The sequence below is a fragment of the Nymphaea colorata genome, chromosome 1, assembly GCF_008831285.2.
Source record: "Nymphaea colorata isolate Beijing-Zhang1983 chromosome 1, ASM883128v2, whole genome shotgun sequence".
Classification (NCBI taxonomy): domain Eukaryota; kingdom Viridiplantae; phylum Streptophyta; class Magnoliopsida; order Nymphaeales; family Nymphaeaceae; genus Nymphaea; species Nymphaea colorata.
Window position 1 is genome coordinate 11566249 of NC_045138.2, and position 72089 is coordinate 11638337.

General features: G+C 38.5%; 3 protein-coding genes across 8 annotated transcripts; 1 reads left to right on the plus strand and 2 right to left on the minus strand.

Annotated features, from left to right (window-relative positions):
• Window positions 1–14660: 14660 nt before the first annotated feature.
• Window positions 14661–18531, plus strand: LOC116247039 (40S ribosomal protein S14). The gene is made up of 6 exons (XM_031618989.2): window positions 14661–14821; window positions 16123–16245; window positions 16432–16477; window positions 16893–16978; window positions 17339–17468; window positions 18132–18531. Exons 1-6 carry the CDS (start codon window positions 14819–14821, stop codon window positions 18197–18199), a joined length of 456 nt encoding a protein of 151 aa, XP_031474849.1. The 5' UTR covers window positions 14661–14818; the 3' UTR covers window positions 18200–18531.
• A 2337-nt stretch (window positions 18532–20868) lies between these two features.
• Window positions 20869–47418, minus strand: LOC116244729 (probable galactinol--sucrose galactosyltransferase 2). Of its 6 annotated transcripts, none has more exons than XM_031616623.2 (15): window positions 47193–47418; window positions 43624–43861; window positions 35135–35391; window positions 34657–34747; window positions 34108–34156; window positions 27363–27454; window positions 27083–27193; window positions 26446–26565; window positions 25942–26352; window positions 25527–25668; window positions 25218–25285; window positions 24723–24857; window positions 21869–22086; window positions 21705–21793; window positions 20869–21607 (listed from the first exon to the last, which is right to left on the minus strand). In XM_031616623.2, exons 2-15 carry the CDS (start codon window positions 43812–43814, stop codon window positions 21245–21247), a joined length of 2337 nt encoding a protein of 778 aa, XP_031472483.1. In that variant the 5' UTR covers window positions 43815–43861; window positions 47193–47418; the 3' UTR covers window positions 20869–21244. The 6 variants fall into 6 exon arrangements, with proteins under 6 accessions (XP_031472483.1, XP_049931540.1, XP_031472495.1 ...); XM_050075583.1 differs by lacking the exon at window positions 47193–47418 and adding an exon at window positions 44993–45083; XM_031616635.2 differs by lacking the exon at window positions 47193–47418 and adding an exon at window positions 44039–44669.
• Window positions 47419–51120: 3702 nt separating this feature from the next.
• On the minus strand, window positions 51121–53700 carry LOC116252398 (F-box protein FBW2-like). Its single transcript, XM_031626632.2, has 2 exons — window positions 53117–53700; window positions 51121–51931 (listed from the first exon to the last, which is right to left on the minus strand). The coding sequence occupies exons 1-2, from the start codon at window positions 53461–53463 to the stop codon at window positions 51433–51435; spliced, it is 846 nt and encodes a 281-aa protein (XP_031482492.1). The 5' UTR covers window positions 53464–53700; the 3' UTR covers window positions 51121–51432.
• Between the last annotated feature and the right edge of the window lie 18389 nt (window positions 53701–72089).

Genomic DNA, 72089 nt, shown 5'->3' on the forward strand with positions numbered 1-72089 from the left:
CATTAGGGGGCTTTGGAGATCCCACACACACACAATCAGCTGGCCAGAAAACATGTATGATTCAAGGCTAGGCAACTGGAATCTGTCAAGAGACCACGGGTGGCCAGCTTAATTGTATTACACTTTTTCTTGCTTATTTTCTATTTTTCTTTCTCTTTGCTTTTCCTCATTCTCATGTTTAAGATTACCTTTGTTATCCATTTGTTTTTATGGATTTTAGTTTCAAAATGTCTTTAGCATCAATCTTTTGGTGTTCAAGGTTGTTAATCATATCCATCTATAAATACATAAGATGATGGAATTAAGCATCTTTTGTACCATTGATTTTATAGATGTTTTTGTGAATCCTTGCATATTCAACACCATAATTAAAAGCAACATATAATGGGGTGGCATTAAACTTGAAATTTCTTTCTTAGGCTACAACATACAGTATATGTCAACAATACAAATTATAATTATTTTATTTTTCTAAGTTGAAGTTTCGTTCACTTGCACAAGAGACTGTTTTCATGCAAATCGGCTTGAAGTGATTTTTTTTAACATGATTTTGGTTTCCCTTTTCAATTATTTATGTCTCTTTATAACATGTAATTATTAATCATTTACATATCAAAGCCTTGGATATGTTAGAGCTGGACAATCACTTGCCATTTCTCTTCTTCAAACTTAGACTCACATGTGGGTTTCAGGGTTGCTGCATAAGCTCTCAAAGAATTCTAGGGGCAATGAGATCATCTTCTCTCATAAATAGTTGTTTCCTCTTAAAATAGTTAAGATTTTTTTACTTATTCATGGATGCTTGTTTATGTATGTGTTATGGGCATGAATCATTGATGGAGAAGAAGATGTGGATGGGAGATTTAAGAGGTAGATAAAAGGAACCACACATAATAATTCAAGAAAATGACTTTCAACAAATGGTTCAATAGAAGACAGAAACAAATCCACTGTCTATTTTACATCATGCAATGCATGGAGTAACTCTCAATATAACAGTAAAAGCAAGACGTGTAGATGGATCGACTCATCAAGCTCCCGCCTTTCTTTTAGATTCAGTGCAATTGGATGCTTTGGTTCCTCCTCTAAGGTATGAATTGATTATGCATGTGCTTTCAATGAGTTGATTAGAAGGAGGGATGTCAAGATTAGGATAAAGTTCTCTATCATAAGGAGAAGAGATTTTTTAATTTGAGTCCCTAGTGATTTTTTTTTTTAATGGGTGAGTGGTTTATTCACTACCCCTAAGAGAGGTCACTAGCCCTCCTTTGCCCATGACCTCTAGGGTTCACAAATCTGCTTTGGGACCTATTATGGTTCAGATGAAAAGCACAAGGAGACGTGACAGCCACCACCCTAGAATGTGAACCCAAGTCCCTCTATGAGGTGGACTGCTTTGCTACCCAGTGTGCTACAAACCCCTCAAGGTGAGTGTGAAGTTGTACGGGCTATGGTGCTTAAAAAGAGAGCCTAATATGTGGGAGGTAAACTCTTGGTCGTGAGTAGTTGGCAACCAGGCATGCCGCTCCTAATTGACTCCAAGAGAAAAGCATCAATATAGGTTAGATTGCCCAACTTGCATCCGATGATGTGGAATCACATAGTATTCTATATTTGTGGTGAATTCTTTAAATGGGGATTTGTTGGAAGTAGACGTGTCACCCAGAGGGATTATGCATCCCAAATTCATTGGTATTTGTGTGAATACCCCATTGAAAATGGATCTTCAACCAATAGTAGAGCTTGAGTTGGGAAATAAGGAAGTTTGATTGCAGCAAGTGGTTTATGGAAGCATACTTAGATTTTGTCAAGCCTATGGCATTCATTATCATCCTCTAGAGTCTTATTTAAGGAGAGAGGCTAAGAAGGGAAACCCTACCCTAGAGAAATGTGAGAGAAGTGGTGATTTTGAAAACAAAATCAATAACTCATTGTCTAAATCTCATCGATCTCTCACTTTAAGTGCAAGGACCAACTAGCAGATCCCAATTCACCCTCTAGCATTTTCAATTTCAGCCTAAAAAAAACTAGGAACTAAGACAACCATCACTTAGCAACTCCCTTTTATAAGTAATTGAAAATCCTTACAATCTTCAATATATAACTAAACTCTAAAAGTAACATGTTACAGTTCACCCTCTTTGACACATGCAGTCACACGTGTGAGACCCCAAATCTGATTGTTGAATGTGCTTTGATACCACCCTTGCAACCCGATTAATAGATATCAACCAACTCCCTAGCAACTTTGGTTGTAGCTCAAAAAAGTCTAAAAATCAGGACAACCAAATACTTAACAATATGTTTTATAAGCCCTCAAAGATTCGTTACAGTATTCAATATGAGACTACACAAATGAAGAGTTGCATTGTGAAATTATAAAAAGGGGCCATTAAATGATGAAAATAGAATAGGAAAGATCATGATGTATGAGAGGTGAATGCAAAACAAGTTGTGAATGATGATGGCTACGAGGAAAGTAATCCCGCAAATTCTAAAAGAAGGCACAAAGGGACTAGTAATGGGATAGACAAAGACAAGGAGGTTTCTTTGATGGAGAATCCTTAGATTATTTGTAAAAAAACCTTTTCATAAGGTTAGTGAGGAAGATGTTCCCCCCAGGTTTTGTTTTGAGGTGGAGGAAAAGATTTCTAACTGCAGTCCTATCAATTCTAAGTGCTTAGGGTTAAATATGGTTAGCAATGTGGGATCATCAAGATAGTGATGACAAACCGAATGCAACAAAAATAGGCTTGTTTCCTTGTATGAAAGGATGGGAAGGAAAAGACATGAAAGCTAGGGAGATTGAAAGATACTTAACAAATGACAAAATAACATTTTTGGATGATTTTAACCCTTGGAATAAAAGAAAACGATGCATAGGGGATGATAGCATCAAGTTTCAAGGGATGATTGCATCTATTGACCAGTAGTACAACAAGGATATGGGTGATCTCATAACTAATTTACCATGAAAATAATGTCGTAGAACCTAAGAGGTTTGATAAGGAAGCTAGTGGGGGAATAATTAACAATACAACAATAGAGGATGGGACCCTTCTAAAATAAAACTAGGATAGTTGTGATAGATATCTATTGGATTTTTTTCAAATGATGTTTGATCTTGGAGAAAGTTCAGGTGGTTGTGGTGGAGTTTATCTTCCCTCATAGTGTCATTCCTCAATTTTCTCAATTGTGTCTTTTTAAGGTGGTTGAGCTGCAGAAATTCTTTCACTAGTGCATACAACAATGTTAGTAGTAATAGTAGTAGGGTGTATAGTAAGCTACTGCCAATATATTCTAGGCTATCTAACTACTAAATTTGCTCGGTTAAAAAAAAAAATACTAGATTTGCTAAATCTGATAATGCCCATGTTATGTGGTTGTAGATCTCAAGGCACTGTGTCTTGAATTTCAACAAAAACATAGCTAAAACCTAAAATTTAGATGTATTTTGGTACTTCAAAGCAGATACCAATAGTGCTTTAGGTCCAATTGACTCGAAGCCAAGTATAATAGGATTGTCAACCAAATAAGACCTACTTATCTACACTAAGACCCAAATCCATCTAGTTTTAAGTTTTAAAAATTGCAAAATGACCCAATTTGGGGAACACCCTAGGCCAGTGTTATCCACAGAGAACCTTGTCCATGACTGAAGGAAAGAGTTTTATTTGTCTTTCTTCTATCTATAGTCCATTTTTGTCATATTCAGTTTGGATATTTTTTTGCGATTTCTATCATCTTCACCTTTTCATTTTGATTTCCATTTCACTATTCCTTGTGATTTTTCTCCATAATTACTTGTTGGTTTTGCATATTTATATAAATAAGGGGCATGATTCATTTTTAAGTAATCAAGCATCCATGACACCCGACATGCCTTCTTCTATGTATCAACTTGTCTTTTCTATGATTTTGCTATCACTAGTCCACTTTGAAGCTTGCTACACATTATAGACATGTAATCAGACATTGAGAATGTGAGAGGATTCTAGATCATATGCTTGATTTTTTTAGTGTTTACTTAGGGAAAACCTCCTTTGGCATGAAACCCCTAAGACTATATCCTTATACCTTTAAGGTTTAGGCTTGCTTCGGGGCTGGGTAGACCTATAGTGCATCCTTTAATTTGATGTCCTAATTGCTACCATTTATAGCCTAGGTTGTAACATACTAGAACATGACAACAACTACAGAATTTAAACCTCAAATTCCTTGAGTGTGGGCCGCCTTGCCACCCGATTGTGCTATGCCCCTTGAGGCAAAAAATGCACTCTTTGTTACATTTGAAATCATGGAGCTTCCAATAGAACACTGAAGCTTTATGTAGGTCAACTTTTGGGAGCCCATTAAAGATATTTAAGAAATCTAGAAAAAATGATTTTGCTCTTGGAACATTGAAGGCCCGAGTGCCTTTGTTAGGAGTTTCTTTAAATATTTTAAATCAGTGTTCTCTTCAAATATTTGTTCTGTTTATACTTCACTTTTATTCAAGAATAAAATTGTAACTTAGTTGTATCTTGAATATATCTTCTTCTTTGTGGATCGGCCTAAACTTGCCATTAGCAGTAGAGATTGATTTTATTATTTGGTGTCAAATAATCAAATCTTTCATCCAAAACATCTTTCTAAAAATATTTAGTTCCAAAGGTACACAAAGTTTTGGCATGCTTGTTTGGAACAACATATCATATCCACTCCTATTAGTGACTTCACTATATTAGGCATGTTTGTTTGGAACAACATATCATGTCCACTCATATTAGTGACTTTACTATATTATTATGTAGCAAGTAAATATTTAGTAAATATTGGGATCCATTTTGAAGTGTTGTTGGGGCTCACTCAATATTCTCTCTTTTTTATTGCACATAAGGTAGAAGCAAGTAGCCAAGTGGCTTCTAGAAAATGTAGAATACAGTTAATCTGCTTGCCATTTGTGCTACATTTGCCACTCTTGTGTTTATAGTATGATTTGTTTTTGAATTGTGTTTTTCTAACATTTGGGTTTGCATGCTAGTCTTAAGAGTTGGTTGATTTTGTGTGATTTTTACTATGTCAAACATACTAGAACAAGTTTAGATAATTCTGAATATTTGTATTTAGCATTACTTTGTAGCTTAATTGTTGACAAATCACATAGGAAAATCAAGTATATCACATTCAATTTTTCTCTTGTTCTCTGAGTTTAAAATTATGTTGTGATAGCCAAAACTGATTTAAAACATTTTCAAATTTTTGTATGAGAATGCTCTAGCATGTGAAGCATCAAGGACCATTAAATTTAGAAAAGCTTTTAATAAAAAATGATAATTTCCTACCTAGATTTTCAATCAGCCAAAAGAGAAATTTTCTATCTATTTATATGGAAGACAAGATTGGAAATCTGGCCACAAATTTTGAAAATATGAGAATAACTTGGGAGATAGGACCAATTGTTGGTTTGGGCTTTGGCCATTCCTAACATCTTTTTTATAGGTAACCAAACTAACACCATATTTAGATGGAGAGAAGAAAGGAATGGTAAGAAAGATGATTCCTGCATTTGGATGGCTAATTAATAGAGAAAGAATTGAAGGGAAAGCTAAGGAATGTGTTTGCATACAAAGGAAAGGGAGGAAGAGGGAGGGAATAGAAAAGGTTTTTTAATGTAAATCCAATCCCTCTAGAAATGTAAAGATTATGAGGAAAAAGAAGGACATTTCTTATTGTTGCTAAAATTGCCCTCCAATGATTATCATAAGCACAATGGAAAAGAAGCAGCAAGGGCACCATCCTTTTCTTGACCATAGGTATGCAACCCCTCTCTCTCTTTTGATAGGCAAGGGCCTGGCTTTCTCTGCTATGTACAGGGGAAATCCAGGGATAGCAGAGGGAGGGGTCAGCCCCTCCCCATTGACTGAAGCAGGGGAAAGGGCCCGACCCTCTTCCCACCTTGCCATCAGCAACTGCTGCCGACGGTAGGGCAGGGAGAAAGACAAGCCTTTTCCTCGCTTTTGATTGGTGGCAGAGGAAGGGGTCAGGATTACTGAAGCAGTGGAAAAGGGTCCACCCCTCCACCTACTATGCCGTTGGCAGCACCCTTGTTTTCTATTTTGTTTTTTAGTAAAATCATGTTTTCTTAATTTCTCTTGTGTAATGCATATGTCTAGCTCTTCCAGATCAATGTTGATGCAAATCTTAGTTCGTTTGAAAGTCTTTCATCATTTAAAACTAGGCATATTTCTACTTTTTTCTATTTAATTATTTGTTCTCTATTTTGGCTCAAGTCACAACGTTCGAATCTCATGTTTTCTACTTTCTATAGGAAACTAATTTTTGACAATGAATTTTTGAGTTGTCTCCTATTCAAGGTCAAATTGTTTATGCTTTGATCAATTGGATTTGGTTCCCATATGTTTTGAGTTACTCTCACCCAATTTTTGGCCTAATCCATGTTTGCTTAGTAAGGTTTTAGTCCAAAGCATAGAGGTTTATTTTCTAAGAGAATTTTCTTTCCAGTTCAAAGTTTTTCACCAATTCTAAAAACCATAACCTAAGCTCTAGCAATGTTTTTGTGACTGTCAATTCAGTTGCTTTTTGATGTCTCTACACTACTCCAATTAGCCTTCTATTTTAGACATGCACTATGATATGTTTGATAGTTTTTTTTAACCATTCATGCATTCAGCCAACTTTAATTTGCATAAGAGACAGCACATGCAAACTCGAAGCTTCCAACTTGTGACGATTTGATGTCATCTAGTTAGCTTCGCATCGCCTACACATTGATGCATACTTTTGTTGTCAACTAGTATCTTTTGTTGAATGATGTAGTTTGTCCATTTGCAACTGAAAGATGTATAATTGACAGGTAAATAGCATGCTTAAATAAAGAAACATAATTGCTCTTGTTGTGCTCACCTACATTGTATTCAAAGAGATTGTCTTATTAGATTAATTTTTTTAATGATTTTCATGTAGTTTGCTTAATATACCGATATCATTTATGGTTCTTTGCACTTTGAGTTTTTTAAGTTTAATTGTACTATTTTCTACATATGATTTTAGAAGACATGGGAGATCACAACGAAGAAGGTTTTGTAAGGACATGGATGAGAAAATGATAACAGGTAGTAGTTTTCTTTTATGTGATATTTTTTATTATTTCTTGCATCAAAGAAGTTGGCGAGATAGCTTGTGCTCTATCCAATTGGATTATCTTATGGAAAAAAACAAATTATTAGAAACCAAATCATATAAACTAGATGATAATGCACAATGTCACAATATAACACAGATTGGTACAAGAAGTTTTAGAGAATTATGTATATTCTTCAACGTGATTGTGGAATATATAGTACAAGACATTGCAAAGTAGAAGAATAAGTTGCATTCTTCCTTATGATGTCATCTCACACGTATAAATGTCGATCAATTCAGTTTGGGGCTCATTGTTCTACATGGACAAGACCTTGACATTTTTATAGAGTATTGAGTTCAATAATTCTACTAGAAGACAAATTCATTCAACAACCTAATGGATCAACTATATCAAAAATTACTATAATTTAATAATTTTATGAAATATGAACTTAACAATATGACTTATATTCATTTTTTTAGACAAAAAATATTTTGTTGATGTTGGGTTTTCATTAAAGAGTGGACTTATTACACCCTTTAGAGGTGTGAGATATCATTGAAAAAATACTCCAAGCATGGTCTACAAAATGCGAAGAATTATTCAATCTTTGACATGCTTCTTTACACAATGCAATTGAAAGATCTTTAGTGCCTTAAAAAAATATTTTCAATTATAGCTAGTTTATTCATGCAATACATAGACAAGAGTCTTCTTAGCCGGTTGTGTACTATATATCTATCTCATAGGTATCGATAACAAACTTATGAGTCAACCTAGTGAAAAGGATTCTGTTCAAATTGATCAAGATGAAGACTATAAAGTTACATAATTTATGTAGCATAATATCTCTTCAATTATGTGGCCACACTATCAGCTAGAAGCTTCAATAAATTGATAGGACACATTGATTTTTTTATCTAATATTATTTCTTATTGTAGCAATTCTTTTGATTTAATTACACGAACTTTTGATAATTACATGTGGTTTTCCTTTTCATCATGCATATTTTTTCTAAACTTGTTTTACTCTGCATTTAGCTAATAACAATGAAGAAGAATCACACACAAACAGTTGAATTTAAGTTGATAAGTACAATGGAGTCAATTTATGAATGATGTGCTCATTGATGCGTTACTGCTTCAACAAATAATTGGTAATAAAGTGAATGACATTTTTAATACAACCGCTTATGATAATGTTGCCACAGAACTGAATGATATAAGTTGGCAAGATGAGTACCAAAAAACACACAAAAAATTGCATGAAAACCTTGAAGAGTAACTTCAATAATTATTATGACATCTTTAAAAGTGGTTTGAGTGGATTTAATATTAATCAAAGACAAATATCTAGACAATGAGTTTCCTTATTGTGGTTTTTTTTTGTGTTTCTTTGCATAGGCACATCCATTGGCAAGAAAATGGACGATGACATGACTTTTATGAATAAAAATATTGGTGATACAATGCAGCTTATTGATAAACCAAAGTCAAGTAATATTGGAACCATTTGTCAATCTTGGCGAAGAGTTTGAAGTTCAAGTTGAACCCAATACAAGTTCATTATTGAGGCATAAGAGAAAAAGAAGTACAAATGAAGATGATTTCAAAGAGATTGAAAGATGTTTTTGAAAAAGTTGCTAATACAGTTAAAAAAAGTAATATTATGTATGATAAAAAACCTTCAAGATAAATATTTCAAGGAAGACATACTTCTAAAGCTTGAAGCCATTGGTATTGAAAATGAATTACAAGCTAATGCATAGCTTCATCTTACTAATGTTGAAAAATGATGGAAACATTTTTTGCATGTCCTTCTTTTAAGGGCAAGGAGGTTTTACTTATGATGCTTAGTAGAACTGGAATTATTTGAGTCATTAACATCATTTTTTATTTTTTGTTTATACGAGTTTTTCATCCTTAGATGATTATTATATGTAGCTTCATATGTTTTAAAATTCAGCCAATTTTTTATTTTTAGTGAATGGTTGCGTTAGATTCATTATTTTCATTTACTTGTTGATTGTAGAGAGAGGAGAGAGATATGCATAAGAAGTTCTAGATTGTTATGGGTATCACTGTAAAACAACTTAAATTCAAGCCTTTCCTTAGTTTATGTACTATAAACAAAAACATTATTTTAACAATTTCTTTCCTTTCATTTCTTTTTCTTTCTGTTGAAACAAGCTTCTATAACTATCCCTTTCTTTTCCTTTCCTTCCTATTTTTATTTGATTTCCTTTCCCCTTCATCCATTACTTTCCTTCTCTTTCGCTCCATCCAAACAAGGCCTAATGATCTGACGTCCATCTATTTCCTAAATGCTTAAAAAATATTCCTAAAAAGAAGATGCATTCGAGAAAGAGAAACAAACATAAAAAACAATGCAGTTTTTGAAAGAATGATGCATATGCACTAAGTTTTGAAGTTGAGTTTTAGAGACAATTTAATCAGACCATTAGGGCTTAAAATATATTTATTTTGAAAAGCCCTTTCATCATGAGGTCCATGCATGATACAACCTATGTTACATGATGCATGCAAAAACATTTTAGAAATCAAGATTGCAATAGGATTTTTAAAGAAGTGTTGAGATAGATTTTGAAAGTGTATCTTAAGAGATATCAAGGAAGCCTAAGTCTTCTCTACACGTTCATGTAGCCAACAAGTAAATATGATTTCAGTCCCCTTAATCTCTAAGAGGACATTCATTGTATATGATTTCATTCATGTCAACAATGGGTAACTCAAATTTTTATTGTACATTGTAAATAGATATCGAGTTTTCCCCTATTATTTTTGTGATTTTTTCATTGTACATTGGAATAAATAATGAAATAAAAAGAAAAATAAAGAGAAAAAAGCTACACCAATATGACAAAACTACATGCTCGTCGATAATAGTAGATGGCTTGAAGTGAAATGAGTATGTTGAAGTAGATATGGAGTTTCCTAACCATTAGCTTTTTTTCTCTCCTCACCCACCCAACTAAGAATGGGAGACCATATTAGGAAAGACAAAACAATTGGGCCTCGTGAACAACTTAAGAACTTCTGACTTAAATTGAACTATAGTGCACCACCTTTAGTGGGCCCAACCTTCTTTATAGGAACCTCTACCACATCTTATTTAAGTCGAAATTGTTAGTGATTTTATGATTTTTGAAGCTGCACCAATTGTCAAGCAGTCATAGATATGTTCCCCTTGCAAGGCCTCAGCAACATGGGAATTCTAATCCATCTGTCCCGAACCTAATGATCTACTAGGTTCCATGAGATAAGGCTGATCAATTGGTTCTTATAACTAGTTGCCCCTATCCAGTAAGGGCCCTTTCTCTTTGACATTTCCTTCGGACAACATCTAAGTTCAGTTTCCTTCCCTCTATCCCTCAGGACCAAACAATCATTGGTTGATATAGAAAAAAATGGAAGGCCTTCCAAGGTAGTAAAAGGAAAGGAGAACTTGTTCGGGCCAACCAATAGGTAGGAATCCTTATAGCTACTAACCCAAACGATGGCTTGAAAGATAAGCCTAGTAGTCAGACTATTGTGTTTGTGCCTCAACCCCCTCCCTCTCAGCCAACTCAAATGCCCTTGATTTTTTAAAAAGAAAGTTGCCCCTTGGTCATTTTGAAATCTTTCCATTCAGCCTAATCCTTTTATTATGGATCCTACATCATGAGTACTAAAAAACACTTCCCTTTTAGTGGTCATGACTTTTTACATGTAAAATTTTCCAATTTCACATGTAGACCATAATAAATAAGATATATTATATCTACTCACCTTCATTCCTTATGTGGGATTCCTAGACACGGGACCCGACCTACCGGTATGAAGTTTGACTGTTTTTTCGCACGTTTACTAGGGGTAATCAAACCAAAGACTAGACAAAATGGTCCAATTTGAGTCTAAATATCATCCAAATTTAAGAAAGCAAATGTGCCTTAATTTTGAAATCATGCATGTTTTAAAATCTAAATAGATCTAAGAAGTAAATTGATGAATAAAAAGAAATTAATCGGACGTCTGTTCATGTCTAGATCATCTTAGATCAAGCAAATCATTGTCTTAAATCCAATATGTTACATGAAAAAACTAGGTCATATTGACCTAGAGTCTTGTCTCTATTGAGACTTGGGTGTAGGACGTGGACTTATAGGGAAATCTAGATCTGAATCAAAAAATTGAGATCAGGATATGAGGAATTTACAAAATTTTTGTTCTAAATTTGAATGAGAAATGTCATAGAAATCTAAAATACCATATCATGTCAATGGGACACTTGATCCAAAGTGCAAGGTTAAAAATCCAGTAGGTTTGATCTTGTATTCATGACTGTATCTCTTAAGATCCAAATGTTGAAAGAATAGATCTAGATTTGATGACTACAGGGTTTAAAATCATGCATTTGGGTTTGATTTTGTAGGAATTGATCCTAAGATTATGACCAAATACTCATTTATTTTAAAATTCAATCCAAGATACAAAATCCAAGATCCAAGATCTAAAACTTAAGATCCAAGATTTGAAATCCATCCAAAATCTATGGTGTAAAATGCAAACATATAATCTCATAATTTGAGATTTATGGTTTGGGACTAGTATGTGAAATATGATTCAAAATCCAAAGTCTAAAATCCAAAATCCAAAATCTAACACTTGAGGTCCAAAATATAAGATCCAAGGTCCATGATCCATAATCCAATATTTGAGATCTAAAATCCAATGCTTGAAATCTAAACTTCCATGTAATAGAATTAGGTTTAATATCAAACTTTATATCAATATGAGGTTCATGATTCAAATCCAATGCCTTGAATTGTGATTCAAGATCCAAACATGCTAGGGTAGGTTGGTCAAGAGAACTGGGTTCAGTCTTGCCTATACCAAGTTTAAACCCACCTTGCCTACACCAAGTTAGATTCTAGTTTTCACATACCTGGGCTAATGCACACAAGGTGTGCCACTAGGTCCACCCAGTCTAGTTTCAAAAAAAAGGGTGCATGTGGGTGCAAAGGTGGTTCAATGCATAAGAGAGGGGCATACCTAACCCTTAGGCCTATCTTAAAGGCATTAAAGTAAATCCAATCTAGAAAATATATGTGCTAAACTACAAAATTATCAAAGCAACTAAACTAAACGTGGTAAAAACAAAAAGGAAAGTAAACTTAACATGCTTAAAAGCAAAAACTAAACTAAACAAGCATAAAGAACTAAATTGCAAATAAGAAAAGAAAGAAGTCAGAAAAGAAATTACTTGAAGGCAGCACCTAAGCTGAGCCCAATCCCACGACCTCACACCTAAGGCTGGGCATCGGGTCGGGCCGGCCAAAAAAATTGACAAAAGTTAAGCCCGTTAACGTTATCGGACCATCCCGAGACCCGGCCCGTTTATAACCGGGCTGGGCTGGGCCGATGAAGTATCGGGCCTCGGGCTTGAGATTGTGCCCGAGGCCCGGCCCGTTTATAATCGGGCTGGGCCGATGAAGTATCGGGCCTCAGACTTGAGATTGTGCTCAAGGCCGGGCGCAGCCAGGCCAGATTATCCGCCCGGGCTTGGCCTCCTGCAGGCTGCAGGGTCTCGCTCCACTTTTCAAGCTTTCCCCTCTTTTTTCAGTTGTTCTTTCCTCCCCTATTTTTCATCGTCTTTTGGAAGGGAACACTCCATTCTCATTGATCATGCGTTCCCTGTTCAATCTTTGGAATGCGATTATGCGAGGTTGTTGTGCAAGACAGGCAACAAAAAGAGTGAGACTCACTGCCATTCTATTGTAGTTTGACAGAAATCAAAAAGAAGGAAGAGAGACAAACCTCTCTCTCTCTCCCCCCAACTTTGTGTTGTTTTCCTTTTCTTTTTTCTTTTTCCCTTTTCTTGTTGCTAGAATGTTGGGAGATAGAGGAGAAAGTCAGATGAAGCACTCGTCATCAGCGGTCCCCCATGAGAGCTTAAGAATAGAAAACATGTGGCGGCCCAATACCAGGTGAGTGAGAGAAAGAGGGAAGGAAAGAACAGGGCGATGGTGGCGATGGCACGGGGATGACGGCAGTTATAGAGCCATGGGTGATGGCCAACGGGGAGGACTGCAGGAGGTGTTCAACGGCAGTCGGCGAGGTCATGGCATCGGCTACGTGGGAGAAGAATGAAAGGAAAGTATGAAAAATACATTCAAACGAAGTGGAAATCGGAAACCCTAACATAAGTAAAGGGGCAAAAAAAAAAGTTTTTTTTTTTTTTAAGTTACGGGCTTGTCGGGCCGTCGACGAATGTTGGATCAAGCCCGGGCCCGACTCGTTAAGTATCGGGCCGAGCTGGGCTCGATAAAATCGGGCCCGTTAAGGATTTTTCAAGGCCCGGGCCCGAGTCAGGCCGGGTACCGGGTACCCGGCGGCGGCCCGGCCCAATGCCCAGGCTTACTCACACCGATTTTGGGTGGGTCTTGGCTGAATGCTAATGCAGCCCCAACCAAGAGTTAGAGTAAGACTCTTAAAAATTACACTTGTTTTGAGCTAAACCCTTTTTGTGTGCCCGGTTGAAATTTTACAAACCATTTGAGCTTCTCAAAGAATAGCTCAAAGTGTGTGTGAAGCGCACCCTCATTTATAATGGCTTGAGGGAGGAGATTTTTCTTCCATGATCAATAAGGGACTAAACTTCTCTTTTCTCTCAAAAGCACAAACCATGGGTTAAAAGCATATTTTTATTCAAATTTTGCTCGCTACAATTTCATCTGGACTGTGAATTTGATTGTGCAAAGAGCCACCCATGCAAGAAGAAGTACTAATCGATTCTTGATAAAGTATTCCAACTGTGATTGGGTGTGGAGGGAAAACAATGCCAGAATACATAGAGGAGAAAATACACTTTTAAACCTTACTTTAAAACTTAATATGAACTAGAAATTTGTTCGTTTCACCCACATACGATTCCCTTTATAGTGGACCACTCAGCAAAGACTTCCACATGTTTGATGTGCTTTAACACATCTTTTTTTTTTTTTTAACTTGTTAACTCGTTTAACTATTTTGTCTCACTATAATTCAACGTTTATTATGTAATCGAGTTGGGTTGTTATAGCTCTAACTCGACTCCACTATTTTTTCTCACTACAATTCAACATTTATTATGTAATCGAGTTGGGTTGTTATAGCTCTAACTCGACTCGATTAACATTTCAAGTATATACTTGAACTCAAACTCAACGAATCGAGTTCGAGTCAAGTTTAGATGAGCGAGTTCAAGTCAAGCACGAGTTGACTCGACTCGCTCTGGCAGTCCCAATAGAAGAATATCGTGGAAGGAGCCTCATTCTGAAGGCGCTCCCGTAAGAAAACTAAAAGGTAAACAAATTTCCAGAACACCTGACTTGAAAGGGCACTGTTTAGCCATTTTTATAGGATCCACAGCCCGTAGTCCGTTAGAAATCGAATTTGAATTCAGATGAGCATAACCGGGTCCTATCTGAATCCGGCTAACACACTATGTTAAACTCGGATGCGGTTCTAACGAAATTCGACCCAAATCCGCCTTTGCATTTTACCTCACCCATTGAAACTAAGAAGAGAAACCCTAACTTCGGAAAGCGGTATATAAATGGTTGAGCATCCTCATCTCGGCTAGGGTTTTTGAGGCAGGAACAAGCAATCGCTTAGGGTTTCCGAGCTTGCCCCACAAGAAACAAAAAGAAAATGGTGAGCTCTTCTGCGTTCGTCTTCTCTCTGTTATAGATCTCTCTTCTCCTTGATATTGCGGTTTCTATCTCATCTGTATGTGATAGTGTATGACCTATAATTTTGTTGGAAGAGGAAAATTTCTAGGGAAATTACTGCTTGGGTTTATTGTTGTTCTATCAGAACGCCTTTGATCCTGTGTGACAATACTTTCTGGAGAAGAACCGTTGTTTGCGTGGAATTCCCTTTGCTTGCTTTTGTTGTATGTTTTTGTGCTGCATAGATGAGAAAAACGGCTTGATCCTACTGTTTAGAGTTAAAATGTGGTTCTTTTTTTTCCCCACAACCTAATCTACACGCACCAAAATTTGATTAAGGTCATGTTCCTTTACAAGACCGCTAAGTCTGCATCAGACCACTATGAGGGCTAATCGTCAATCGAAGATTGTAAAATCATGGATAAATATGTGAGGATAGTTCTTGTCGCTTTAGTTGGTGTGTCTTTCCTGGTTTACTAGTTCTAAAAAATGTCGAGGTCGTCGATTTTTTTTTGGTTTGCTGTTGGAATTTAAAATGGAACGGGTCTTTGTCATTGCCATAATCGGTTAACTGAATGAGGCAGACCGTACAGATATCTAAATACCGTGTGTTCGCAGAAGAAGCGGATGACTAGAGATTTCTCCTCCTCATTCTAGTTTTAGCTAGAAATGTCTGTTCACGGTGTTAGATTTCCATGGTTGAAGTGAGATTGAGAATGATTGGCACATCGTACACTGATCTATGTTTTGATAGACATATCGAACGCTGATCTTGTCTTTGCTTTACTTTAGGAAGTACCGTCATTAATTGTAGAGGACAATGCGATGTGGGCATGTCCGAGTATATTATGTTATTGCTACACGGATCCAAGATGCATTTGATGAAAGAAAGTATTACGTATTTGATAAAAGAAATTGGGATATATAAGCACACACACTCCCACACATTGTATGGACAAGTTATTGGAAAATACCAAGTTACAGATCTACTTTAAAATGACACTGATATTTTTTATTATTTTATTATGGTGTAAAATCAATGAAATTTTAACTGGAAACTTAATAAGGTTAACTGTGGCTAGTTGTAGAGGTTTAAGTAAGAAGCACTGAGATGATCAGGATGTTTTTATTCTGGGGGATTGGCGTTAGTTAGTTATATCAATATGTACTAACCATGCTTGGAAGGCATTTAGTCTGCTAATTATTTTCATTTTAGTTGATATGTTGGGTATTCTTTTGATTTAGTTCTTAAACTCTTCTATTACTAACTGTTTTTTTGGCCAGTCGGGAAGGAAGAAAACTCGGGAGGTTAAGGAGGAAAATGTGACACTAGGACCCACTGTTCGAGAGGGTGAACATGTGTTTGGAGTGGCTCATATCTTTGCCTCCTTCAATGACACTTTTGTGGTTAGTTTCTTCAGTTTCTTTATGGTGCATGTTTTTAATTCTATGAGCACTAGATCAATAATGTGTTTCTCTCTGGGTAATTCTTTACCGTTATTAGGTTGATGGAAACAAAAAATTTCTTTACTTTTAATGAATCTTCTTATTGGTTATTTCATTCACACTATGGTTCTGAATTGTGTCTTGCAGCATGTAACAGATTTGTCCGGAAGGGAAACCCTTGTTAGAATTACAGGTGCATTTTGAACTCATATATGTCCCTCATCTTTTCTTACTTGAAAAGCACTGGAAGTTGCTTGTTAGTTTCATCAATTCCAAGATTATTGACCCAAGTCGAATGGAGCATGGTGGCACAAGTTGTTCCAAATGTGTGATTCAACAGAACTCTCATGAGATTGTGCAGTTTATATTAGCTTTTCTAGTCCATATATAGTAGTAACTCTGTTGTCACATGAGCCTTTTTTGGCGAAGATATGAGGTTCTTGCTTCTTAACAGCCGCCTCAGAGATTCACATGTAGAAATTTGAGTTTGCTGTTGTTTTGGTTGAAGAACCTAGATTCTCGATGTTTCCTGTCACTTGGTTGCTACCAGGTTGTTTTTCAGGCTGGATGTTCCATTTCTAAGCAATAATGGGTCCTCTCTCTTGCAGGTGGTATGAAAGTGAAGGCTGATAGAGATGAGTCTTCTCCTTATGCTGCCATGCTTGCAGCTCAAGATGTTGCTCAACGGTGCAAGGTATTCTTCCCCTTGGACTTGTCTCTCTATTTAAGTTCTGGCAATTGTATGATGGTTTTGGGTAGGTCAATAGAGCTCCTTTGGTAGCTTTACAGCATGCTATCTGCATTTGCTTTAGCCAGGCTACGTTGCTCAATTTGGTGTCTTAAATTGGACCTTTTCCTGTTGAGTTGTGGGGTTGTGGTCTATCTTTGCTGTGGATGCTGGCCTCATGTTTATGGCTGCAGTACAGACTGATAACATTTGCAGGGAAGGATTCTTACTGCTTCTCCAGTTCTATATGATATCTCCAGTCTTCTTGTAGAAGCTCAATAAATTCATGTTCCTATCAAAGCTGATATTGGATGTACCCCTTTGCAGGAGCTTGGCATTACTGCTCTTCACATCAAACTGAGAGCAACAGGAGGAAATAAAACCAGGACTCCTGGACCTGGTGCACAATCAGCTCTGCGTGCTTTGGCTCGGTCAGGAATGAGAATTGGCCGCATAGGTATGAGAAAGTATTCAGATTGACCGTTTTCTTTGGCTTTTCCACTAGCTCTTACCATTGGAAACATCACAAGAAAAATTGGTTACTTTTGAAACTACTGTTACTGCAATACCTCCATAACTGGGTATACTCTTAAAGCTTGCATATATATGTATATTTGTTTTTTTATTTTTTTGAACTGGGATTCTTCCAAAGTGAACCCTAACATTTAGATAATTGCCAATGTATTCCTGCCTTATTGATACTCACAAATCTTTCGTTTTACTTGAGTCAAAGTAATCCTTGGATACCTTAGGAAAAAAACGATGTAAGTTACAATAGAACAATATATAATATTTTCAAATGAGATGCTATCATTTTGGCAAGCACGAGCATGGTAAATTAGTACCTTGAATGTACCAAATAAAATGATTTTTCTTAGTAGTGGAACTGCTGAAGATGAGGATAAAAATGATTGAATGCTAGCTTTGAGGATGTACTGATTGTTCCAGTAAAAGGCAGAAGTCGTCAAAACTCTCTCCACAGGAAACATACTATTTTTGAATCCCATTACTAAGTTGTAGACTTGGATTGGCTTCATTCGGACAAGCATTCTTTTTTTTTTCTTTCCAATGAAATGTGTTCTTTTTGTGATTGCTTTCTTTGTTCTGCAACCTGTCGCAGAGGATGTGACTCCCATTCCCACTGATAGCACCAGAAGAAAGGGAGGACGAAGAGGAAGAAGACTCTGAAAGGTCTTATACAGATGTGTTGAAATGGAAGGCCGTGGGGTTTTCGTTAGCTTGTCTGTCGATCCCCTCCAAATTTTTTCTCCCATTCTCAGTTGCATTTTACGTGACTGTTTCAAGTGAAAACAATCAGTGTGTTCTTCGAGGAAGCCTTTTTGATAATTTTGTGGTAGTCATGTATAACCTGTTAAACTTAGCAAAGACCGTTGTGAGTTAGCGATTTGACTTGTTTCTTGTCCTTGCTTAAGACGATCTAAAGTGCAGAACACGTATCACGGAATCAGGTTGCCTCGCCCGGCGGCCTTATTGTGTTTAATGCGTGCCTGAATTTTTTATACGGCCTTATTGTGTTTGATGCGTGCTTGACTTTTTGATGGTGTGCTGATTGGTCGGGAGGATTTCAAGAAAAAGGAAAATGTCCCTCGTGAATGGAAAGATAGTCAAATGTGTAAAAATCTGGCTTTACCGTCAAGACGGTTGGATCCACATGAGGCCATCGCAATGATCGACTGACCCTAAATTTTAAATGTTGGCTTGTTCTTTAGTTGGGAATTGTTGGGAGTGAGGTATATGGAATTGCGCTGAATACAAGATTGTATTATATTTATAGGATAAGAAAGTTCGCTTCAGAAAGTTTATTGAGATTTGGATTTTTGTTTGTGTTACGTGTAACAGTACAAGTCTTGCCGGTCTCTGATAGCTTGTATCTTATGTTGGTCAAGTTCTTAGTCACTGACATTATGACCATTGTTTAAGCAAATTTTGTAGGATGCAAATAAGTCCAAAGGCCTGTTGTCGTAATTTGTCTGTGCGGCGGAATGAAGCTCTATGGATGCTTATCCTGTACTAGATACATAGTGTGATCAAGCCAACAGTGCCGGCTCGAATAATATTGACTGAGGCATTTATTCAAAGAGCCTTGTCGTTGTTAGAGGTTATAGGGAGGCTTCGGTGCAAATGTTTAACATGCGTGTATGGTAGGTCTGCGTACATGCCCCATTTGATCTTACTTAGTAAACAGTATTCAAACTAGTCCATTATAAAGTTAATGGATATTGGCCGCTTTCGAGTTTTAACTGCAAAGGTCAGCGCTAAGCTCCAGCACTAGTGGTTGACTCGGATGAGAGATTATCGGCTTTTAGTTTGTTAATTTTCACATCGGAAATACAACTAAAGGTTGAAATGGGTTGGAGATGGCTTCTGGTTTTTTGCTTTGGCATTTTCTGGGCCTAGAACTCGACTCGGAGTGCGGCTTTGTATGCAGAGAGGGTGTCTACACCGGTGATGTAATATGGTATAGCTGTGATCTTTGTCATCGCTATAGGCCTGCGATTTATAGCCCTGACTGTCTTCTCTGGTATGGATAAAACTTTATCACAGACACAAATTGGCCTTGGTATGGACTATAGGATACTACTTTTGTAGTCGATCTTGGTGGCCAAGAGAATAGAAAGGCATTTGGGGTATGGATGGACAACCAGGAGAATGAATGGAAGATTATGTCCTGAGAGCTGTCAAGGTGAAGAGATGAAACAGAAATGAACTTGCTTCAAGAGTGGCTTCGTTCCATACCTACTAGCTGCATGAGCAGAATATCATGATCTCTAATAGCAAACGTTGGAAGAGGGGGCTTAAGAATATGCTTGAAGGCAGGAGACTTTTTCCTTCGAAATGGAATGGCATTAGAAAGTTTACAGGTAACGTGGGGAGCCTGCCCCCAGCATCCTTTTTTGGAACCGTGGTTCTTGTCAAAACGAGTTGCAATATCGTCAATCGTCAAGACATGCCCGATGTTTTACAGAAAGGGTAGCAGACAAGATGACCATAGTGTTACCTAATGTGCTAAAGAAGCTGATTTCTCTTTTTTTATTGATAAAAACTTCTTAATGATCAGAACTCCTTGCCAAACAATGAATTACCGGTTCACATGCATGAATGATAGAATGGACCAGTAAAACGCACACCACGCACACACAAGAAAGAGAGAGAGAGAGAGAGAGAGAGAGCCTGCCCAGTGCCCTTTTAAACATGACATAATATCATCGGAAAAGGAAACCTTTTCTGGGGCTCTCATAAGCTAGGTTTGAAAACTGGCGGGCAGCAGCTTACGCGGATGGATTACCAAAAACCAGCTTTCAACGTTGACTCAAGTAAGTGTTCCAGCTCACACTAAGAACATGGCAGCTGAGTTAGGATTAAAACGGGACTCCAATCAAGTTGAAACGTGTTTTTTGGTCATCCAAACGAAGCCTAAGAGTGTCGACTCAACCTTCCACGAGTTAATTCTTTACCTTCCCAGCCGTGGTTCAAATCCCATTATTCGAACCCTCTTATAGGACATCAGTAAACAAGCTAGCACACCAAAAAAAAAAGAAAGGCTAGCACAAGCTTAACATGTACCTCCGCCTTGTCTCAAGCCTGAACTTGTGATGGGCTTGATTCAGAAGACATGGGCAAGCTATGTAATTTACGATCTATTCAATCGATTTACCAGATCTAAGCACTCACGAGCAGCCTCATAATCGTCCACAAACGTACTACCTAATTAGATAGCTCATAAGCTTCCGAACCACCTTTCGTCATTCACCAAACTCGAGTTATAATGGAGAGAGAGAGAGAGAGAGAGAGAGAGAGAGAGAACGCGCGCGCGAAAGGGAGATGCTAAACGGCTCTCATTTAAATCACGAATAGAAGGTAACTAAGCAGAGTAACATGGTGATTATTCAATTGAAACTGAAGTCAGGAAAGGTTTCACAGGCAACATGCTTTTTCATCATGGCCGTGCCCAATCATCTCCGCTCCAACTTATTGCCATTTCTTAAGTTGTTGCGGCCGAAAAAGGAAATTAACGACCATACGGGAGAGAGAGAGCTTCCATTCCTGTTCCTACCATATTCAATCGTCACTAACAGGAAATACCTGAAAGGAAATACCAGACAACTTAACTCTCCCTGCAATAAGAACTAGCAAAGATACTGGCCTGCCAGAACTGCGGGAAGCAAGTTCTGTTTTCACTGCAGTAAGTATTCATATCAGCAGCAGTATTACTCACAGATGGATCTCAAGGATCCATCTGTGCATTTCCTTCACTGGAACAGGAATCATCAGAGTAAGAAGCCCACTGTCCCGATTATAGCTGAATTCAGTGTCAACAGAATCGAGGATGCACTTCAGGGGTTTCTGCGATGAGTAGGCACCAAACCTCCCACAGCCTCTGACAGTCAGCACAACAGATGATATGGGTGAGCGTGCATTGCCCGATGACACTGCAGAACTGGGTGCAGCTTCTCCGCCAAGGAGTTCCTGCTGTGTTCCAGAAGCCACCTTGATTTCCTGTTGCTCCACTGCCCCTCCAGAGTTGAACATGTCAAGCAAACCAATGGCCGCAAAAGCAACGTGGGGTGCCATTACCTAAAATAAGATTATAATCAGAGAGAAGATAGATATGTGTGTGTGAGTGTGAGTGAGAGAGAGAGAGAGAGAGAGAGAGAGAGAGAGAGAGAGTTACCTTAAGAGAAGAGATATGGAAGATCTCATATTCAAGAACATTAAGGGTCACGGGTATTGCAACACCTTTTGGAAGCCGAAAAAGTTCACCTGGGCACAATAGATATCTGAGTTAGAACGCTATTCAAATAAAAGTGGACGTGAATGTAATTCAATATTACATACCTGATCTGTGTGCATAGGCTACAGCTTCACCATTCCATTCAGGACCTGCAATTTGGTTGATGAGATCAACATCTGTGGCACGAACACTGCCTGTGAGCGTGGAGGGTGCCACATCATGGATGCGCGTCTTTTTTTCCACTCTGCACCAGCCAGCACCTTGGCAGTTGAAAACACCCACCACGCCAGAGCATTTGTTCAAGTTCCAGACCTTTAGCAGACTATATAGAACGCAAAAATTAACATATAGTACACAAAGGAATACAACATGGAAGCATATTGCTATTTCTGTTGTAAATTAAATGTAATAAAGTTTTCAAAAACAGTAGTCATTAGGGTAACAGGCAAAGTTCATATATGTTGGTGTTGTAGTTGACAACTTGACGTTATAAATGAAATTTCACAAGGATAACAGACCAGCCAATGAAACCATCATGTAATAAAGACAAGCCCCTCTTATCACCAAGACCATGTGTGACATAAAATTACCTCACATGGTGCATGATCTGGGTAATTATCATCCCTTAAGCAATTATATAAGTTTAGCATGTGCGAAGACAACGGAAATACTGCATCAAGATCCATTCCAGTGATACACATTTTAAATCATGGATGTGCCATGGATTAATGCAGGTCAATTAGATGCACTCACATGGTTATGACATTGAGTAGTAAATGGAATCACTATATTGAGTAGCGCATGTGAAGTTCCACAATAATTTCAACCTCTCTAACTGAGCATTTTTTCTCATTCATGCTAAAACTACGCCATGTACTAAACTTTCTGGAAAACGTGAATCTGCAGTTGATTCTTAAGGAAGAAGAAACAAAGAAGCATTGTATGCATGTTTTCATCTCATCTGTAGCCACGACATATGTGCCTACGGATGTACAAATAGCATCGTCACAAATATTTTTCTCGGTTTTTATTTGCAAAATTTCTCTCAGAGTTTCACGTATTAATTGAGAAGTTTGTTTTTCTCGAGAAAAACATGGAATTCAAAAAAATAAAAGATAATAAAGTACATAAGAAAATTTGAGTTTTCTACCGATTTTCTATAAAACAAATGACAAACTTCAGTGGTTATTAAAATATTAAAAGAAGTCCCAGAAACTTAAAAAAAAAAACATGATATTTTCGTGTTGGTGATTTTTCCAAAACATCGTGATATTTTGAGTTTCTTACTTCCTGTTTTAATGTAATATCCTGGAAAAAAAAGAAACATTTTTTAGGATGACAAATACTACAAAGAAGATAAACAGGGTGAGGAAGGGGGATCTAACAGTCACCAAGATCAGTTCTAGAAATCCCTTAGAAAGGGTGTTGTCAGAGTTTTATCAGTATGTTGTGGTTTTCCTCAATAAAATGTTGAAAGTTCTATAAAAAAATATAAATAATGGACAATAAAAGATAATCAGGCAATAGGTTTTCTAGTATTTTTCTTGCAAAAATATAACCAAACAAGTACAAAAAGTCATAAAAGAAACAAAAGGAAGAAAATTCAGATGCTCAAAAATTTTATGGAAAAAGGAACTTAAGATTTGGAGAAAACACAGAGATTGTTCCAGGATAATACTGTGATAGTTTTGTTTCTATTTTGAAAACATCACCATAATTTGTTGATATTATTGCCTAGCTCAATTTGTAATAGTATCAGGACATTTTCAAAATGATGAGGAGAGAGAGAAAGAACATGCTAGTATGGGACACTTTCACTGAGCCATAGAGATGAAGAGATAGTTTCAAGCATATGTTCGACAATCTAGAAACAGTCTCAGAGTGGTCACAGACTGAACAAAAACAGTAGACAGATACTTTCAGTTAAAAGAAACACGTACAACTTTGTGGTTTGCCAAAAGTAATACAAACGTTTGTATTATAGTAAGGAATTCTGCTTCTAATACCTTTTACTACCATTTTCCCAATATAATTTTGAAAACTTTATTACATAGATGTTTTTATGTTCTTGGTGTGCTGTTTGGTTTGTATTTTGTTTTATATGTTTGTATTTTATTTTATTTCAGGGCAAGACTTAAAAGGTAAACATGATCCTTTTATCTTTTCTAAACTCAAAATGCCAATCTTGTAATTGTAGTAGTTACGAAAATAAAACTATAAAAAAATTAATCCTTTTCCTTTCAAACCAACATAAAAAGTTGACTAACTGATGTATAAAAGCTAATAGAGGTTTTTTTTTCATAAGGAAATAATCAATCTTGTGCTGTTAAGGGAAAAAGAATTAAGTATTTTCCATTGGTAGGAAAAATGAGGCTGAATTTATGAACTCTGGAAAAACAAATTGATGGCTAAGATGGGTTCCATTGTGAGGGTATACGACAAACATTACCTAAAATTGTACAACATTCAACATCGGTTTTGTGGAAAAATAACAGAAACAAAAACTAATATAGGCTTTTCCTAAGGTAATAACTAATCCTTTCCACTTACTTGTCCATTGTTAAAAAAATTAGGCTGAATTAGGAATTTTAAAAGAAAAGGATTGATGAATGAGATGGATTCCAATGAGAGGGTATGCAAAAACTGCCTAAGAAATTGTACAACGTTTAATACTGGCATTTGTGGGAAAATGACAAGTATATTGCATTCTAGTTAGCTCTCCTTTTCTTAATGGAAATATCAGACAGGGGAAAACGACAGATAACAACTTGGGGATGGCAATAGGTGAGGCTAGAGTAGGTACTTGGCCTGTATTCGCTTTCTCAAAACATGAATGACAAGGCGGTCAAGACAAGGTGGGCACTTGACCACTCTGAAGTAGTGTGCGGCTCTGCCAGTGATATAAGACCAACCTACTCATTTCCACCAACATAGAATAGGAAAGAAAGCGAGTCTGACCTGGTGCCATCTCTTGCTGGGTCCACAAACAGACAGTCCCGAGTAGGCCTCCCAGGGAGCTGTGCACGCAAGACAGAACCATCAGGTAAGACAAGCTTCTTTAAGAGGTCAAAGTTGTGGTTCCCTGGTTTGTCACTGCATAATAAATCAGTAGTTAGATTTGGGCCACTCTTGCTTCATTGTGAATACAAGCAATCACATAAACAAACAAAAAAAATTTGAATCAATAATTAGATTTGGAGCAGCTGTCACTTCAATGTGGATACACACAATCATATAGACAAACCAAGAATTTGAACTAGCTTGGTCAATGGGAACCATGAATTCTTAAAAGTTCAACTACTAGATAAGATTCAGATACACGAGAAGAGGTCTGCAAAAACATAATCCGAATAACAGACAACCCAAAATGTTAAGCTTTAACTCTATAACCTTTTAATGCAAGTAGCTGAGAATCAAATCCAATTAACTCTAAGGACAAAAGATTGGAGTCACCTAACATAGATTGCACAACCGCCAATTGCTCGGGCAGCAGCATGGTATTCAGCTGCAGGATGTTGGCTCTGCAAGTATCAGATGAATTTTTGCAATTATGAATGTCATGGTTTCAAATATGTCAAAGAGGGAAAAAAAAAAAAAACAGAACATTAACTTATCATAAAAACGAAACAAAATAAAATCACACCATCAATTAACAATGAAATTCATTTTATGCTGCTTTTGTTTACGTCAGATAAAGCAACACTTGCATTGAGAGCAGGGATATAAAATGAGAACAATATACTGCCAGTATGCAATACTTACATGGAACATGTCCCAGTCTGGCTGCATAAACTCGCAGAGAAAGAGTGTATTATATGCCACTGATGATATATGTATGGTGTGAGATGCAGGGTCTCTTGGATAGAAATCATCTGATGCTCTTACAATAGCAGTTTTCTTTGCACTACAGAGACAAAAAAAAAAGAGAGAACAGAAATATCTAAGAGACCCAACCAATAACATGAAAAGAACATCTAGAAGAAGCAAAAGAAGAAAAAAAATCCAATCATTGTGAAGATCAGCATAATGTGATATTTTTGGTGTTCATAAGATGTAATTCACACCATCAAACATAAGTAGGTTGTATTAATGTGTGCCCTACAATCTCTATATCCATCCTCCAAGGAGTCCGCCATGCTGAGTTCTATCCTGTCATGGAAATAAATCATGAACAAACCTGTAAAGGCCATCAGTGTTGTGACACATGCAGGAAATGCAGCCATTATCTGGGAAATTTCGCTGGACAGAAGCTTCAAGGGCTTGGTGGTACTGCCGTGTAAGTGAAACACGCCCACCATGGCCACCACCAAGAGTCTCAATAATATTTTGCACGTCCACCTTCACACCATCAACCCCACAGGAGGCCAAATAGCTGTGCAGCTCGTTATAGAAATTGTAAACCTTCTTAGGGTGGACTAGGCCCAATCCATGAACAGAAAGGCTATCCATAACAATATCTGGCTGGTTGCCTAGCACTCCTGGCGACTGAACAGGATAGGCCAATGCAGTATCATAGTGCTCCATGCCAGCAGCAGTTGGATTCACGCCTCCCCAGTATCCAGCAAGAGCATGCCAAACGTACACATACCTATAGAGATAGACCAACAACATATTCCGTTATATATATACAATGAAAGAGCATAATTTTTCCCCAAGTTAAAAAAAGGATTAAAAAACTCACTTTACGTTGTGATCCTTTTTGGCTTCATCCACTACATGCTTCAGGCCTGGAACTTTGTCATCTTTCCCATTCTTCTGGAACTTTGTGTTCTCCTTCATTCCTGTTAGCCTATTTGCAAATCTGAGTAAAAGAAAAAAAAAATTATACTCCAAAAGAGTCAAAGACTTGAACCAAGTCAAGCTTCAGGACAGACTTTCCAAACATGTTCCCATTGAAAGCAGCAAATGAAATTTTTCTATAAAAAGGAACGAATAAATTTTTCTTATTTTTATTGCATAAAAAGTCTTATAGAATTTCGATAATGCCAAGCTACACTCTATGAAATTCTATGGATGTCATAATCAGGTTAACCATACCTTGACCATGTCGTTCACCTATGAACTGAAAAAGGAAGAAGAGAAGAAACATTAGTTAGATGAACCAAGGGTGAGAGTTAGTGTTTAGTGTTGCTTGTATTCTCAAAAAAATCTTGCTTGCCCCACAAAACACAGATTTCAAAATTTCAGAAATAAAAATGTAAATTCTTCTAGTCAGTCATATTTTCTTGCAATTTTGACACAATGAATGGGAAGGGATAAAGAATGCTCTCACTGAACCAAGGGAAGTGAAAATAAATGCCATCAAGAAAAAAACTTACTGGGCTCCTTCTTGAACAATACAATGAGCACCATCCTTTGCTTCATTGCCAACTTGTTGCCAGCCATCATCAATGATCAAAAAACGTGGAGGAGTACCACCTTGAGTGAGACTGCAATTTTAGTAGGAAACCAGATAAGAAGACTCCTAACTTTATCAGACACAGAAACTATGTAAAAAGTGCCAGACACAGCTATGCACAAAATGCTGTTTGAGGTTCCATATCAAAGGAAAAAAAAATGCTTTAAAGTAATTGATTCTTCAACAAACAAGCACGGAACCTCTTGAGGCCTTCTTCAATGCCTTCAGCTGTTACATCAGTATAGAAAGCATCCCAGGTGCACCAGCCAAACCAGTCAAGAAAAGATGGCAGCTGCAAAAGAAAAGATTATGCTTAGTCACTTTCTGAAGGGAAGGTGAAGAAATTAATGGGCTCTTTATCAGTGACACATTCCCCAAATCTATTGGATGAGAAAACTATACTATTCATAACTGTGGGCAAATTTACTTTCCTTTCAAGAAACCATGCACACAAGAGCAATCATGATTCCATTACATGCTTTATGCAGTAGCCATGATTTATGGACTTCTGGAAGAAGGGGTAAAGCTCATCAGTTCATTTCTGTCCCCAATGTTAGAAACAGAGCAGCTATGCTACTATTGTAAAGCCCAATATTTTCCATTATATGCAATTGAATATGTTGCTAGGGATGCATATATGTTTATACTTTATATATGTAAACACATATACTACATATGTTTACTGGGACTAATTAAACCTCCCATTAAGTCATAATGAGGCAAATATGAGAAGTAAATTATACATATTAAAGGGGGTTACTACTTTTGCATGAGAAAAGGAGTTGATAAAATACATGAATGGTTGTATTAGAAAGATGATTGAGGGGGAAACTGTAGGGTCATTTTTTTTAGTAGAAGTTGAAAATTCGAATGACAGTTTTAGGGGGCTTGAAGAGGGTCTATCTAACACTGCATTGCAGCATCTTAACCTTCCATTTGCTGCAGTCATAGAGGGAAAGGTCCCAGCATTAGAAAATTGGATAAAAGAGAGAGATACCTCCTCATTTTTCCTCCTTTTCTAGACAGGATCAAAGTTGGTACGAAGCAGTTTACTCTTCAGTTGTCTCAAACCTTAGGCCACTTGAGAAAACAAGAAGCAGAAGGGGGCTGCTGACTGAAACTCAGGGCTGTTTTTAGTCAGAAGTAATTCTGGTAAGTACTATATTTGTGGGTTATATATATATATATATATATATATATATATATATTACAATTTGGACTTGTGTATGTGTTGCAAGGGAAGAAAGCAAACGTGAATCAGTGCTATAGAATCAAGGGTCTTCTGGTATGGACAGTTCTGCAAGCCGTCAGAATCGGGGTCATTTCTGATTAACAGGTATGGGAATGTTCATAACATGTGTGCAGCATGTGATCCATTAGATTATATATATATATATATATATATATATATATATATATATATATATATATATAAACATATTGGACGTATAATCATGTATATACTTATATAAGGCCGGAAACCATTCAATGCTGCTAATCATCATTACAATCAGCTATGGATGCCTGCAAATTTCTGGAACTTAAAGATATGGTCAGATTAGAAAATTCCTTAGAATTTCTCGAATGTGTATGGGGAGTTCTTGTGACTAGTTCTACAATAGTAAATTCTGTAGAATAGTAAGCATACAAACAGAACTGGAAGGATCAGTAGGAAAAGAATACTTCTCATTCATTCTGATCCTATATTTGTTTCATTTCAGTTCAGAAGTTTCTGTACTGAAAACATGTAGCAACCTGTGTTTCCTTATGCCCTGAGCCTATAAAATTGGGAGGAGAGCTGAATCGAAGAAAGTATACAACTAAGAATACAATTGTAGCAAATAAAGTATAGTATATGACAGTCTAACCTCTGGGTACAACATGCAGTTCATCTATGTTTTGCCATATACATATGTGAACAAAGATATATAGATGTTTATATGTTCTATGCAGATGTAGATATGTGATTATATACACATTGATATATGCATATGTACACTTGAGATCAGAAGTAAGGTTGTTTTGTTAGAAGATCATGCTGAAAATGATACAGAGCATCAAAACAATCAAGTTTATAAGAAGCTTAGCATGTTAAAAGGCAGCTGTATAGTCTAGAAAGTAATCATAATCTCAGATTTTTCTCCAACGCCATGAAAAAAGGTGTGTGTTGTATGATTGAGGTTTCTCATGAATGTGAACTATGTACAAAAAAATAAAGAGTTTTAAAGTTCCAGGAATGGAGTGCATGAGGACCAGGTGTGAACCACATATGGTTGAATAGATCTGTCGACGATTTTCCAAGACACATGAAGCGGTGAAAAGTGTCTGGAGATTTGTTTCGAAAATTAGTGTAACAAGCCTAACGTCTAACATATGATTCTTTCTACTAATAGACTGAAGAAGTCAAACTAAATAAAATCTAATATGATCTGGGTGATTAAATTTCAAGACTTTAATACTTTCCTCTGTGGGCACTGATCAACAATGAGTAGTTTCACATGATTAAAAGCAAGAAGTAAAACCTGAATGGAAATGCTTATATTTGAAAAAACTGATCATTTTCAATGTCACGCATGAAACAGTCAAAGGAACAAGAACAACAAAATCAGGAAACCAGATCAGCAACTTGATTAAAGTCATTTCATGAATTCCATAATTGAAATTGTGACTAAAGCAGAAATCTGTTGAAAGGAGTGAACATTGGTCAGAATAGGGAGGACCAAAAAAACAATTAAAACTAGGAATTTGCAAGTTGTCAAAGGCGAGAACTGAAAAAGAGGTGAACCAACTGAAAGCAAAAAGACAAGGCCTTCATACTACATTCATACTACACACAGAATGCAATTTTTCATATGGTAGCCACGAATGTGAGGGATTTATTTAAGTGCAATGGCTAATTTGAAAGAAATTTCCATAGAGAGGAAACAACAAATATCTATATAAGTAATGAAGAATAACATATAAGTTCTACTGTTTTTATACAAAGAGAGGAATCTAATTGAGACACAGCTATCTGGCATGCATGAAATCAGGCCCACTTTGACAAGTAATGTCAGTAACAGGGCTGCCTCATGGTCCTAGGCCTGATTCTAATGATACATATAGGTTAATCTCTATGTGATTACTTGCAAATAGTCGCATGAGTCTGAGCAGATAGTCAGGGGCGAGATTTTGAAAATTGGGAGTGTAAACCTAGGGTGTGGATCAGATGTGTACTTTATATATATATATATATATATATATATATATATATATATATATAAGTACATTGTTAAGAAAGAATCAAATTTGGATTAAGAGCTGAGTTGTGTATATATATGTGTTATATATATATATATATATATATATATATATATATATATATATATATATTACGTACATATACGTATATATATATATATAAGTACATTGTTAAGAAAGAATCAAATTTGGATTAAGAGCTGAGTTGTGTATATGTATCTGTGTGTGTGTGTGTGTGCGTGTTTGTGTGTGTATATATATATCTATGCAAATGTATTCGTAAAGGCGTTCTTATGATCAGTATAAATTCAGGCACACCGATCAAACTGACATGGAAAATTATAATGATGTCCTTATACAGATGTGCTTTATAATGTCCAAGGTTTTTTTGGGATAGGTAGTAGGTCAAACTGTTTGGGCATTGGGATTTGTGTCTAACATGTGCTTTTATGGTAAACACTAAAATGTGATTTGTAATGACAATTCCGTAGGTAGATATATTAAAGAAAAACACCAACTATGTCTCAACAATGATACATAAAAGTGCAAGTGGTCCAGTGGTTGGTTTTATTCCGAAAGGTAGTGGTATAGCACAAGATCACTGTGGATGTACCCTCCTTTGTCTATGCTAAATTGCCCACAGGGTATTGGGTGGCACAAGAGCCTGGGATTCAATTATGTTTTTTATTAGAGAGCAAGGCATCTCCTGACCCGGGTGGCCTAGAGGGGCCAATTTACCACTCCGGGTGATGCCAATGGTATGACCTTGCTGCTACAACAGCGATCTGGGATATCTCAAGTGGCTTCACTGCAAGTTTCCCTCGATCTTTATAAATCGCATTGTGAAGACATATTTTGTTTTGTCTATGGTTTGTGCCTATAGTGTTTTCTGTTAATTGCTCGGTACAATAACCATGTTCATTGTCAATGGACCACCAATGTCATTTTGCAATACATGGAGGTCCTATATGCTTGAGTAGAGACAATAAGTCATAACTCTAAGGTGCATTATGAATCCAACAACTTATGGATGTTGGCCATGAACCCTTATATGGATTTTTTTAACATAAAGGTGTACTTATTTTTTCGGTCTATGTTCTACCTCTACCCATAACTGGATGCTGTCATACTTAAAGAAATCTTACCCTTCCTTCTGTCTCTATAAGTAGTTCTTAATAGATTGTGGGCTACAGGCCTGACATCCTCAGTTTTTGTGATAGACAAGCATTGGCAATCTAGGCATTGTATTGAGCCTAGGCTTCGTGGATCTTTTGTTGGTTAAGTCAAAGTGTCTTTGTGTGGGAGCTGAAGATGTTAAAAGGAAAAGAGGAAATGCTTTATTAGTTTTAGTTTGCCTTGTATTGGTCATTACTTGAGTTGTGATCTAGTTTTACAGACTTGATGTTTACATTTATCAAGATTAAAAAAAAAAATTGCATCAAAAACTTGGGTCGTGACAACTATTCAGTCCATGGCCTGTTCATTCCTACATCACTGGATCAAATTACGTAAGGTAACAAGATTAACCGTCTCAAGAAGGGCAGGACTTTGGTATTCCTAACCTTCTTTGGAAAGTATACTCACTATTTCACAAACTAAATCAAAGACAAAACTCAAAGAATGGAACATTAAGTAGGGATCTCATGCAATCATCTTTCCATTGGTATAAGAGAGGAAAAGAGTTGCGGCCTGGATTTTCCATAGAGGATAGCCTCATGAACACCAATTTAGCTTAAAGGAATGTATGCCACTCTAAAAACCACATCATTCCTTGCATACATATAGGGAAAAAAAAATTGAATGGAATTCTACTTTCTTGGGCTTCAATTTACAAAATTAGATCTTTTGGTATATTACAGACCATTATTATACACATAGTTTTTGGAGATTTTTTCTGTAATGACCCAGTTCAAAAGTAACCCAAGCATCTAGCATTGTGGATCCTAAGTAACCTTGTTAATTTGCATCTAAAACATGTGAATCTTGACACTTACTGGTATAGCATATAGGTATATAGACCCCACAAGTTTCCTCAATGTTTTTGACATAAGACTATTCTCAGATTCTTCTCCACTCATAGGACATTACAACTTTTCAAGGGCATGGGCATTTGATTCCTAAATTGAATAATGTGAGATCATGTCAAGAACACAATGTTCTAAGACAATGAAAGTGTGCTCTCACATGCAACAATAATTATGATATCCTGCATACAGTTTGATTTGCATGGGGAAGGTCACAGCATATAACTGCAAACATGTTGTACCATGTAAACTATCATTTTGACAAAATAAAAAAGAAATTCAAACAAAAGATGGGAAAAACATCATTTCCATGTACTACTGTATCATTTCACATGCACAGGTTGGTCCCACTTATATGCGAAACAGTATCAACAATTCCCACAAGTGTGTTTGTTAATCAACACAGTCCTTCCTTGTTGGAACCAAGGTCCAATTATCAAACTTGACTATAACACCGGCTGCCAATATTCAGCTTTGATCACACCCAAAAAAAACTACAAACCAGGATACGTGACAGCATATGATATGAATATATGAGATGCAAAAAAGTTCACAAAGTTGCTAATATAGAATATTTTCACATGAGACAAGGTCACATTTTGGCTTTCCTCTTTTCCTTTAGGCATCATCTGTTTTACCGTTCCTGTCAAAATAGATCATTCTGCCATGAGAATAACACATTCTGTTGGCCGGGTGTAGCAAATAACATAAACAGAAAGGTAAGTGGGCCAACTATTAATCAAAGGAAATTTTTCTGATCATCTGTCTCCATGACAAAATCCAATTCAGGCTCTCCCATGTGCTTGCGTTTTGGCATTAAAAATTGAATTCCATGAATAACTTTCTCCATTGCCTATGATCGAAACAAGTGCCTGATGGAAAATCAGCATCCAACCTTGTTGTCATCAAAAAGATGAACACAGCTGAGGATTACCATGACTCACATCTAATATGGCGTTTTTGGGATCACAAATAAAATCCACAACGAACTTTATATATATATATTTTGTGTGTGTGTTTTGTGTTGTAACAACCCAACCCACTCTTGGGCTCGGACCCCTGGTTCGGCAGATCCCAACCCGCTATCTAGCAGTTTCGGGTCCAATCCCAAAAAGGCTAGGAACCAGGACAACCATCTATTTAATAATCATCTTTATAAGCCCTTGAAGATCCCTCACAATCTTCAATGCGAGACTAAATTTTTGGGGTGTTACAGTGTGTGTGTATCTATGCATATGGAAACACACACACGTGTATATATAAATAGGAGGACCTAAAAATTAAAAATTTGTCACTGAAAGCACCATAAACTGTTGTTGCACAATAAACCATCGCTAACGCTCCTCTGGCAACTGTTTTTTAGTGACAGATTTTGTATTTTTAGTCATCCAGAATCAAAAAGGTGTGTATATATATATATAGGAAGAAGCTTGTTCAGAAAGGATTATATCTTGTGGCACAAAAGGGAAATTACTAACAGATCATGTGAGACATTTCATAAGTGTTACACAGTCATGCTTTCATGGTTTCTTTAGCCTGTTTCTCAAACGGCTAAATTATGTATAACGCCATTTGCTGTGCACAAATCAAACCTTTAGGTGCTCATAGCAGAGCACATTAAGCATCCACAGAAAAAATGTCATAGGCATGGTACACATAAGAACTTGAACTGAAGCCATACCTTCTTTTTCTCACGATGGAGAAAAGTCTGCATATGTTTTTCAACAGCCCTGTTGCCACATTCAGATGGTTATTGTTACAATAACAAACATGATCTAATAGAACACCACAGTTTTACCATATGGAATGTACAGATCAATAATACAAAGACATTACAAGTTTTTCTACCAGAAATATAGACATAAACTATGTCCAAGTGATGGACAGCAGCTATATACAAGGCATATAAGTAATGAGTAGATGCTTCATTCATGTTCGCATTCATTTGTTCCCAGAGTTTTCACGTCCCTCACTGCTTTTCATGTCCCCCACTGCTTTATAAGCCACAACTATTCCAAATTGTTGAACTCAGAAACATGAAAGCCATATCACAAATTTTGAGAGTCAAAAGTATGAAAAAAGCACTAACTTCATTCAATACATGCTTCCTTGAACCATATTATTTATCCAAGAAATAGCAACCATGCAAACTTGAAGTACAATCATGCCAGAGGCTTTTGGTCAATTTATCAACAAGCAACATTATCAAACAAGAAATCTTGGATCTTACTTCACAGCCTGGTTGATGACTTCAAACGGGTTCTTCCCTGCATGCATGTAAACCATGTGAAGCCCTTGTGTAGTCTCCACATCTTTGTCCCCTGTCCCCAAAAAATTAACAGTGTTAAATATTTTATTTAGAAATTAAAATGAAAAACAAACTGCTTTCTAAAATCAACCAGCATAGATAGCTATAGCAACAAGAGGGAGGTCCCTGCTTAACTCCAGTTCATCTTAGACTTGTATTTCAATAAAAATCTGACAGGTCATTATGGTATGCAGTGCCAGTAGGTGGGTTTACTTAAAATAACAATTTAAATAGAGCACCAATAAAACCACACAACCTGCAGGGAATCTCCAAAAACAGCTCACATCACAAACGAGTTCGTGAAAAGCTTCTGAAGAAACTTTTCTTGTTTGAAGATTTTAACTGCTAATACTGAAAAGTGAAAACATAATGGATGGGTAGGAAAGGCAAGGTCACTAACCACTCTCAAGGCATATCTCAATCTGGTTTTGCTCGTTGCCCTGGAGCACAGCCCTGAAGGGTCCTTCCAGAAGAGGGAGGAAGACAGTGTATATTGTAGCCTCCTCACCACCAACCTCCATCTCCTCAATCGGCGATCCGTCCTTGCTTTCCACCAGCATGAATTGGGTCTCTAGAGGGACATCCTTGCCACAGGAGCCCATCCTATGAGTCATCCACCATAGTTTGAACCGAAAGCAGCACATGAATCGTAGCCCCCTGCTTGGAAATGGAAAGCTTGGTCATGGTCCTCATACTTTCATGTCGCATCACAGTGAAGAAACAAAGACAAAGAAGATTGTAAGACCCATTCTACATTTATGCTATTGTGAAAACTTGGCCAATTTTTCTACAGAATTGGATTTCAGTCAATTTGGGCTTCAAACCCCATTGCCAATAGAAGTTATACTTTGGTTCTGCTATGAAGACGGAATAATGTAGGAGAAGATGCAACCATTCAGAAAGGACAACCATACGTCCATTTTCAAGTATTAACACAACATTTCAACTTATCGTTCATAATTATAATTTAGCAATTTTATTTATTGTTCCTCATAGTGTTTCATTTTTATTCAGATATGTGGTGGAATAAGTTCAGGAGTAACTACCAAAACCTTAAAAGTTTGGCAATCAAAATCCTCAGCCAAACATGAAATGCAAGTGAATATGAAAGAAATTGGAGTTTTCTGCAAATATCTACAGCAAGAAGAGAGATAGACTACAACATAAAAAGGTTAAATGACGTTGTTAGGTTTGATAGAACATGCATTTAAGACAAACATGCTGATAGAGAAACATTTTACAAATTGTATGAACTTGTTGCTTGGAGAACTTTGATGTGCTACATAATGGCTGAGGAAGAACCAGCTGCCATATTTGAGGACGATCTTGAGTGGTTGAAACATTGAAGAAGCAGAGAATGTTGATGATGATGAACCTATATAATTTGATGCAGATGTTGAGTTTTGTAGAAACACGAACCACGTAGAAGAAGAGGAGGAAGAACACACGATGTACGTGGAAAAACCTCGGACGAGGAAAAAACCACGGGAAGCTCTACCTAGGTGCACACCGCAACCCTAGGAGAGAGAAAATTCTATTTCACTTAATTCAACATTTGTACATAAGTGACAATATAAAGAAGGGAGAGAGGAGAAGCCGCCTAGGGTACCGAGCCCGCATCGGTACCCGTGCCCCATAGAACCGGGTCCAGATATGGACCCGGTTCCCACAACAACATATTCTAACACTCCCCCTCAAGCTTGACATACATGTCAAACATGCCAAGCTTGCTAACATTCTTTTCGAATGAAGATGTACAAAGCCCTTTAGTTAGGACGTCTGCAACTTGATCTTCAGACTTCATATATGGCAGAATCAGCTCCTTTGAGTCAATGCGTTCCCGGATAAAATGACGGTCAATCTCCACATGTTTGGTCCTGTCGTGTAGAACTGGATTATTGGCAAGATTAATCACAGACTTGTTGTCACAGTACATCTTCATTTTATCTCCCAGTTCCACACCAATATCAGTCAAAAGAATCTTCAGCCACAGCATCTCTGTAACCCCCATTGCAACAGCCCTGTACTCAGCCTCAGCACTAGACCTCGAACATACTTCTTGCCTCTTACTTCTCCAAACAACTAGGTTACTTCCAAGAAAGATACAATACCCTGTAGTGGACCTCCTTGTGTCAGTGCAACCTGCCCAATCTGCATCTGAGTAGCCCTCAATAGTAAGTTTGTCTTGTCGAGTATACAGCAGTCCTTTTCCTGGGTCATTCTTTAGATATCCCAACACTCTTTCTGCACTCTTCCAGTGACAATCCGTGGGAGCATGCATAAATTGACTTAGCACATTTACCGCATACGTGATATCAGGGCGAGTTAGAGTAAGATAGATAAGCTTGCCGACTAGCCTCTGATATCGCCCTTTTCCTTCCTCATCCAGAATAGTGCCCGTCTTGATACTTATCTTAGTCCCCGACTCCATAGGAGTAAGATAGGGCCTACAACCAAGTTTACCTGTCTCCTTTAGCAAGTCAAGAGTGTACTTCCTCCGTACAGATGTGTATTGTTTCGGACTACCACAAGGGTTGTCTCCCGACTGAAGGTCGCCTGTAGTATGTACGCAGTTGTGTTTTGCACCCATAGAAGCTGCCAATGAACTGAATCGAATGTGAATAAATCGAATATAACTAACATATATATATTGATTGTGATTATTGAGTAATCCCTACCTATTGTGCAATATGAAGGGGATTACCATGATTGTTTATGAGAATGCACAAATGCATTATATTTCTTCTGCATGATTGGTTATCATATTTGAGTCCTTACCTTAGAGGTTAGAGAACTATGAATAGGGTATGATCTCCATTTCCTTGCTTGTACCCAGTAGACTTCATAACGATCCTTAGTCTCTCAAACCAAGCTCTAGGCGACTGCTTCAGGCCATACAAAACTTTCTTGAGGTGACAACATTTTCCCTCTTGAACATACCCGGGAGGCATGCTCATATAGACTTCTTCCTCCAGATGGCCGTTCAAGAACGCATTTTTAACATCAAGCTGGTCCATGCGCCACTTCCTGTGCACAGCAAGAGCAAGAATAACCCTCACGGTCTTCAACTTTGCAACAGGGGCAAAGGTCTCAAGATAGTCGATCCCATACTTCTGGCTGAACCCCTTTGCAACCAGACGAGCTTTATATCGATCTACAGTGCCATCAAGTTTGTACTTCACGTTGTAAACCCACTTAGAGCCAACTAAGTGTGTCCCTTTAGGGATATCAACAACTTCCCATGTTTTGTTCTTCGCTAACGCACCCATCTCCTCCGTCATAGCATGTAACCACTTGGGATCATCCTTAGCATCATCCACCGACCTGGGAATAACAACTTTGGATAAGGTTGTGATAAAACACTTGTAATTTGTACTGAGCTTAGCATAAGAAACAAATCTCTGAATAGGGTGAGAAGTACATGACCTGGTGCCTTTGCGCAAAGCAATAGGGAGCTCTTCATTCGATGGACTTGGGTCATCCGGGGAGATCACAGGATTGGGATTGGTTCTATCCTCATCACTAACATCTTCCACTGTAGCTTTCTCCTTTCTGACATAAACCTGGCCAAACAAGTGATTCCGGGCAACAATGGGCTGAGCATCCACCGTGACCCCTTCCATATGACTGCCCTTCTCATTACTGACCGTGACCGTGTCAATCACACTGGGACTAACCTTGTAATCCAAAAACTCCATAAACTGAATCAGCTGATTAGAAGAATACTCTTCCCCTTTGTTCCCAAGGCACTCCCCCTGAAGAGGATTCACCGGAAAATACGACTCATGTTCATGAAATGTGACATCCCTCGAAACATACACTTTGGAAGTAGTGGGATCCACACATTTGTACCCCTTTTGAGTGGAAGAGTACCCCAAGAAAACTCCTTTAATAGACCGGGGATCAAGCTTTTTGAGAGTAGGGCTATGATTATGCACAAAACAACTGCACCCAAAGACACGAGGAGTAAGAGGCCACGGATTCTGAGTGGGCCACAGGGTAGAATATGGAGACTGACCATCCAACACCTTAGTAGGCATACGGTTAATGAGATGTGCACTAGTGAGAAGTGCATCACCCCAATACCGCTCAGGGACATGACGTTGGAACATAATGGCCCGAGTAACATTCAAAAGATGACGATTTTTTCGTTCAGCTATACCATTTTGAAGGGGGGTATAGCTACAAGAGGTTTCATGAACAATACCCTTGCCTTTCAAGAAATCATCAAGGGATTGGGAGACATATTCCCTTGCATTATCCGTACGGAAAGCTTGGACAGTTGTATGGAATTGAGTCTCAACAAAGGCAACAAAGTTTTTCACAACTGCTGGAACCTCACTACGTTCTCGCAACAAGTACACGAACGTACATCTAGAGTAATCATCAATAAGCATCAAAAAATAGTGACAACCACCACACGTGGGTACTCCAGAAGGACCCCAAACATCGGAATGAACTAAGGCAAACGGATGAGTGGTTTTATTCAATGAAATAGGGTACGAAGCCCTGACATGTTTAGCCAATTGACACACTTCACAAGCGAAGGAGTCAATGGAGACAGAAGCAAACAAATGAGGAAACAACTTCTTTATTAACGGAAAGGGGAGATGTCCAAGACGCTCGTGCCACCGCAGAACCGTAGATCTATCGTTCACACCAGACAAGTGACCACTCGTGGCAGAAATCAATGCTGAAGCAACTTTTACCGGCAGCCTGTAGAGCCCATCAGTAACTGAACCAATCCCAATCTTCTTCCCCGTCACCAAGTCCTGCAGGGAACAGTGATCAGCAGAAAAAATCAGATTACAGTTTAATTCTTTAGTAATACTGCTGACAGAGAGTAAGTTCACAGGAATATTTGGAACATGCAGGGCATTGTGGAGACGGTATTTGTTCAACAGGGATAAGCTCCCTTTCCCAGCCACAGAGATAGAAGACCCATCTGCCATAGACACGCGTTGCTTGCCAGAGGAAAGTTGATATTCTTGAAAGAGTTTAGAGTCCCCTGTCATGTGGTGAGTGGCTCCACTATCAACAATCCAATCACCAAGAGAAGGGTTACCTTGATCAGTCGAGGCAACAAGGGCTTGGGCTAGCTGAGCCCCTTCAGACGTGGAGGACTCCTCAGGGGTAGTAGATAGGCGGCTGATGTACGCCTGTAGCTCCTTGAGTTGATCAGGGGACAGCTTGGACTTTGCACCACTAGAAGGATTGCTCTGACGGGAATCAGACACAAAAGGGCTACGCTTGCCAGAGGGAGGACGACCTCTGACCAGTCTCTTCTCGGGATGAAGATCCCAACAGAAATCCACCGAATGCCCCAACTTGTTGCAATGAGTGCAATGCCGGGCAGGACGCTGCCCAGTCCCTGTGGCACGGCTGACAAAGGCAGAAGGGCCATGACCGGTGTCAAGATGCATCACCTGGCGACGTTGTTCTTCAGACTCAACACGAGCATATACTTCCTCTATCCCTGGAATCTCATCACCATTAAGAATCTGGCTACGAATAGACTCAAATTCATCCCGCAGGCCTCCCAGAAACAGAAACGTACGGTCCATCCATTCCTTTTCCCAGTAGAGGGAATGATCTGAACCGCACTTCCACTCATCAGTCACATGATAATCTAGCTCCTCCCATTTGGTCTTCAGGGCAGCATAGAAGGCAGCAACAGACAAGTCACCCTGTGTCAGGGAGTAAATACTGCGTTTAATCTGATAGGTGCGCAGATGTCTCTTCTTGCGACCATACATCTTTGCAAGCACAGTCCACATATCGAAAGAGGTCGGCTTCCGCAGAATGAGGGGCTGGATATCGGAGGACACGGAGCTGATAATCCACACCTTCACCTGGCTGTCCTCCAACGCCCACGTCGCCCATTGAGGATCAGATTTGATGGGCGCAGGTTTGTCGCCAGTGATGTAAGAGAGACGCCCACGGCTAGTAATCCCAATCTCGAGAGCGGCAAACCAAGATAGGTAATTGTCCTTGGTCAGACGGATGGAGGTGACCTGGATCGGCACGTTCTCAGTCTTGGAGGTGCTGCCCGCGTCAAGAACGGCATCTTTTTGAGTCCCCATCACTTCTGCCATCACAAACAAGCACACAGCAACAAGAGGCACAGAAACGGAGAGTTGACGGGAATGAGGCAGCGGCGGCGACGGGAATGAGGCAGCGGCGGCGGCGGGAATGAGGCAGCGGCGACAGAAGGCAGGCGACGTCACGGAGGACGGCGGCGGCAGAGCAGGGCGATCACTGTTCGACGGCGGCGGGAACGGACGACGGCGGCGGGAACGGAGAACGGAGGACGGCGGAACGGAGCAGCGGCGCCGGAACTTCAACGGCGTCGGGCGACGAAAAACTTCCACGTCTAACGATCCGCGGAAAAAAAAAAAACTCTTCTCCAACTTCGATGGCTCTGATACCATGTAGAAACACGAACCACGTAGAGGAAGAGGAGGAAGAACACACGATGTACGTGGAAAAACCTCGGACGAGGAAAAAATCACGAGGAAAAAATCACGGGAAGCTCTACCTAGGTGCACACCGCAACCCTAGGAGAGAGAAAATTCTATTTCACTTAATTCAACATTTGTACATAAGTGACAATATAAAGAAGGGAGAGAGGAGAAGCCGCCTAGGGTACCGAGCCCGCATCGGTACCCGCACCCCATAGAACCGGGTCCAGATATGGACCCGGTTCCCACAACAACATATTCTAACAAGTTTCAAGAAGATGATGCAAATGACGATGAGAATGGGAACGAAGATGAATGATGATGAGAATGGGAATGGGAATGAAGATGTAAATGATGAATGATGCTTAAATGATATTGTCACTTGATGTTTGCAGTGGACCAGTTCATCTTATGATGTATAAGAGCTTAAACTTATTTTTTGATATATCATAATTTATGACATATGATTATGTTATGTTAAATTGATGAATGTTCATTGGTATAAACCTATATTTATGTGCGGCATGTCTTTTATAAAAAACATATGTTGATTCTTTTCCTTGATTTTTTCTCTTTTTTCGAGTTCTTTATTTTTTTATGATTTTTACTATACATTAGGACACATTATTATACAATGCAAGTATTGGCCCAGCTGATACATGTCATTGAAAAATGCATCTCAAGTACCCGACAAGCCATCATTTAGACTTTTCTCTCTTCAATCACCAAACAATCAATGGTCAAGCAACTCCATCAGAACATGACATTTCTATAAATGTCCTTATCTAAGTACTTCAGGAAAAGACTCCTGTAAGAGAAACTACTAGCCAAAAGCCAGCCACTGATTATGTCTCATAAGCAGGGTGACAATATGACATTACTTAAGTTTTCTCGCATTTGCATCCCCATGCGTGGCACCAAGTTGAAGGTGCACTATCCCCATACCCAAGAGCCGAAGCAAGCTTAGACCTTGGAGGCCGAGGGGAAGAGGGGGAGGGGGGAACTTCGGCTTCCCGTACCAGATTGGCACCATGCAGTTATAGATGCAGCTTATGCATCCAATGAAGAATTAGGCTTAACTCATTAACACTTTTATGCACGAAGTTAGCACTATGCATGGGAATTGGTTTGTCAATGGTCTTTATTTGGCTTATTGCAACTTTAAAAGTTCATATTTATCATGTTTCTATGTCTCAGCTATACAAGCTTCAAGTGCAAATTTAATTGTTTGGCTTAGCTTCTGTTGCTCTTACTAGCTTGCTGAACAATGTTCAGTCTACCAAGTGAATCTCTCATACCATGCACTTGGCTGAAATAGCCAAAGTCAATTTGCAACATTCCCCTGTTTGCAAAATCATCCACATCCTGACTTTGTGACTTCCAAGGTAAAATTCTAACTGCATATTGTCTCCTTCTTTCATGGTCATTCTTATAGATATTTTGAAGCATTTGCGGTTCATCTATGTTTATCAATAACCTATCTTGTTTCATATGTCCAAAGGGATTACCTTGCCCCGAGCTCAATGCATAAAACTTGGCACATCAAATTTCATTCTCTGGTTGTGTCAAATCCTTGACACATGGTTTTAACAGATCAACTTACACGCCCATCAAGTGAATTCACTATAAGCCCTTGTTTGCCTTCCACATTTGAGAAAAGTTGTTTTCTTAGTCAGATCAACAATGATGGCACACACATTTGAGAAACTTTGTTTCCCTAGTCAGTTCAACTCACAATGAATTGTGTTGCTGAATAATTAGCCGAAACCTTAATAGAGATGGTCAAACTAATACTGATGACACATAAAACTATTACTGATTTTTCTTCTGAGCATGTTGTTCGATTATTCCAGCTTACATCTTAAATCACAAATATGTTAAGGACAAAATCATTAGCTCCTCATGAAATTTATGACCTCCCCAATTGCGACCTGAAGAGTTTGCAATCAAATGATCTCATTCTCAATGCAGCATATTAAGCCTTAGAAACAAAGAGAACTATATTGTTACAAGGTGCTGTGAACGATTGATAACATAGTCATAGCCTTCCTAATTGTTGTTTTTCCATTGAGTCATTGATACAATGATAAAGAAAGCTTGTTTGATTGTCAATTCATACTCTATATATATATATATATATATAAATAGAGAGAGAGAGAGAGGTATCTCCCATACGGCCATACCACTTAAGTTTTAAAAGCCAAACTCATTAAAATAGATTGTCGAAGATTTTTCTTCACACAAACTTAACTTATAGTTATTTTCCTACTAATGATTTGCAATGAAACATATATTAAGTCAATCATTTTTTATCTTAAAAATAGAAATAATATTGAATTAAAACATATTTTCTACTAAATTAGTATTTGGAAACATCCACACCATTCCAACCGACTGAATTTCATGAGAATGGAGAGAATGAACTTACTCCAGTATGCCGAGCGGGAAGACGTGGAAGCTCTTGCTCTCGGTGGCTGTGGCTCCGATAAAGGCGCCCTCCAGGAGGCCGAGCCCCGTACCAGGTGTCAACACGATGTTGTCCGGGACTCCCTTCAGTATAGTCTTCTCGTGAACCACCAGATTCCCGTTCTGGATGCTGATCTTTGGGGTGACCGTCATTTTTCACCTCCCTCTTGACTTTCTCTGCAACTTCAAATGCTCTGCAACTGGAAACAATCGTATAACTTACTCAAGGTTTTCAACCATCAAGGGAGAACAAAGAAGTAAATAGAGGTTCACGATTCTAAGGCTATACGGTTTTCTTTTTGAGGTGGTGTTGGGGAGTGGTGGGGTGTGGAAGATGAAGAAGAAACAATGGTTTCCTTCGTTTCGACTTAGCAAACCTCTGGAAAGTAACTACAGCAGTCCCAACAACATGTAGATGATATATTGATCCAAGGAGGATGGTAAACGAACAAGAACATTCCAAAGCGTAACTTCTTCTCCACATTAAACCCTGCTTTCTCAACACAAATTTGAAAAGGCTATCGGCGGAACATGGGCCGTAGACCATTCTAGCGTGAAAAAACTTAATTAGATCTTATGACCGCCAAGACTGGCAGATGCTCAGCAAATTGGGACCCGCTTGTGACCAACTTTCTCAGCTTCGGCATCCATGACAAACAGAAACGGGCACCGGAAAAGCCTCGATCACGACTAGGAAGTTCTCAACGAAAGGCACAAGATAGTGGTAGTTAGATGGTTATTTCAAGAAATAGGGTCCTCGCGGTGCCAGAGTTTTAATCGGTCTGTTCGTTTTGCCCACTGATCCGGGACATTCGATGGGAAATCATTAAATGCTCAGCAAAAAGAAATTAACGTTTCTGATCTCCTCAGCCTTTTCACCAGCTCCAACTCCTTTTTCTCACTTGAAGCCAACTGGAATACGCAGGTGGCTCTCGTGTGTGTTTATTTCTTAACAAGACAGACTTGTTGATGTCCTCCTAACAAAAGATTCGGCCAAGTTTTCCTACAGGTTTAAATTCAGTTTAATCCAACTTATCCCCAATCCCCATCCACTACGAGTAAAAGGAAGCAGAGGAAGGGGGGGAGAGAGAGAAAGAGCAAGGACTATTTGATAGCAAGAAGAAGACAGGTCTACTGTATTAAGATTTTTGCAGCATCGTAATGTACATCAAAAACTGAAGATCTTCAGATATTTTACATGCTCTACAGCGATTATAGCTATAAAAGTTTTAAAATTCAGAAAACTCAAGGTCCTGTAGCGGTTCGATTATTTTTTCCAAATAGCATGCACCACGAAAAGAGCAGACCTACAGAATTACTATTTTTCCTACCGAACGCCCTTGACTACAGTTTCTCAAAGGCCAACCAACTCGACTTCGCAAAATCTGTCTGCTCTGCTCTAGAAAGAAACGGGCAGTGGTCCTCATCGTTTCAGGTGAGGAATCCATACGGCAGTTCGGGCAATTATAGGTTGCGTTTGATTATCACGGATGGACCTGAAATCTGCGGTTTGTCACCGTAGATCTTTAGTCCTCAGTTTTGAGGTAACCCTTCAAATCGGATCTGAAATTCATACTGTTTATAATGTATCATGGATTTACGGTCCACAATAGAGGTTGATACTGAACTTCACAGTTTACTAAAAACTATAAGTATCGGCTTTGTTTTCAGATCACATCAAACGTGAAATTCCTGGCAAATCAAACGCTATCAAGGAAAGCACAGAAAGTGCTATAAAAGTTGGAGCCCCTGGGCCCGGATGGTTACAGCTAAATGAAGGAATGGCGGTGGACGCCAACAATTAAGAAGGTGGAAGGACTCCTCCAAACCCCCACTTTGGGTCCTCTACGCTGACCACTTCCAAACGGCTACATTCAATTAATGAATATCTGATAACAACATAACAAATATGGTTCATTGTTACCCACTAATTTCATACCATAAAACAATAAAATAATTATAAAATAGCTGCAGATAATATTAATGAATATTGATAAACCTTTTGCAATATAATGGTTTAACCTGCAGACCATATGACAAAATAATTCTTCCCTTGATTTGACACTCATTCTGGAATATAGTTTTTGTTTTTTTGACGATCCAGATTAATGGCCGTAAAATTGACTAAGAATAAATTGTTACGCATATGAAACGAGTTTCCCTTTTCTATAAGGGATATCTTATGAAAGGTGATTTTCCTTTAAGATTTTACATTTGAAAGGCATATTTTCAAGTCATTTTCACAAAATTTAACTAAATTGTGTGCTCAAAATTATTTAATCAATATATATTGAGTAATTTATGTGGATCGATACATTTTGAGGAGGTCAAGTTCAAATTCTGTAAACCTAAAGAGGTCAACTCTTCATTTTTAAAGCATATTTGTCATCTAGTATGATTATGGTTCCAGATTCCTCTTGGTAACTTAACCTCTTCAGGTTATTTGATTTGGCTAATCCAAGAAGAGATAAGGGATAGATGCCCGATAAATCTCATTCAGCTATAGCCACAGTATTTGGATTACCCATCGAAAATTTGATTTTTTCAGAAAACTTGGTTTTGTAAAAATGAACATCTGTGGGTGTTCATTCACGCAAAAATTAGACCTATTTTTCTAAAAACCAAACTAGTCAAAAAAAAAAAGGTATTTTGGAGGTTTCCTCTCCAAAACACTTTAGGTGCGTACCCAAACACGCCCATAGATTTTTCTTATGCAAAAACCATCACCGAGCAACCAAGCATAAGTGATGTTTAAATATTCAACGGTGAGGCTTTTCCCTAGCTCTCGGGACAGGCGAAGCAGTTGAGGATGACAGTTTGAAAGAGAATATGCTCTATGTCATAAAAGATACAGGGAAAAAGCCCACGAAATTTGCTGTTTCGAACAGGCACCTTTGTCCTTCTCGGAGGGCAGTCGGCTCGGTCGAAAGAGTTACCGCGGGTTTCGAAATGTCATTCCTTCTCTCTTGGAGATGGCGGGGTTGGATCCCCGTACCCCCAGAGTACACAACGGAAATGATAAAGACGATTCTAGAAAAAGCTTCAAAATAGTAAACAAGTACTTGAGTCTAGACCTTCTGCTCATTCATCTAACAACCTAAACCCCTTGATTTGAGCACCCAAAGCCCAAATATTCCACATATCCAGAGCCGTTTGTCTGGAAAGTAGTTCTCAACCTTCATGACCTTTTGATCAAAATCACAACAGCAAAATATTTTTTCTCCGAGAAACTGAACTTACCGTCCAATTTCTTCCAGGAAATAACTCATTCAAAAGGATATCCCATAAATTCAACAATAGATCAGTCCGCTGTTGTAATGAGGCTCTCACAAAGCCATCCCTGATTCCCGAATTTCACGGACCGACAATCTCATAAAACCCTAAGGCACAACGATCAACTCCGTGAAGGAAGCCAATTTTTATATACGAATAGCAGCGCTAAGATCCTGATATTAATGCGACGGTTCCCCCCAGTCAATCCGCCGCCAGTAGAATTTCCTAAACCCTAGCTATCGATCTCCATGGACTTACCTTCAAATTCCTCCGACGACGATGAAGAACGCCTTCAGATCTCTAGCGCAAGAGAGAGAAGGAGAGGTGAAGAAGAAGGATAAGAAGAAGAAACCTTAGAAAACCAGGAAAGGAAGAAAAAAAACAAAGAAACGAAACCCAAAGAAGAGCAGTCCACGATAGGCCTCCTCCTTGCACAGGCGAAGAAGAAGAGAAGAGAAGAGGAGACGCAAAAAAGCCTCACGAAGCTCCGCTTCTGTCGAAGTCGAACCGAAGGGCGGGGGTTCCTATAATATACGGCCGGCCTGTCCGCCTGCCTACCTCTTCAACCGACGGATGGTCGACAGGTGTCCTGGAGGACATCTTGTCCGTTAAATAAGCATTCGGGGGGTCCTTTTCTGCATCATGATTGCGACTTCTCTCTGCTTCGCGCGAAACGTCTAAAACCAACAAACTTGGGAATGAGACAAAAAAATCAAGCATGTCCTTTTTAGCCTTTAAGTTTATTGAAATGTCGATAGTGTTCGAAGTGGGATATGAGGTGTATCGGGTCTCACCCGAAACCCGATCTAGAGAGCCTTAGAAAGGCCTTGGAGGCGTTCTGACCGATTAACATTGGTTTAATGCCTCTCAGTGTGTGTGGCTACACACCAGAGTTTGCTTACTTCCACGTAACTCAAATACAGATCGAGTCTTTCGAAGTTTCCGTTTGACAAAGGGAACTCCACATTCAGGGGCGAAGGAAGGTCCCTCATCACATTTTGGAAAAAAAAAATAATTATGTTTATATTTTTAATTGAAAAAAACCTAAAAAATGTTATTTAGTTTTTTCATAAATTTTGAAAATACCATTTAGCCATTAAAGAAAAACATCTGTTGTTTTCAGTTCCATTACCAAATGCCCTTTCTTGGAACCTGAAAGCATAGCTGGTTGACTTACCGAGTTACAATTGCTCGAATCAAGTCAAAGTCGGCCTGACTCATCCTAACTCAATTCAAATTATTTTAGAACTCATTCGAGTGGATGAGTTAACTTACTAACCCGATGAAGTCATCTGCTGATCCTGATCAAGGTTACAGGTTACTAACTATAACCATGAGGGAGGAGAAGAGACGGAATAGCTTATGGCAGCCGCGGCGGCGCGGCCTGGATCCAGCCCCAGAAGACACCAAACTACGCAACGATGTTCCGCGTTTGCAGTAACGGGGGGCAGGTGAGGAACGCGTCAGGTCGTCCCCATCCTTGCGGTTCTGGTTCTTCCATGTCAAAAGACTGACAGAATCTCACACTTGGCCCAACAATTAGCATCGGATCTGGGGGCCCTTGTCGTGTTTGGCGACACGCATCGATAGTCCCGCTTTCGTACTCCCACTCTATTTCCACGTTAAACAACACGCACAAAAGGATGTTCTAGTCCTCGGGAGATCTGCCCTCTCCTTGCTGTATCGTTCCATCACCAAGATTCCAGAATATCCCAGTATTCCGCATATTTTATAATTTATGTTGAACTGTTTTGAAAAAAAATTCCAGTTACGAGTTCAGGAATTTTGTACGAGAGAAGCCGAATGATGAGGCTGAAATGTTTAAAATTTTTATATAAAATAAAAAAAAATAAAAATTTGACATAAATTTTGAAGATCCTACAATATTCAAATCAATACTTGAGAGGATGCAAGTAAACCATGCTAAGTCATAGCGTTGGCCTTTCGACAACATATAAATCATGCCAATGTAAACCCTGAGACAATGTAGTGGTTGTTTGCAACCAACATGGGGATCGAGAGACCATGCTGTATATTATTGACCAGCAAATGCTAACATAAAAGCAGTTATGGAGAAGAGAAATCAGTTGATCAATGGAAGTCATATTATAAAGAGAGGACCTATATAATGCATGTAATTCAATAAGTAAATAAAAAAAAATTATGTTCTTATTCCTTTTATCCTTTTTTGTTTCCTTCTCTATTTTATCTCCACTTTGTTCTTTGGTTTCTTCAATCTGTTATCTTCCTTGTGATTTTTCTATTTCTTATTTACTTTCCATCAAATAATGCTTTAATATCTTCATTTTTTATTTTTGGTGTTTTGCCTTTATATTAGGTTCATGTGTAAATCAAGGAATCTCTACTTCACATCATACTTTCTTTGATATTTGTTGTAACAATTTGTGTTTTGTTGCTTAGACCATGTAGTAGGACCACAATAGGAGTTCGAGCCCACCTCTATTATTAATAGCACAATGTTAATTGAAACTCAAGGATAATTATACCTTAACTCTAATGTGTCAATCTTGTTCTTGGAGCAAGTAATTACCATTGAAATTCTCAAATAAGCTTACCTAAATTAGGCATTCACTGATTTCAGTCTAAACATGTTTAGATTATTAGAGCATACAATTCATGTTTATTTAGAATTGAAACAAATTGGATTTAGTGAATCCTAAGTTCTAAATATTAAATTAGATTGTAATGTACTATTATTTTCAAAGTCTAGGTTAAGTTTCCTTTATTCTTACATTATGATCATAATGACACTTAAATACTTAGACAATGGAAGGGCAAAACTTAGTCATTGACCTGATTACCTTTGGTAAGGCACCAAGAATGGTAAAGCCTTGTAATGGATCCGGTACTATCTCCACAGAGATTCCATCTAAGTCAGACGTATTTGAGTCAAATGATGAACAATTGGCATGTGGAGTGATCAAATATATATATATATATATATGCATGTATGTATATATAGTTGTTCCTTAACTAGACGCAACCACCCACAGCCTCCCCCTTCTGTGAAAAGGGTGTAAATATTTTAAAGTAGAGTTTTCCACTACTTTCATTTTCTTTATAGTGTCTAAGCCATTTAAACTTAGTTCTAAGCGTGACGAGAAAATGTGGTAAGTGAGACAGAGAGGGAGAGAGAGACAAGTGACAATTAGTAGCGCTCTTTTTGTCATTAAAGGTCCTTATGGATAAAATCATCCACTCTCCCATGGTTCTTCATTTCGCTGTAGCGCAGTGTTGCAATGGCGTCAGAACTACATCAGAACGCAGCCCTAGTGCGTCACAGTTACACGACGCTTACTCTTTGAAGAATTTCCGGATTTGTAAAGTGTCTCAAGTATTGTAGAAATTCATATGCTTTTTTGTAATGTCCAACACAGTACGCCTATATGTAATAAATACAAAAAAACTAAATATATTTATAGATATCTTATCAAAGACAGGATGAAAACATGATTGAATAAAAAAATAATTGAGCGTTAGCATTCTCTTAAATAGAAACAAAATTTATAAGTAAGTTGGTTTTATTTGAAGGCCATTCCTAGCACAGTTAAATAATTTTTCAAAAAAGAAAAAAATAAATGGCCTCGTCACAAATTTGGGAAGGAAGGATACCAAAATAGTTCAAATGCGCTAAAGACGGTACTCCACAAATAGTTACCTCTATAAGTTGTAGCACATAAACTGGAGGTCTTCATTGTTAGAACACAAGCTTAGTTAGTTAATTATTTAAAAATAAGTTACGTTCATTATCTCCTTATAAGATGCTTTGTTCAAGTATTCTGTGTAAGCGCATGTGTGGAGGAGCCGTTTTCTGTATAATGTCGAAATCAAAGAGAATGAATTAAATAAAATGGCAGAAAGATATTCTTCAACAATTTCCTAACGACATCGAGCGAAAAATGCCAATTATCTAGTTATATCAAGTGTGTCTGGTACCAAAATATATGTAACGTTATAGAAAACGGCCCAAATGCACTTGCAAAACTAGATTGGAGAAATTTGATGAGCTTTTTAAGCAAGAAAAATCTTTTTCAAATGAGATAGATATCATGGGCATATCAATGAAGTCAACCAGGTATTCTTCAACCATTTCCTCACGACATCAAGTGCCTAAAGAACCGAAAAATAACAATTATCTGATTATATCAAGTATGTAAGGTACCGGAAAATGTGTAACGTTATAAAAAACGGCCTTAACGCACTTACAAAACTAGTTTTGGGAGATTTGATGAGATTTTTAGGCAAGAAAATTTTTTTTCAAATGAGATAGATATACGTAGACAAAAGAAAATGTGAGACACTCGCATGAAGAAAATTCAAGACATGATTTTTTTTTTTAAAATTATAGGTAAACCAGGTTCGTTCTCCAAATGAAAATTTCCATGAACAAAAAAACAGTTTCCTTCATTCCTTCTCACGGTCGGGAAGAAGGAAATGCCACCAACAGAGCGTCCACAGCTAACCGGCGGCCATTTCTTTAATCACTCTCGCTCCCTGCGACATCATCTTCGTCGTCGTCCTCCTCCGACGAAGTGTCATACATCTCAAAATCCGGATCTTTAAACACCGTCTTCACCAGGCAGCGCTCCTCCAAGTCACCCTTCATTTCCACGTTCCAGCAGCCGCGGATGTCAAGGTAAAGCAGCGCGGCGCAGCCCAGGAGAATGGCGTCCAGCCCCGCGTCGCCGAACCGGCCATAGCCCATCTCGAGATGCTTCAGCTGTCGCATGGTGGACGCCACGGCGAGGGCTTCGCGGTCGTCCGGCCGGTCCGGACCCGGAAAAGGCGGCATGTGCCGCTTGAAATAGAGAAGCGACTTACAGTGCCGGCCGATCGCCTCGATGCCCGAAGGTCCGACGTTGATGCAGTAGCTTATGTCCAGCACCGTGAGCTTGGAAAACCTGTCAGCGAACTTGACGACGACCGCATTTCTCACCGCGCTCAGGGGCAACCGCAGGGTCTGCAGACACGGGGAGCTGCATAGCATGTCGACCATCCACTCCAGTGAACCAGCACAAGAACAACTATGACTACTTGAAAATGCTAGAGCGCTCATTAAAGAACTTTGAAGATCTTCACTAAATGGTTGGGAATCATCAGTATATACAGTATATAAAATAAGCAGATTATTGATTCGCCGCTGCCCAAGAAGGATCGACCTCTATTTTCTATACAAAAGAACATATCCGTTCCAGTACATTTCTCATAAAAATAATGAAATGAAAGAAACGAAGAGATGAGGACCTGCCTGTTTATTACATGAAAAATGAACTAATTGGTACCCGAATAAACTCTATTTTGCCGAGGGAAACAAGTCTTCCTGAGCAAGCAAAAGCTTCCATGGTATATCAAAATTAGTAAAAAAGTATGCGGACATTTCGAAAAGCAACTAAAATTTGGGTAAGCTAAAGACAGGAATGCCCATAAAGCATTCATCAAACTCATTCCGGCGGCAAATAAGGCAGCAAACAGTAAAAGAAGCCAGTAAGAAAATAGAAAACTCTACACGTTGCCGAGTGCTAAAGGAAGGGTAATTTAATTGGTATCAGAAAAGCTGCTCTCAGACGAGGAAAATTAGGTAGGGCGTAGGGCGGTTGAAGAATTCTATTACCAAAATATCCAATGGCTATGGAGGTTTCAAGTTTCAATAAACAAGCGACCTTCCTCCCCAAGCTGGTTATCTGTTCTGGCCCTGCCCTCATCGTCATCGTCGAGAAACTGCCTCTTCGAATTGAAGTTTTCAACGTGGTGTGCATATACAAGCAAGGAAGCTGATATCTGAGGCGTGAGACAGCTCTCCTAGAAGTTCACAACGAGGAAGGGAAAGTTTCACTCAGTGTGTGAAACAGAGAAACTCACGCTGGTAGACGTTTCTTGAGTATGAAGCAAAAAGCAAAAGGCCTCCTAAACTCCCTATATAAATGAAGGCCAAACTTTTTAGTGACTACAAAATGAACCACACTTAATAGTCAGGCGCAAGAAATAAATCCACAGAAGCATAGCCATTATTACTAAACGCACAGACCAAAGCCTCCAATAAAAGTATCCAGACAACCGGGATGACCACAGAGGGTCTTTCTACGAACACCAGAAGAAGAAGAAAAAACTACCACTACAAAACTAACAAGAGAAAAGAAAGTGAAAGCGAAGGTAGGCAGTACCGCGAGGCGATGGAGGCGAAAGTGTAGTCGCTGTCGACGCGGTAGGCGGAGAGCTTGCGGACGCTACCGGCGGACCTGGCGACGAGCTTGTTGAGGAGATTGGTTATCTGGCAGGGGTCGTTGACGCGGCGGCACCACTCCTCCACGTCGATCTCCGCCCAGCAGTGAGGCCCCATAATCACCTCGCGCCATGACCTGCACACGCAAGGAACCACTCCTGCCATCTCCTTCAGCGGCAGCCTGACGAAAACCAGCGCCAGCACCTCCGGACTCATGCTCTCCCATCCGAACCCCGCCCCTTCTCCTTCTCCTCCTCCGCCCACCTTCCGCTCCCTCACCTCCGCCATGACCGCGCTCTCTCTCTCTCTCTCTCCGCGGAAGGGGTGGTGAACTTCCTAACTTGCACTGAGGAAGAAGAGCACGCGACTGCGCTCCTTCGCGTGAGGGGACGGTTGAGATGGTGACACGTTCCAAGGCACGCTTTTACTAAAATGGTGGACGTGCCCGCTCTCTCTCTAGAAGAAGAGGATCAGCCAGTCATCATTTCGTACGGTGGATGATGGAGGCCGGTGTGGGAGCGACTCATTGGCAGCTGGCGGAAGCCCTCACAGGTCGAGGCCACGGTGGACAGTGGGCCCCACATTTAGGCGGAGAACGACTTTCCCACCCCAACTATTTTTGGACACCTGTTTCATTTCTAGTTCTTTCCATGCTTTAGTTTTGGGACAAGCAGTTGGTTTTTTGGGTGGGCGGAAAGTGTGTTTCATCCAAGAGAATCGAATTTCTTACACTTTACATGTATGGTGTTTTGCTGTAAAATTCTATCTTTGAAGGTTTAAGTAACTAGCTCGGTTTATAATTCATCGGTTTGTTTTTAAAATCCGGCATTGTATTTAATATGCATGTTGTATTAATTTCAGTAATTTTCCGCCATATCTTCTCCACATCCTAGTGTGAGTTATAAGATCAGCATTATATAGTTTTCGGTGTAATGATTTCTAGTTTCTTCCTTGAAGAAAGTTGTGCATCCAGAAATTTCTATTTAAAGGGAACTGTCACATAAATTTTAAAATTTAAGGAGAGAACCACACGAGCCAAACAGAGCTTGAGCTCAAGCTCAAGTCAAGCTCGATAAAATAAGTTTGAGCTCTACAAAACAATGTCAAGCTCAAACTCGACTCATTTAACTCGTTTATGTTAAAACATTTCTTGTTTCTTTTAATTCGTTGAACTCGTTAACTCAATTAGTTGCTACCCCTTAACTATTTTCTAATTATAATTCAACATTTACATGTAGTTGTGACAAGCCGAGTCAAATTCTTACAACTCAACCTCAACTCATTTAATGTTTCTAGCATACATTTGAACACGAGCTCGACTCGTTTAGACGAGTGAGTTCTAGTCGAGCTCAACTGGCTTGACTTGTTGTACAACACTACTTATATGTAAAAAATAAAAATAAAAAATAAATAAAGTTTTTATATGTAAATAAAGCAAATACTATGAGCTGGTGCGAGCAATTGCCATTGAAAACCACAAACGTTCCTCCTCCATTGCCTAGAAGCGTTGATGATCTTTCTTTGATTGCAGCCAGCCTTATTGCTCATCTTTTCCAGCCAATTTTACCCATTTTTTGATCAGGTTAATGAAGAATATTCATAGTTTCAGTCAATAGGTCGTGTACGAATTCATTATTTTGGTTTTCCTTAGTTTATTTCATAGGTAATATGCATTACATTAGTTCAAATTCATCTTGCCTATGAGTCATTTTTATAATTTTGGTATAGCTGGTCTTTAGTGAGTACTTATTGGAAATCTGCTTCCGAGTGAGGCTTACTTCAACTGGGTTAGGATGGCAATTAGGAGAGTAGTTAAGAAAATTATAAAGTCAGTGGGGGCTCATGTGTCTTTTCAATGTGTTTCTAAAAATGTGAAGAAAGAAAAGCTACGGAGGGGAGTGTGCTATTGCATGCTTTCCTTCTTGAACACTTCTTTCCAAAATCATTTGGGGCAAGTTTCTTATTTTAATCGTCACTCTTTTACATCTTAGAAAAATACATAAATTTGAATTCAATTTTTTTTTGTTTTGTTTTTTTGTTATTGGAAAAGAGGCTAGCCCAAAGCAAGCTTTTCTTGGGCCCCACCATTCCAAGGTGGTGCCTTTTGGTTTACCTAGTTAGGGGCTTTAAGTTTATTTCATAATTTAGTTAGGTTAATGTTTCTTATTGCTTGATATTTCATGCACTAGTGTGCTTCTTGCTTGTTTATTTTGTTTAGATTTATTAGTAAAACAGTTTCACGCACAAGTTAGAGTGTGTGATACTGCTGAATGATTGCTTGAACATATATATCCAAGTTCTTTATATTTGTCCTTTAACATAGTTAATTTTTCTACTACACTTATATTTGTATAAATTAAACTTTTTGTTGGTATAATAGGGTTTGAACGAAACCCTTGTTTCCCTAATTTCAAATGTCATTTCATGTGCAGTTTTTGGGCTTTTTAACTCTTTTTCTACACGTGTTGTCTGTTGATGGACCAATATTTAGCAAATCTGGAGTTAATTTGTTTGGCCGAGTAAGTGAATTCCCGTAACCTATTTTTCCATATTTCTGGTTTCAGAACCGATTCGGAGAGAAATTTTGTCAAAATGTTTATATGTTGGAGTTGTGGAAACGATTTTCCAATTTTATGAATGGGATCGGTTTCTTTGATATCTTAGCTTTAAAAGGGGCACTGTGTTTTACATTTGGAGTCCATTTGCCACCTGGAATTCCTAAGCTTTAGAAACTTGTCCAATGCGGAGATACATGGGAGAATTTTAATTGAAAGACTTAAAATCACAATGTGGTAACTCAAAAGTTTACTCGGGGTGCCTCCATTCGTCCAAAAAAACGTAGCTCCGCTATTGGTCAAATGCATGTTTTGTAAGGGTATTTATGTCTTTTTAACATAGTTAATTTCCTTTTTCTATTATAATCTGCATGTTAGGTAATTCTATTGCATTTTCAAGTTGGTTAGAATCAGGTTGGTTTCATTCATTGCATATCTTAAGAGCGCTTTTGTTGTTTTTGGTGCTTTGAGTTAGAATCGGCATGGATCTTTATACATATCCAAATCTAAATCAGATTAGATGTCATTTTTAAAATCTGAATCTAATCTAATTTCTTAATTAGATATTAATTTTTTTTTCATATCATTTTTTGAACGGTTCAATCAAATAACTAATTCAAATCAGATATATTGACATCTCTAGTTTCATAATTGAGTCGCTCAATTTTAAAAGTATTTGGTTGAAAGCTTTTTAAAAAAATTATAAGGGGTCGGCCATGCAGCCTAATGGCCGGTGGCTAGTATTGTGACTAGTTTCCTTCTATTTCAATCTGATTAGCAGCTAAAAGCCAAAACAAAAACATGAACCACATGATTAACCTCTGCTTTACCTGCTGACTATAAACACAACAAGTTTTCTAGTATTTTCCTTAATTTTAATCATTTCCCCTCATTTTAAGCCAGTTTTCGTTTATTATCTGGTTATTTTCCAATTGTTTTCCAACTGCTTTCCAAGAACACATTTCCAACAATTTTTCAGACATTTGCTGATCATTTTCTAAGCATTTTCCAAACATTTTGCCATAGTGCATGGTCAGATCAAATTAATGCACTCATGTGCCGTTCTTTTAGAAGTTATGTGTACTTTACCTACGTCTTGATAACTGAAGTGTCGGTATTTTCTATTTGCTCACAAACGAAGGCCCCCACAAGGCCCTAATAAGCAAGCACTAACTCCACTAGTGGCAAACTTCACACACTGTCCAAGTCATGCCAAGGAAACATATACAGATAAAACATATCAACAATTGAGTTTGACAAATTCTTTTATCACCAAAAGCCAGATAGTTCACCCATTGGTGAAATAAATGTTTTTTTGACTTCTTTTCAGGTGAGCAAGCGAGACCCACCACCCTGGAGGTAGAACTGTTCAACCGGTGGAGCTAACTCGAGCTCAACAACCTAAACGAGTCAAGCTAGAGTTAAGTGGGCTCGACTCGGTTAAACTTGGTTAAGCTCGAGAAAGAAAATATATAAAATAAGTCTCATAAAATTAGCAAAAAAATAGATTGCTCAAAATGGAAATGCAACTGATGCTTCTTCCTTTTTAAAAAGTATATTTTTTTTAATGAAATGTTTGGTTCTCGAGTTTCTTTTAAGACACTTGAGCCGAGTTCGAGCTGACTCAACTCAACTTGAACTGGCTCATGAATAGCCCTACCCTACCCAACCCTGGTTTTATCTCCCTATGATGCAAGATCTACTTTTAATGTCTTGGAGTGCTGCTTCTATTGTGCTTCAACTTACTTATTAGTTTTCTTTTTTTACCAAGAGTAGAGAAACCGTGCTCTCAATATTGTGATGGGAAACAATCCTTCAAGGACAACGAGAGAAGGAAAATGATGGCAAACAATCACCTCAGTTCCTTCAAGAACAATGAGAGAAGGAAAATAAAGGTGTCCCCAATGACTACGTCTCCCAACTAGGAGAAATGGAAGTTTTGGCTCTTAGTGGGATTTGATGTTTCTCATGTTAATAACTTTGTTCATTGCATGGCCCGAAGTAAATATCTTTTAACATGCTCCCTCAAGTTGTGCATGGTGGCCAGTATAAACAAGATTCTTAGTCAAAACATTATATTCAGAGTCCAGTTTCAATCTTTTTGGACTTTAGAAGATAAATTGGTTCTTATCCAATCAAGGTCCACAAGCCATCCGTAATTTTGGATCCAGATTATGTATCCAATTCACTTCCTATAAACAATCCAAGATCTCAAATCACATTCAAACTTGTATTACAAGAAGAGAGAGAGAGAGAGAGAGAGAGAGATTACAGTAAGAGAGCAGCACGCCGTTGAAGAACGATGTTCCCTAGCGCAGGGGCAGGACGCTAACAGAGATGCCCTTTATGGCAACCGCCATAGCTGCTTCAAGATGTCAATGGCGAGAGTAGGCCATTGAAGTGGTGGAAGCTTCCACGGAAATTCATAAGCTTCAAGAAGGAAAACCCTTGTTTCTGGCGAGGAGCATCGACAGGGAAGAAGGGGAAAGCATCTCCAGGGCTTCATCTATGCCCAATACTCATTTGTGCTCTTTCTCTCATAGTCTTCAGTTTCATTCTATGCAGACCCTCAACCACGTAAGTTCTGCTCCTCCTCCTCCTCCTCCTTCTCTCAAGGTCCAACGTTCATGTATATCAACATTTTCAGCAGGCAACGCTAGGCCAAGCAGGCAAAAAAGGGGTTTCTCATCCTCTCCGATCTGATATTATGCAAATGTTGTTTGAGCATTGTTTTGATTATATGAAGACTCGTCAAGCTAACTTCTTCCCAGACTCCAGCGACCACTAGTTTCGAGCATGTCCATGTCATATTTCTGCTAATGTTCTCTATTTCATTTTGATTCTTTTGTTCTCCGTTTCGTTTTTTCAATAATTGAATATTTTTGCCCACCTTTAGCTCTTAATTTTAGACTCTAATTAAGTACTTGACAATACTTATTCATATACAATTAGGGACAAAAATGTGGTCTTCTTATTATTTGTATTGGCAAATTGAAAATCAATCCTTGCCCAATTGCAGTAGACAAATCCTTCCTTGAAATGTTCGTTATTATCAATCTAACTGAACGCTCTGTTTGGTAGAAGGGAAAGGGAGGGAAAGGGAGGGAGGGAAAGGAAAGGAAAGGAAAGGAAAGGGAAGAGGAAGGGAAGGAAAAGGAATGGAAAGAGTTCATTAAAAAGCTTATTTGGATAGAAAGGAAAGGAAAGGAAAGGAAAGACTTAAAATCATGTTTGTTTGGACTACATAAAGGAAAGGAAATGATAGAATTTATAATACTTTACGATAATACCCCTATCAGTTAAAATATTTAAAAGAATAATAGGTTTCAAAAAAGACACGATAATGCCCATCTCACCTTGCTCGTGTGTTTTCCAATGAAGGGCTGCAACTTATGCAATGCGTCTCTCTCTCGCAATGGGTCTCTCTCTCTTTCTCTCTCTAAATGTACGTAATTGTTGGTCACATGATATTTTCACAATGTTACATGTTAGCCTTTAAATATCACATTTTAAATAAATTAATTTCATGACAGACCTATTACGTTTTGATTTTCTAACATATATTTTATATACTACACATGTTTTGCGCTTGAGATCTATTCAAAATTCAGAGATGCAGGTGTAAGAAAAATATTACAATTTTTCCTCACGGGACTTGAAAATAGAAGAGTGGTGCCACATTTTCATACCAGTCATAAAAAACTTACATAAAAAATGACATAGCAAAATAAAAAATAACATTCATGTCTTACATAATTCCAGCAATGCTAAGCATCCTAAGTAGAACATTCTTTCGCTTAGACACTGGACAATCAAAAAATGTTTCCATCCTATCTTTATCACTAGTAAGATAAATATATGCATCAGTATGTAACTCTGCTTCAAGACCAATATCTTCAAATGCTGGAAATATGTCTTTTTTAGAATATTTACATTCCTGTCTCGACTCTGGTATGACAATGCTTTTTTCAATTGCATTAGCAACTTTATCAAATGCTTCTTTCATTATTTCAATTTCTTTTAAATCATCTTCATTTGCACTTCTTCTCCTTTTACGCTTCGACAATGAACCTGGGGGGGGCTCCACTTGGACTTCACAGTCGTCTCCTAGGTTGATAAATGGTTCTAATACTGCTTCATTTTGAGAAACCATTTCATCAATAAGCTGGATTGTGTTGCCAGTACCCTCACATGCTAAAGTCATTCGGTTGCGCCTCTCTTTCGCTGTCATCGATCCTTCCCCTGTTGCTCTATCATTACCAAATAAATTTACCAGCTTATCATAGTTCGGAACAGGTGCCGTCATCCACTTTTTTGCCATTGGATTTGCCTACAAAAAACAAAAATATATATATAACAACGTCAAAAGAAGCTCATGCTTAACATAAAAAGTAAATTATTAAAAACTAATATTAAATTACCAAAAAGAAAATTAGGTACCTCTATTAGTGGCTTCCATACTTCAGGTTCGGCCGTCCACATATTTGTCCTTGAATCAATGCTAAATCCACTCAAACCACTTTTAAAGATATCATAACAACTACTGATATTTTGGTGCATCCTCTGAAGATACTTTAACACGAACGTGTGTTCCATCAATTGCACCAACACAATTCTGGAATACAATTCAGTGTTAATGCAATATTGACATATTATAAAACATAAAAACTAAATTAATTGATTTATTACCTGAAAGTATAGATAAAATCTATTATTGTATAAGATTTCATCTGGCAGAGTTGATCCATCAGATTGTTGAATGAATTTGTCTTCTAATAAAATAATTGAACTCAGTACTTTGTGAAAATATCGAGAAATTGTCTCTGTTGAACGATAGAACCAAAACTGAACCCCGCGTTGTTTATATGTGTGCGACAACATCATGAGAAAGATAGAAACTTGCTCTTCTACTTTACAATGTCTTGTGCTACGTAGTCCACCATGTTGTCGAAGAATATCACATAACTCTTTGAAAGCTGATGTTCCCATGCGTGTTATGTTGCGGCATTGTATATCATCATCTAATTTATATATAATTTGATCTCTGATTTTTTGTCTTTCTCCATAAGATAGTCCAATTGATCGATGCATAAGTTGTCGTCGACGTTGTCTACGACGTATTAAATAATAAAAACTATAACAAAAAAATAAAACGACTTGTTTCCATTGGTGTCGTCTCATGTCTTCTAATATGCGACAAGCTGCAAAGCCAAAGACAACTTTTTTATGAAGATGATGATCATATGTGACAAGCTAAATATACAACTAGCGACATCAACAATCATGCTTCAAACTGATCATGGACGAAGCTCGTGCAGTTGTTTTGGCTGGTGGAACACTTCAGCTCAAGAGGAGATGAAGGAGCGGCTCAGGTTTGTATGGAAGTTAGCTGAAATTGACTTGTTTGTCTTTCTGGAAGCAGGTAATAACAAAATATTACATGTTAGCCTTTAAATATCAGATTTTAAATAAATTAATTTCATGACAGAACTATTTTGCTTTGGTTTCCATTTCCCGTTAATACAGCAAAATTTTCCTCAATGTTCACATTTTAATCTTTCTGCCCTAATCTACACGTTGTTTGGTTCCTAACCATTAAGGATGTTTCTGTCTCTAGGATCATATAACCCCATATTGAGGTCCGAGGTCCTTAAAACCCCATATTGAGGTCCGAGGAAAAGGAGGACAAGATCTCAAATCCTCACTCAGATCTGATTCAAGTTGAGGATTTGAGATTATTAGACAAAAAAAAAAATGCCGCTTAAATATAATGCCGACCTCATCCCAAATCAGCCAGATTTGATAAAAGTACAGAGCCCCCCATTGTCAATGGGATCTGAATTTCAAATCAATTTTATAATTGAATTTTAATATAAATCCAATATCTGGTTGGGATTCTATTCAAGCCATTTACCTATACAATTCTACATATAATTCGAACATGAGCATAAACTTGAAATCCAGTTACATGTAATCCTATTAAGTCAAGTTTGCCAAAGCTAACCTCAGTCCAAATCCTAGAATTCGTTCGCATCTTTAACTTCAGTTGATGACCAACTATTTTTTTTTTTAAAAAAAAGACACCTTATGTTATGTGCCTGTATGTGTGAACATATAAAGGTTTGTACATGCGATTCAGTAGACGGTTCATCTTTCTTGTCAATGTAACCACATAAACGTGACGTACAAACATTGTTTTGATCTTTTGAAACCAGTCGTTCATCAAAGAACGCTTCCTTGATGAACAAAAATCCATTGCTAAAACCTGAAAATGCCCAATTTTGTAGGATAAATGATGGCATATTTATTTTAAGTTTCTCAATCATGTCGATCTACAATTATTTATAGCGCAAATGGAAGCACATACATGCATACTAAGAAAGCATACTTTAGGTTTACCTCATTTAAACCGTGTTTGACAACTAATGATCTAAATAAGTGAATTCGTTGTGACATGATTTTGCAGATGTAACAAGAGATTCGGACTAGCTAGAATATACGATTTAGAAAACTAAGAATTTCAAGTGAAACTTAAGAACCCACCACGGCTGAGGTCTCACTTTGTTATTTCGCACTGCCAAAGATCTGATCAAATATCAAAACATGTGATATTACATCTATTATTTTCAAAAACTGAGCGATTCCATAAAATTCAAGCCAACCCCTAATGAAAATCTTGAACGTGATACTAAGCGCAACCACCAAGTCACCTCTTAAGAAGCAATATTGACATATGAACGCATTATAAGTGGTGCAACTTTCTAAATAAAGTATGTACTTATATCAAATGCAGCAAGGCACTAACGAGAGGTTTGATAGAAACGCATGCATTGCCAAGGAACAGATTCCTCTACGGAACCGCGCAGACTGTGCGGGAAAATATTGAATCCTGCGTACTTATATCAAATGCAGCAAGGCACTAACGTTTTAGATGAAAAAAGAACAGACGTTGTTTCAGACGGCAGCTGAAAACAGAAAAAAGCAAACAAAAAGAAGAAGATGAAACGGAAGAAGAAGAAGATGAAACGGAAGCAGAACAAGAGAGAGAAAGATGCAGCGAGAGATGAAGAAAAACAAACTCACCTTCCTTGCAGCCGAGGCCTTCTTCTTCTTCTTCTTCTTCTTCTTCTTCTTCCCTTTGCTCTTTTGCTCTTCCGCCCTGTTCGTTGCTTGCCTCTTTCTGTTTCTTCTCAACGGTTTTGAGGGAGGGAAAGGGTGTTTCTTCCTCAGGGTATTATCGGTAAAATATAATTTTTCATCTTTATTCCTTTCCTTTCCTTCCCAATCCGTCCGATTTGGAAGGGAAAGAAATTACACTACACAATCCCTTCCCTCCCTTTCCTTTCCTTTCCCTCCCCTCCTTGCCAAACAAGTTTTGCCACTTTCCCTCCCTTTCCCTCCCTTTCCCTCCTACCAAACAGGGCGTAAGGGAATGACTAATGAATCCTGCATCTCTCATGTTCATGAGTTTAAACCCTGCAATCATAGAGATCTTTTCTCCATTGGTTGTGTTTCTGATGCTAGCTTTTTTTCTTTTGGTTCTCATTATCGTATTCAGGATCTTGTGGTGCTTGGAGGGTTGAAACTGCTGAGAACGAGTACCATAGTTCTCTTCTTTCTTTCGAGTAAAAATGATTTGCATATTGTTTGTAGTTCTATGTATCTTTTTATCAAGTTCACTTCATTCGTTATGAGATTTTGTATGCCTTGTTAGGCTCGCAGGGTACTCTATGTTTGCTTAGTTTGAATAGGAAGTTTTTCGTTCTGCTCTTCTTTTTCAGCAAGCTGAAATCGTTTAGAATGAAAATAATACATATGCTCTTTAAAGGGGCACATGGGCTAATTGCATGAGATTTCTCACCAAGGTTGGATCCCAATTTTTGTTCCTTGTTTCATCATTTGTCGTATAGGTGGAACTCTTTTATCCTAGTTCCCTTCTTTCTAAGTAGCATGTTCTTTGAGCTAATATGTATAATTTTACAACCTTTTTGACCCAACAAGGATAGAATATGTGTTTTATGTTCTATGAAGAGTTCAAAGACAAACCTAGTTTAAAGAGCTCATTCATAATGTTGTTCTCAATGTCAAACGAGCAAGAATGAAGAAGACTGGGCAGGAGATAAGCAAGAGAAGCTAGAGGAGAGAAAGAGAGAAAAGGATGTCGTCTTCGCCAGCTCCTCCTCCTCGACTCGATTGAAAGATTTAATTAGGGTTTTGTCTAACCCCTTACATAAGGAGTCCAGTAAATAATAAAAAATTTAAGAACTACCTAATAATAAAGTTCCAAAATACAAAAAACCTCAAAGCAGCATGTTTTCTCAACACTCCCCCTCAAGCTATGGCATAAACGCTTATCATGTTCAACTTGCTACAACATTTCATGAAATAGAATTTTGTAAATATATCTGCAACTTGATCTTCTAAAGCAACATTTTTTGGTAGAGATACTTCCTACTTGAATCAAGTTCCTAATATAGTGGCAATCCACCTTGATATTCTTAGTCCGTTCGTGGAAGACCGGACTTGTACCAAAATACAACCACAAAATTGAGGGAGTTGTGCAAGCCACTCCTCAACTACCCGAGGGAAATGGGTGGAAGAGGTAATCAACCTTGACATCATCTATATTGACTGCACAGTTGTACAACTCATATATAATCTTGTAATATTCAAAAGTTATATTTTGTATCATTGAATATTTCACGTATGGATCATATATAACAAGATTACTATAAAGAAACATTGTCAGTCTTTTGGAATGCCAAATGAATTAGTCAACTTCAATTGATGGGTCTTCTGAATGACCGCTTGCAACTAACATTGACTACCACCATCATGTGCTTGTTAAGATTTGTGGGGGACATCTTTTATCAACAAGCTAAAATAACTATTCTTGTTAAATTTTAGGCGTAAGTGTTAACATGTAGGCTCCCTTCATTTAGGCATCATCATGGTTGAAGTATAAATCAGAATATGTGTAGGCAAAAACAAATTATAGAGCAAAAAAATAGTCATTAGTGAAACAATTGATGTCGATGCTTGTGCTTCACCCGGAAAAATGACTTTTTCGATTGCATTATCTGTTTTCACCAACAAGAAGATTTTTGCTAGCTATAAAGGACTTTGCTAACAAAGACATCATGCAGACCTATGTGCTACAAGGTGTTCCATACATGTAGATACTACAAACAAGTGCATCATGCACTTGCTTGCGAACAACAAAAATAAATTTTACCAAACTTACACTGAAATGCAACCACAAGATTGAGTAGCAAATACTATAATAAACAAGATAGAAAAAATCAAAATCAATCATCTACTAAACTGAAAAGGAAATTATGAATGTTAAAGTATTAAATACACATATAAAAGTGCTGATTTGACTTTGGCAATTTTGAGTGCACATACAAACATGCAACTTTGTTCAAAGTTATTAGCCCTCACTGGTGAAGAAAGCATGCGATAATAAAAGCATGTGGTATACTTCATTTGTGATCATCTGATCAATCTCGTGATGAAGATGGTCGTGCAATCGGTGTGACCTCACAATTTCGTCTTCCACGTCCATACATTGGTGCCGGTGGTCGTGTTCACTTGTTGATGTCAAATGACGAGGCCATTGTTCCTTAATCGGTTACATGGGAGGAGAACTTGACTTCTACCTTTCCGATGCATGAGTAGATTGGCGCAACACCTAATCGTTGTCCCTCTCCCACTGCTTATAGGGAATGTCTACTTGTGTCGTCATTTCTTAGTATGCTTCAAAGTAACAGAGGGCTGGTGTTTATGCAGTCTCCACCATGCTTCCAATTTTAAATTTAATTGGCAAACTTTTCTTGCAACAGAACAACTAGGTTTGCAATAATGTTTCTAGAGTCGATCGCATGAATTGAGAAATTGGCTGACCCAGCTTAGTCAGCCTATGCACACATCCATCACACTATTGCTCCATGACAATCATGAAAAGGAGCCAAATGTCCCTTAATCAATTCCTGGACTGCAAAGCATCCTTCATGTCCTGTTGTCATGCTTGCTAATAGCGTGTTCCTATCAACTGCACTCAAAAGATATAATAACAATATCAAGTACTTTCACAATGGTAATATAATAAAACAACAAGATCAATTAGTTTTACAATGAAAGGATAACAAAACAACATAGATTAGAAATATTGACAGCGAACTAGTTCGGGAATTTGACATATATAAACATAACAATTCTTGTCAGGCTATGCAAATTTGATGGTGACTGGATCAGTGAAATAACATAAAATGCATGAAGATCAACATAATTGACAATGAACAAAAGATAAAGCAACAATGATCAAACATATTCGACAACAAATTAACAATTGAACTACTAGATCAAAGTAGAGTACAATGATGGACTTTTTTTTGCAGCCTCTGAAAAATTGCCTTTCCACATCAAACCTGTTGGAGGAGTTCTCCAAGATCTCCAAGATATTTATTAATTCAACTGTGCTAAAAACAATATTTACAGGGAAACTAACAAAAATTGCTGCGTCTTGCACATGGGAATACAATGAACCTCAAATTAAGAGTAGTAAAAAGAGAGTTGGCACATTTGGATTTTCCTTAGTGATGCGGAATAGGTGAACTTTGCTAGCCACAATTTGGGGAGCAGACCTGTCTCCCCCTCTTCCTTTAATTAGAAATCTAAGCCAAAATCTCAATTTTCTGTTGTTAGCACCAATGATTATGGTGGAGTAACCATTGAAGTCAAAATAGCATAGCATCCAAGCTAACATCTCCGTCTCAAGGAAAGGTGATATTTTTCATGTCGTATACATCTTTGGCTCCCTTGACCTTAATCGCAACCCGACATGCACCATTTATTTTCCTAGAGGCTATTTGAATACTTCCTTGGTTTGGTTGAGTGGTTAACCATTTGCCCGACAGGACACCGAAAGTGGACCAAGATTGCATTACATAAAGCTCCTTAGGCTGACTATCGAGTAAGGCAACAAAGTTATTGACACAGTCCAACCATATTTGAGAACACATCAAGTCTATAAATTTACTATCCCCCCCATGGAAACACTTGTTTCTTCAATTCCATATACTCCAAATTACAGTTTGAAAGCAGAGCCTCCAGCAGCAAGCAATCCTCTCTTGAAGTAGTAGCTGTACCAGTGTTAATTTCTCGGTAATAGTTCATGCTCCCCTTAGTTTCTTTTCAAATTTCTTTGAGACCAAATTCCATATTCCTTGCAAGCCGACATTCCAGCAACACATGCCAATTTGACTCCTCTGTAGCAATACAAATAGGACATCGATTTGTTAGGGAAAGGTCCATCTTCTTTTCTCTGTCTTGAGTAGGTAGGCACCCATTCACAGGTATGTAAGTGAACCAAGGCCACGAGGATGTACATCTTTATTCCAAATAAGTTCCCACCAAATTTCCTTAGGCCACTTTTCTCTTGTATCTCCCCAAGTATCTCTCACCTTAACTTCAAGAGCAGGCCTCTCGACATCAAGTAGCACATCCAAGCCACTTCCCAATTGAGGTATGGACATACATAGCATACGGAGAACTGTGTCGAACTTATGGACAAGGAAGAGACCAGATTCTAAAATCTATGGATCGTCATTTTTCGGGATTCTTGGAGGAATATTTGTTCCTCTTCTAGGAGGGCATCAACCAGAACATGACCTCCCCAATTTCCATACTAATAGTTGATCTCACCTCTACCGATCTGCCACACAACATTTCCCTTAACTTGATACTAAGAAATAATGCAGTTCTTGAAAAACCATGACTTTTTTGGTTTGGGCTTAATAACCCATAAACCCATATTTCTTGTGACAAAATTTGGGGCAATTTACTTCATGAGCACAGATGGAAAGGGACCACTTTACCTGGCATGCCCTAGCCCATTCATCTAGCCGTGTTAAGCCTATTCCTCCCTCTGAGTAGGGTTTGCATACTTGGTCTCATGCAATCAGGTGCCTTGCTCTAGAGTTCCCATCTCCAGCCCATAGGAAATTGGCCATGGTCGAGGAAAGACTTTTTGATACCTTCCTAGGAAGCCAAAGGCTGACGACCAGAAACCAATTATGCTGCTGATAACGTGCTTGAGGAGGCATAATCATCCTATGTAGGAGAGAGTGGCTGACTTCCACAGGGAGAGCCATTTTTCGACCTTGGTGAGGAGGGGTTGACACCATTCATCCTTGAGTTTTTTAGCGAACAAAGGCAGCCCTAGGTAAGACGTTGGAAGGAAATCACGAGGCCACCCAAGAGTAGAACAGATCCTGTCTTGCACCTCAGACCGCACTGCGTCAAAAAAAGTATATATTAGATTTTCGATAGTTAACCTTCAGACCTACATTGACCTCTAGGAGCCACAAGGTGTCTTCAACTTGTTGCATCAGAGCTTGTGAAGCATCGCTAAAAAGGAGAACATCATCTGCAAAGGCAAGAAATGGGGGAGCATGACCTGCATGAGGAATGAGGGGAGGCTTATACAAATGATCTGCCACCCTTCCTGAAATAGCCCCTTTGAAAATTTCCATTGTGTCAATAAAAAGATAAGGGGATATTGGATCACCTTGTTAAAGGCCTCGAGCAAGGTTAAAATACTCTCCATGTTTCCCATTTACCAAGACCGAACCAGAGGCAGAAGTGACATATAACATGAACCACGTTACCCATGCTTCTAAAAAGCCCACATTGTGAATAGTGTTTTAAAAAAATTTTCAATTTACCAAATCATATGCTTTAGACATATCAAATTTTAAGTAACAAGAAGGCCTCTTTGATGATTGAAGGGAGTGAACTATTTCATGAGCTAATATAACGTTTTCATAGATAGTTCTGCCTGGGATAAACACACATTGCTCTTTTCCAATAATCCTTGCAAGGACGCTTTTCATCTTGTTAGCCAACAATTTGCACAAAAATTTATACATTGAGTTGTATAGAGCTATAGGATGAAAGTTGATGACCCTTTGGGCTCCCTTATATTTTGGAATAAGAGCTATCATAGATATGCTAATCTTCTTGACTAACCTCCTTGAATTCAAAAAGCTATGCATGACATCAAAATATCCACCCCCACTATATTCCAATATGATCTAAAGAAAAAGGCAGGGAAGCCGTCAATACCCGGAGTGATGACCACCTGTTTTACCTCCTCTCTAGTGACCAGTTTGATCAAACTTTGGTTTTCTATCTCTGAAACGACCTCTCCATCCCATAGACCTTGGAGGAGTTCCTCTGATCCATCAGTAGAGCCAAGGAGATAAAAAAAATCTCGAGAAGATTTGTTGAATTGTATATTGGTCCTCAAATTCCAAACCACTTTACCTCCTCTCTAATGACCAGTTTGATCAAACTTTGGTTTTCTATTTCTGAAACGACCTCTCCATCCCATAGACCTTGGAGGAGCTCCTCTGATCCATCAGTAGAGCCAAGGAGATAAAAAAAAAAATCTGGAGAAGATTTGTTGAATTGTATATTGGTCCTCAAACTCCAAACCGCCTTATTCCAATTGAGAAGATTTGGCTTTTGGCATGACACCCATTCACCACTCTTTGTTAAAAAGACATATTTATGTCCCCCTCGCGAAGCCATTTGATCATAGCATTTTGTCTCCACTGACTTTCTTTTTCCAAGAGTACACTCGATAGCTCTTGCCTTAGCAACAATTCCACTGGAGCCACGAAACGATCTCCCGCTTCAGATCTGATTTGAGTGTCCTCAAGGGACTGCTTTAGGCCATTGAATCATAGAGCCACATCCCCAACCTAGTGTTTGTACCACCTGGATAAGTCTTTCCGTACTCTTTCAAGTTTCGAGATTACCCTAATGAGTGGGCAGCCTTGATCACAACATGACCAAGCCTCAATCACTATCTTGTGGTTCTCTGGTAGCTAAGCCCAACTGCTAAAAAATTTGAAGCGACTAGGGCATGTATGGCAGATTTCAGAAAAGGATGAGAAGAAAACAAGCGGCGAATGATCAGAGGAAGATTGAATCACCATTTTTAGTTGATTTCTCTTGGACCATTTTTGACACTGAGTTCAACAAACACCACTCCAACCTATAGAAGATGGTTTCTCCGTTTCAGCAGTTATTAGTCCAAGTGAAAGTCTTTTTAGGATCTTCCAACGGACTAAAGCTATTGCTTTCCAAGAATAAGGAAAAAATACTACAAGAAGAAAGAGAGGGGTCTTTTCCAGTTTTATCTTTAGGGCCCAACGTGCAATTAAAATCTCCCATCAACAAAGCTGGCTCCTCAAGATGTTGGAGAAGAGAGTGGATTTTCTGAAATTCGACCTGCTTAGCATAAGGGTTTGTGGGAAGATAAATTCCTCACACATAGAAAGTCTCGCGGGAGCCTCTCTTAGAGCATCTTAAAAAAATCTAGAAATGATCTATCACCACAACTTGAGATTTCAGCCTCGCTGAATCCCACACACAGAGAATATGGGTGACCCCAAAGGAAAAGTGTATATTGGAAACCATACCATAATTCTTCATATTAAGCTGCCATTGTTGGAGCTTGGTTTTAGTGAGCACTGTGTCAATTAAGCAAAACCACCCAAGGGAGAACACTTGAAGAAGGGACAAGAGTTCTAGGTTAGCCTCATGTCTAACCAACCGTCTTACATTCGAAGACATGAAATTCATATATGAGAATCTGATATGGGCGTCTCACCCTCCTTGGACTCCCGCATGAGGCCATCGATGGGCTGATCCTGGAGGTTGGAAACAAAGTTCGGCGAGGAGGAGGAATAGCATGTCCTTTTATGTTTGCTGCCCACTCATTCTAGATCTTCATGAAGGGGTAAATTGAAGTTTGATGTCTTTTAGGATTTTCCGACCTCTTCCCCCTCTACTTCCCCTTCCTCTGCTTGTATGTTTTGCCCTGCAACTTAATTTGAATTGCTGTGTTGGGGTTCCCTCTGAGACAATTCGCTGATTGGAAGAAATGGCAACTCTAGCTTGCCCCAGGTCACTTGATGCTGAAAAGGAAAAACATGGAGGAACGTCACATGGGAACTCTTGCCCATTTGGAGCCTTGGAGACAAACGAATTGGGGAAAAGCTTATTGGATGTGGAACTGTTGTTCTGACCCTTCCATAGTTTAGGTGCCCCCTTTTCTTTTGGGTGCATGAAGAGGGGCATGACCTTCCTACTTTGATTTCCGATATAGCTACTCTGGCCCCTCCTTGATTTTCTCATGAGGGGATTGATCCTCCGCAGGTTCCGATAATACTTCAAACCTGTTGGTTGCAGCTAGATGCTCCAATCGAGATCCGCTTGAAGGCCCATTTTCTCTACTGAGAGAAATTCCAGTGACGGTGTGGCCAACCTCAGGTGTTCTGGAGCCGTCTTTCAATTTTAGGTTCTGAGTTTTAGGGCAAGTCTTGGGGGGTGAAAGTTCACACCACACATTCGGCAGAACTAGAGGTGACCTTCATAAACTGTTGCTTGTGCGAGGATGTGGCCACCTCCCAGGTCAATCTCCCTTTAGCAGGAGGTCTGATTGGATATGCAGATCCAAGAGGATGCAAGCAAAATTAGTGTGAGACATTTGGACCATGGGAGTGTCCGCATCTAGGAAGTCACCTTGCAGTCCCGTTGCCACTGCTTTGAAGATTTGATGCTTCCAAAAATAATGTGCTAGACCTGGCAGCCTCACCCACAAGGCAGTGGTGGTATTTGGGTTTATCTCAAGTGGTTGGCCAGGGTTCCATCTAGCTGCCACTAGAACCGTACCGCCCACTTTCCAAGCATGTTTTTCAATACTAGGTTAAGTTCTTCTTCACTTGCCACTCAAATAAGAAAATCCCCTTCATTGAGAAGGGAGAGTTGAGGAGATATTCTCTTCCTCCATTGCATAAACAGGTCTGAAATGAGCTTAGAGATGTTCCCATTGACTTTTGAGGATGCACCCATGAAACAACAAATTGCCGACCGTTGAAAGGGTTTAGTCATGCTTTGGAGATCTTCCTTGGTCACCATTGTTCTTGGGCGCCTCTTGCCGAGAATCACTTCTAAGGGAGGCAGATCCTCCTCGTAGTCAATAACTCTACCTGCCACACAGTCCGCCCAAGATCGAGGTTGGGAAAGGCCCCTATACCCACATCGCCAAACTGCTCTGAAACACCAACTTCCTCCCCCTGGCAAGTGCTTCCCTCTTCACAACAAACATTCACTATGGAAAATTTCCCTTTCCAGTTTGCAGACACCGCTTGACCATGAGTTATCTGCCCCTTAGTTTCCCCATTCACAGAGGAGAATCCAAGAGGAGGCACGAAGTTGTCCCTACATTTAACCGGTAAAGGGGAAGAAAGGGGACTTACCTCTCATGCAGCTTGTTTCCACACT

Bases quoted from the DNA above. Each gene is read 5' to 3' on its own strand.
- LOC116247039 (XM_031618989.2), top strand. The intron at 16,478-16,892 runs GTGCATTTTGAA...TCTCTCTTGCAG, and splicing joins AACCCTTGTTAGAATTACAG to GTGGTATGAAAGTGAAGGCT. The intron at 16,979-17,338 runs GTATTCTTCCCC...ACCCCTTTGCAG, and splicing joins ATGTTGCTCAACGGTGCAAG to GAGCTTGGCATTACTGCTCT.
- LOC116252398 (XM_031626632.2), bottom strand. From the start codon at position 53,463: ATGGCGGAGGTGAGGGAGCGGAAGGTGGGCGGAGGAGGAGAAGGAGAA. The intron at 51,932-53,116 runs GTACTGCCTACC...CATGCTATGCAG, and splicing joins TTCGCCTCCATCGCCTCGCG to CTCCCCGTGTCTGCAGACCC.
- LOC116244729 (XM_031616623.2), bottom strand. From the start codon at position 43,814: ATGACGGTCACCCCAAAGATCAGCATCCAGAACGGGAATCTGGTGGTT. The intron at 35,392-43,623 runs GTAAGTTCATTC...ATTTCCAAGCAG, and splicing joins TTCCCGCTCGGCATACTGGA to GGGGCTACGATTCATGTGCT. The intron at 34,157-34,656 runs GTAAGATCCAAG...ATGTGGCAACAG, and splicing joins GTCATCAACCAGGCTGTGAA to GGCTGTTGAAAAACATATGC.